Genomic DNA, 72,089 nt, shown 5'->3' on the forward strand with positions numbered 1-72,089 from the left:
ATATTAAAACATGCAAAATGGTGGGGAATGGTGGGGGGGCTTGCCATTAGGAAGTACTTTTGTTGCACACCCGGATATGGTGCTGCCTGCGTTGACCCCGATACGAAGTGCCCCACCAACGCCGAGGTCAACATCCAAGCTGTCGCTGCCCGCCCGAAGATGCAAGGAGAGGGGAATTAAGTCACCCCCGAAAAGACGGCCTAGCCATTTTTTCGGGGCTCAAAAAAAAATAAGACCCAGCCTTATTATATGAGAAACACGGTAATATCTGTCTAATGGGAGATTTTAATGCAATTATAAATGACAAATTGGACTATAAAACACAAAAAAAACCAGCAAAGAAAGCTAGAAAGGCATTGCCAAAATCCTTCTTTCGAATGGTAGATGAGATAAACTTAAAAGATGCATGGAGAGAAAGAAATGCGGAAAATAAACAATATACTTTTTATTCAAATAGACATGCATCATGGTCTAGAATAGATATGATATGGATGTCAACAGAATTGCTTTCTAACATACAAGACATTGAAATAGAAGCAAGTACCTGGGCAGATCACAATCCAGTAACACTTATATGGAAAGGACAAAAAAGGAGATCTAGATGGACTTTAAACAATATGATATTAAAGGAAAAAGACTTTAAACAGAAACTTGAGAGAGAATTGACTTTTTTCCTTAAAGAAAACACAAAAGAGGATACATCATTACAGAACCTCTGGGACACAATGAAGGCTTATACAGGAGGCTTGATAATGGACTATACAAGGAAAAGAAATATAAAACAAAAAATCCTTTAAAATATTGGAAGATGACTACAAGAAGTTGGACAAAGAACTACAGAAATTTCCACAAAAAAGGACATTAAAATTAAAATGGACATAACTAAACATAAAATGGGGCTAATGGAAAAAGAAGAAATAGCACAAAAAATTAAAAATGCTAAGCAGAACTATTTTGAAGATGCAAACAAACCAGGCAGATGGCTAGCATATAAATTGAGAAAGGAAAGAGACTCAAGAAGAATAAATCAACTGATAAATGAACAAGGACATGTATGCTACGGAAATGCGGAGAAGAAAAGAATTATTCAAGATTACTATGGAAAACTGTACCATCAAGAGAATGTTCAGGAAGAAAGAATTCAACAATACTTACAGGAAGCAAATTTGCCTCAGATACCCAAAGATATTGAAATAATGTTAGAAAGTAACATAACAATGATGAAATTAACAGAAGCTTTAAAAAAGCAAAACATTGGGAAAGCACCAGGTCTGGACGGTTTGCCAGTGGAATTTTATAAGACATTCCAGAAAACATTGAATCTTCACTTATTAGAAATTATGAATGAAGTTATGACAAAGAAGAGAATACCCAAAACATGGTTAGAAGCATATATCACACTTGTACCAAAGGAGGACACAGACCCACAGCAAGTTAAAAACTACAGACCTATATCACTATTAAATTCAGATTATAAAATTTTTGCTTCAATTCTGGCAGAAAGACTGAAAAGATGCTTAAACAATTTTATTCATCCTGATCAAAATTGTTTCTGCCGAAGAGACAGATTAAAGATAATATGAGAATAATTTTAGATACACTGAAATACTAAGGCACATCCTGAAAAACAAATGGCTCTGATGTTTTTAGATGCACAAAAAGCCTTTGATAATGTGAATTGGCGTTTTATGCTGTTACAATTGGACCAAATGGGCTTTGGTAAAAAATTTACTCAAACCATAGAAACAATATATCATAAACAAACTGCAAAGGTTATGATAAATGAATAGTTAACAGACTTTATAGATATAAGAAAAGGGACTAGACAAGGCTGTCCACTGTCACCTCTATTGTTGTGTTAACACTGGAAGTGCTGAATAGGAACATCAGAGAAGAAAAAGAAATAAAAGGAATGAAAATTAAAAAAGAAGAGTATAAATTACAAGCTTTTGCAGATGACCTGGTATTTATATTAGAGGGTCCATTGGAGTCAGCACCTAAACTGGTAGAAAAGATAGAAGAGTATGGGAAAGTAGCAGTTTTGAAAATAAATAAAGATAAAACAAAGATTTGTTAAAACAAAGAACATGTTAGTAAGATGAAAGAAAGAATTGGAGGAAGTTTTGGGGATCCAGGTCACAAACAAGGTTAAGTATTTAGGGATACATATAACACAAAGATGTAGCACGCTTAAGGAGGACAATTATCTCAAACTTAAACAACAGATTGCGACAGACTTGATAAAATGGGAAAATTTACAATTATCACTGATTGGGAGAATATCTATAATTAAGATGAATGTATTGCCTAGAATCTTATACTTATTCCAGACAATTCCAATCAGATTAGGGAAAGAATTTTTTGAAGATTTAAACAAAATAGTGCTAAAATACATTTGGCAGGGGAAGAAAGCGAGAATAAAACTTAAATTGCTATAAGGAGTTCCGGTTTGCAGGGCTTCGGCGACAGGCAGGAATCCGCAATCGTGCGCGGTTTCTGCCTGGGCTTGCCGCTGGAGCGCCCCGAGCCAGCTGGCTTTGGGGCTAAGCCACCCTGTAGAGGTGGTGAAGATGGGGGAGTGCCAGCAGGGTCGAGGGGAGCCGCACCTCTCCTCCTCAGCTGGCCAAATTCTCTTTCCCAAAGGCGGGAAGAGCGGCGATCAGAAATGGCCACCTCAAAGAAGCACTCAGCCGGAAAAGAAAGTGCAGGAGGAAGTTAAGAAGTGAAAGTTTTGGTTGACCGGGACAAGAAGCAACAACTAAGGTACCCTGGAATTTAAATTTTACAAAAGATACATCGCTCCCAAAGAAGACTCGGAAGCAGCGAATGAAAGTGAAAAGGGAAAGGTTTTTTTTTCACTCTCCCTTCTTATGTTGACAGCGAAGAGAGCTGAATGAGAAATCGGGAAAACCTGCTTTGGCACCAACAGGTAATTAAACTGGAAATATAATTAAATGCCAAGGGGACAATAAAGATTTCTGAACACTAAAAAAACTTTTTTTTTTTTTTTTTGCTATAAGTGGGAAGGGAGAGAAAAACAATAAGGGCAGGATTTGGAAGGAGGAGTCTGCCTGGAATTTAAAAGAATCTAAAGCTAAATCTTAATAAGACTTCTAAAAGATACATTTTAACTGGAACTTTGCAACTAAATAGTAACCCCAGGAAGAGAAAGTGAAAAAAAGAAGAAAGTGTTAAAAGAAACAGCTTGTGTGTATTTGGATTGTTTGGTGACTTTGGGACTTCTGGAAATTATATTTGAATGACTAAAAACAATTGGATGGTTGTTTAAAAAAATCTACAATGGCGTCACTTGTGGATGAACTGAAAATGGAATTTAAAAAATATAAAGAAGAGGCACAAGAAGGGAAGGGCTCTCTTGGCTCCGTTTTTCAATTTTTAGAAATGGCAATCTGTACCTACGAGAAACTACAAGAAAAGACTGCGCAACAAGAAGATTGGGACAAAGAAGAAGCCATATTTAATGAACAAGTAACTTTATCTGGGGAAGAAAGGGGAAAGGGGGGAAAGAGAATGGAGAATTCAAGACCTAAAAAAACAGCCAAAAAAGGGAAAAATAATGTGAAAAGTGGATATAATGTTGGAAAGCAACAGAAAAGGGGAATACAGAAGAGGGAAATGGAGGTGGAGAGACAAGGGGGTAAAAAGGGGAGAGAGAGAAAAAGGGAAGAAGGAAGGGAAGAGAAGTTACAAAGGTTTGGAGCAAGATGTAAAGAAACAGGACTTATTCAGAGATAATGGGTGAAAATTTAACTGAAAAGGGGATTCTGTAATGGTACATAAGATTGTATTGTTATATTTGTATTAGAAATAAAGTTAGAAAATTGGAAACAACATATGATTAAAAAGTGGGATAAAATAGTCAGTGTAATTCAGTGAAACTTTTGTGAACAAAATAAATGAAATGAAATAAATGAGAGAATTGAATTAGGAAGGAATGGGAACATTATTACTCAATGTTTTATAAAATATAAGTGAAGTGGGGGGGAAGTAATTATGGAAAGTTGATAAGTGTTCCCATAGAAGTATGATATTTATTTGAAAAGTAATGTGTAAAATGTTTAGGATTTAAATGAATATTAATATTAATGATAGAATTGAATTGGTATGGATTGTTGTTTTAATTATATTATATATTCATAATTTTTTCTTTTTTTAAAATGCAGTGTGTAGTTTTAGAATGTACCAAGCAGAATCCGAATGGAAGTTATTTATTATATTAAGTGTTATAATTTTAGGGGAAAGATATAAAGGCGTCATACTCCAATCAGTGTACAGGAGAAATTTTGTTTAATGAGAAAAGATAATAGATAGCTGAAACAGGACAGACAAAGAATATAGGTATAATGATCTGAATTGAGATGAAATAAATAAAATAAAATTAAGAAAGTTAAAAGAGGAGAAACTATATAGAGAATGTAGAATGGTAGTAAGATATGGAATGGTATATAAAAATTAGCATGAATTTGAATTTGTGTCTGTACGAAGAGATGTAACCCAGCTGCTTTCAAAGCTGCTTTCAAAAAAGATGTTTTATGTTTTGTTTGTTTATGTTTGTCTTTAAAAATCAATCAAATTTTCAAAAAAAAAAAACTTAAATTGCTATAAGATGCAAGAATAAGAGGAGGATTTGCTTTGCCCAATTGGGAACAAGCGACGAGTCTGATGTGGGTAAAGGAGTGGATAACACTAAGGAATACTAGACTTTTGAATTTAGGACATGATTTGTTGTTAGGGTGGCATGCCTTCCTCTGGTATAAGAGAACTAAAACGCAGGGGTATTTTAGAAGATATTATATCCGAGAAACATTGTTTCTAAACTGGAAGAAGATAAAAAAAACAATATTATTTAAAAATTCCACTATAGCTATCTACTATTGAAGCTTTTTCCTATCCAATAATATATAAAAAGTAACAAACAGATATGGTGAGATATTGAATGAAAAGAGTGAACTTAAATCTATGCAAGCGTTGGAAGAACAAGGTGTAAAAATGAATTGGTTTTCATATTTGCAAATACAATCTAGATTTGATAAAGATGTTAAAACAGAAGGTATCTATGATAAGTTGACTGATTTAGGTAAAATGAAAAAGTAACCAAAAAACTTTATGGACATTTGCTAGAGTTTAAATTAGAGGAAGAACAAGTAAAAGAAACAATGATTGCGTGGGGGAAAAATTTCGGATATGGGATTGACTTAGATAAATGGCAAAAATTGTGGTCTCAAAATTATAAAATGACAATGTCCACTGCTTATAAAGAAAATTTGTATAAGATGTTTTACAGGTGGCACTTACCCCTGACGAGAATTGCGAGGATGTTCAAGAATAAATCGGATAAATGTTGGAAATGTCATCAGATACCTGGTTCATATTACCACATGTGGTGGACATGCTCTGATCCAAAAAGATATTGGACTATAATCCACACATGGTTAGAAAAAATGACAAAACAATACATAGACTTTAAACCTGAGATATTTTTATTGGGAATTATACCAAAAAATATATTGTAAACAATTGAAATATTTGATTGTAAAACTTTTAACAGTGGCTAGAATTGTATTTGCTAAGAATTGGAAAACTGTAAAAATACCTATGCAGGAGGAAATTATTAAGAAAATCATGAACTGTGCCGAAATGAGTAAATTGACATTTGAAATTAGAGAACAAGAGGATAAACAATTTTATATGATATGGGATTTATTTTATCAATGGTTAGATAAAAAGACATGGTAAAGAAATAGATTAGTAAGCCTTACAATAAAAGTTAATAGATTGATATAGAATACAATATAAAATACATAACCATTGGATGAATGTATAAGATTAAATCATAATGAAAATTAGAATATCTTGTATAAAATGATGGAAAAATAGTCAAATGAATGTTTAATAATTGATATTATATAAGCACAAGCTAGATCGATAAGGTGAGAATTTATATAACTTGTGAGTAATGGTAAAAAAAGGATAGCACAAAAGATTGTAACCAACTGACACACTGTATAAAAGAATAAAAAATAATCCTTCCACCTCCCTGGTGACAACACATGGGCCCATTGGCAGAACCAAGTATTCAGGGTCTTACAAAAGAATATCAAAGGGGGGGGAGGGGCAATCTAATTTCTGCTGGGATGATATTCCAAAGAGAGAGAGAGAGAGCCACCATGGAGAAGGTCCTTCTGGGTCTAGCCAGATGGGACCTGCAACATTCCTTCCCTCTCTGCTGTAGTGGATTGGGTGGATGTAATTGGGAAGAGACAGTCCTCAGATAACCCAGTCCCAAACCATGAAGGCAAGGGTGGGATTCTACCAGTTCGCACCTATTTTCTAGAACCAGTTGTTAACATTCTAAGCAGTTCGGAGAACCGGTTGTTAGAAGAAATTACTGGCCTAATCCTGTAAGGAAGGCAGGAAGGAAACATTCTGGTGTTGCTTACAGAAACTGCCTCTCTGTTAACTGTTATTACATTCTTGGCAGGACTAGTTTTCCTGTCTCAGCAACTTCTCTAGAGTTTTTTCCCCCTCCTTTGCTGGTACTTTGCTTGTGTAGAGTGACCATTCAAAGTTACAATGGCACTGAAAAAAGTGACTTATGACCATTTTTCACACTTAAGACTGTTGCAGCATCCCTACAGTCTTGAGCAGCCAGGAGAGGAGATGCGTGCCTCGATGTGAGTGATATTGAGTTGGCCACATCCAGCCAATAACATGACCACCAAGCCACATTCATCACCTAAGCCATTGCCACAGAACCAGTTGTTAAAAACTTTGAATCCCACCCCTGCATGAAGGGCTTTAATGCTGACAACCAGCACCTCGAATTGCACCTGGAAGCAAATCAGCAGCCAATGCAGCTCCCACAGCAGATGTGACATGTGTACACCTGGGTCTGCACAAAACTATCAGGGCCACAGCATTTTGAACCAATTGTAGCTTCCAGATGCTTCTCAAGGGCAGCTCCATGTACAACACTTTGAAATAGTCAAGACGAGGTTGTGAATGACTGTGAACAGGGATTGGTGTCCAGGAAAGGATGCAACTGGCACACAACCCACAGTTGCACAAGGATCTTCTGCCCACAACTGCCACCTGCTCCTCAAGATGCACTGGGTCTGTTTGGATCTTTTGCCCCATTAGCAGACTCATCTCCAATATTTACATTATAGCCCAAACTGCATAATCTATGCAAAGCTAAATATTGGTTGCCTAAAAAGACAGAGATGCCCTTAAATGTGTAGAGCGCTCAAAATTTCAGTCTGCTTTTCAGGGGCAAGAATTTCCAAATAGTTTTATATAATTCCTCTCATTTTAAAAATCTGAAATCAGTTGTTGTATTGAAAGGTTTCATGTTTTTTTTTTTTTTAAATGAACAGTCTCCTGTTAAGTCTCCTGTTCATACCCCTAGAGGGTGCTAAAGTAATGTTTATAACTTAGCAGTACAGTAAGATTCATACCCCTAGAGGGTGCTAGAGTAATATTTGTAACTTAGCAGTACCTGTAGTTGTGTGTGCTTGGGGTGAGGCTTGTATGTTTGTTTTTTGCTTTGGGTTTTCTTTTTCTTTTTTTAATACATATTCCTGAGAGGTTATTCAATAATGTGCCACATGTTTTGGTATGATTGCTCAATTCCTGATCTATTTCTTATTTCCATGACTATAAAATATGGACAAAAAACCCTAATTCATACAAAATATTATTTCATGCCTATTAGACCTTCAAATAGTGTTTAAGAAGATGTATACTTCTGGCCTTCCGGTTGCATGGCTTCGGTGGCAGCAGGGATTCGCGACAGCTCGCGATTCCTGCTGCGCTTGCTGCCAAGGTGCCCCGATCCAAATGGGTCTGGGGGATATGGCTGCCCTGTAGAGGCAGCCGAAGAGAGAGGATCCGGACAGGGGTTTGGGGTGTCGCAGACCCCTCCCCAGCCGGAAAAACCCCTTTTCCCAAGGTGGTGGAGCGGCGGTCAGTGATGGCCGTCACAAAGAAGCCTGCAGCCGGGTAAGATTTGTGCTGGAGGAAGCTGGAGAAATGAAAAGGCTGGCTGAGCCGAGACAATTAACAACTCTTAAATATCCTGTAAACTGAATTGCCTGAGGATATATTGTTTCCCAAAGAAGTTTGGAAAGCTGCGGTGAAAGCTGGAGGGGAAGCTTTTATTTATTCTCCCTCCCCATAGAAACAACAGACGGAGATCTGGAAAATCTACTTGGGCACCGAAGGTAATTTACTTTGAAACTTAAAGCCAAGGGATAAAGGATTATTAAAAGACTAAGACTTCTAGAAGATCATCTTGGAAGTGTGTATTTGAATTTTACCCTGAAGGAGGTGAAAAGGTACAAAGAAGAAAGTGCTAAATGAAACTGTTTGCTCTGATTTGGTTTGCTTTGTGACTTTGAGATTCCTGTGAAAGCTTGTTTAAAAAAGGGGGATTAAAGACATTAGGGTTGCGTTAAAAAGAAAGAAAGAAAAAATGGCATCATCTTTTGAAGGATTATAAATGGAATTTCAAAGACTGAAAAAAGAAGATAAGGGCTCTTCTGGACCTATCTTTCATTTTTGGAAATGGCGATTTCTACCCACAACGATGAAGGAGAAGAAGCCATCTTTAATGGACATACGCACTTAGTGGAGGAAGAAAAGCGGAAGGGGGCAAGGAAAAGATAAACTTAGAACTTAAAAAAGCAACCAAGAAAAAGAAAAATGAGATGAAAAAGCGATATGATGTCAGAAAGCAACAGAAAGAGAAATACAACAGAGAGGAAGTAAGAGAGTGAAATTGGAGAGATGGGGGGGACAAAAAGTTAGAATGGAGAAGAAAGAAAGGGAAAAGGAAAGAGAAGTCATAAAGGCTTTTAATAAGATGCTAAAAAATGAATTTTCTTTTAGAGATAAGGGGTGAGAATTTTTTTTTAAAAAAAATGATTCTGCAAAAGTACATAAGAATGCATTGTAGATATTAGTATTTGAAGCTGAGTTAGAAAATTAGAATATTATATGATTTAAAAATGTATTAAAGGGAAGCCATGATTTAATTATAGAGTTTAATTTCTTATGAAATATTAATTAATAATAGAATTTAATTTCCTATGAAACATTGTTTTTATTATATTATAAATTTAATATTTCTTTTCTTACTTGTTTTTAGTTTTATTATTACTTATCAAACTCAATATTATTTGTTTGTTTTATTATTTTGAAATGTAATACTTTGAATGTACGGAGCAGAATCAGCACGGAAAATATGTTTTATTTCAAGTGTTATTTAGGAGGAAGATAAAAAGTTGTCATACTTCAATTTGGGTTTACAGGAGAAATATTGTATTAGATAGAAAGGAAAGTAGGTGATTGAAAGAATGGACCAAAGATGCAGAATAAATAAAACAGAATTAAAAGAATGAGTAGGAGAGAGAAAATATATGGAAAATTAGAGAATGCTAAATAAGATATGAGATAGAATATAAAGTGAGTATAAATTTTGATTGATGTCTGTATAAAAAGAGTTAACTCGGGGTAAGCCACCTTTCAAAAAGAAGCTTTGTGTATTTATGTTTTGTGTAATGTTTGTTTAAGTCTGATAGGATGTGGAAGAATACTAATGAAAATATATTCAATGAGTATATATTTTTAAGGCAGAAGAAATATGATTAAATAGAAGGAAAGGGAGTAATAAAGAAAAGTTTTGAAAAGATATGACGTTGATTACAAGATAAATATATATATAGAAGTGTTTTAATTTGGAATTATCTTCTTTTCAAATAAGATGGTTTATTTGTTTCTTCTAGAAAAGATATTTTATGTCACTGCATCCTATGTTTTGTTTGTGTGTGTTAAAAAAATTAATAAAGTTTGTTTAAAAAAAAAAAAAAAGAAGATGTATACTTCTGGTTTTTTAATTTGGTTTAAGATATTTGAGAGTTTTTTTTAACTCATAAGATTTAATCTTGTCCATTATTAGCTTTGTTTTGGTTTCAAACGTAGCATCTATTAATAACAATTTTGAAAAGACATATAGTTAAATATTATAAATTTGCTACTAAATTATGTTCACAAAATATGAAAATTTTTATTATATTTACAGCTTTAGTTCTGTTGAACGTGGGACTTAGCCAAGGTGATAATGTAACAATAAACTGAAAAAATTATATTGCTAAAATTAAGGGGCTAACTGAGGATATGACCAGATTATGTAATCAAAAGTATATAATTTAAAACATTATTTATGAAGCTGATACCACCTGTCAGTGAATGGTCTAGATGTAATAATAAGCTTAACAACTGCATTAATCCTATATTAATACTAAATGGATATCATATACATCTTTTATCTTTTAAATTATTTTTATTTAATATTTTCATTCCATTTCTTTCATTTTGGCTTTGATTATTTTAATTACCACCATAAATGTATGCTCCTTTCTCACTATATTATGATTATCATGTGTATATGTGTGTGTGTGTGTGTGTGTGTGTGTATCTGCTAGTGTTGTCATTATTTCTATTTCACTATAGTAACTTCATACAACAGTGAATAATAACTTTAACATTAGGTGTGAATAATAACTTTAACATTAGGTGTGAATAATAACTTTAACATTAGGTGTATATGCTGTCAGCCACAAGAGAAGATGCAATTAAACTTCTCTATGGTTTAACTATATTTCTAAAAAAAAAAGTAGTCAGAAAAAAACGGATGGAGCATACCGAAGCAAAACCACAAGAAGTATAGGTTTTAATCTTCTATGGAGCAATAAGTAGCATTGGATAAAACAGGAACTCATGCACCTTAGCAAAAACAGAAGAGGTTAAGCTAAGCTCCAGAACCAAGTAGAAAGTAAGGTCTCTGAGCTGCATCAGAATGACCAGGAATAAGTCACCTGGAGATGAATATACAGCATATTATTTCATAAGGGGAAGGTAAAGGAAAGGCATATACTCATTTTTATTAGAAAGTGGATTACAACTTAGATTTTTAAGGTTAAGAGTTTCCTCAATGGAACATTAAAAAAAGCAATAGCAGAAATCTGACAGTGAATCTTTTAAAATGGTTCTAAACATCAATAAGACTAATAATAGTCAGGAATTCAATGGATGTAAATAACACAAATTCAAAATCATTAGGAAAAAAAACACAATTTGCTTGTGTCCCCTAAACGGCTACTAGAATTGTACGTGTAGAAATTAACAAATCAATCAGGAATATATTGTCATGAAAGTTTTTTCATATCAGGTAAAAGCCCTGGATAGTCCAGCATTCTCTGTCACATCTTCATGGATGATCAGATGCATGCACAAATCACAAGTTCATAGTTCTTCTACTGGTGCTATTTAGCAACTGGTACTTAAAAAATGCTACCTCCAATTCAGAATAAATAAACATCAGAGTTAGTAATCACTGACAATCTTGCTGTCCATAATTCTAAATCAGTAGCCAATGTCAGCATTACACCAGAAAGCACCTCAGCCCTACCTCATATTCTGAATAACATTTCCCTTTTTTTCTTAGTTCACATTTTTCTTCAACAGATGTCTCTAATTTTAACAATAAAGAAAACAATAAACTTCTCTGTCTTCATTTTTTCCAGGTCACCAACAGTTAAATACATTCTAGCTATACATCTATTATTGTAGGCTTTGTTGTAGAATTTTCTGGAAGGACTTTAACTTTTTTATTTCCCTTTTCAGTTTTATCCATCTATAGCAGGGGTGTCAAATCACAGCTCGCGTGCTGGATGTATCATATACTGACCCTGGCTTCGGGCGAACTGGATGTTAAATTTACATCTGGTTCACCGAACTGGAGTTGAACTGTCTGGTTGGCCCATCCCACCTCGCCCCTCCCCTCCCAGGAGACTCCACACAGCCTGTTTGGATGCAGGTAAGTGCAGGGTCCATGCAGAGAGTCTGGGAGGGCAAATAACAGCCCTTCCGGAAGTCTGGAAACGGGCCTGTTTCTAGCTTCCAGAGGGCCTCTGAAGCCTGGGGGAGACCATTTTTGCTCTCCCAGAGGCACAAGGGAAGTATAGAGGACCTGGGGAAGGTGAAAAATAGCCCTTCCGGAAGTGTCGGAAGTCCAGAAACAGACCTGTTTCCTGCTTCCGGAGGGCCTCTGAAGCCTGGGGGAGGCTGTTTTTGCTCTCCCAGAGTCCCAAGGGAAGCCTCTGGACCCTGGGGAAGGCAAAAAATGGCCCTCCCGAAAGTTCTACCATGTCCAGGCCCACCCAGCAACTGGGCAGTGAACCGGTTGCTGGGATTTTTGGATTCCACCCCTGCCCCTAATCTATAGCATTGTCAGCACCTTAGCTAAAGGCATCTGTTCATTCCAATCTCTTCCCCTAACCCTCATTTTCATTTTCAAAGGTCTGGCCATAAAATGGTCTGGCAAGTTCAGTTTAAAAACCTCTACAAATACTTATTTTTGTACTTTGATACATCTTTCTTTTGATGAAATTCAGTATCAGGGTTCATTTACAAGCTGTGTTCCCAAGTTATTTAAATGATTTCCTCTCCTAGCTAGAATATTTGTAACACTGTGGACTTATGCAGGTCAAGCAAGCCTTTTTTTGGGTTGTGGGGGTTGATCATTGCCGTTTAATACATTGTTTTCATGAATCCATCTAATTCAAAGCACATTGTGCATGTTAATCACAGAGTTGTTGGGCTGAAAAGAGTAGCATAATAGTTCCCAGGGTTAAACAGCCCATTTGATGCCATTCAGTTTTGTTTTGATATGTTTTTTTGGACCAATATGCATGACTAGTAACTAGAAGCAATTCAGAGAGACAGGAAATTACTACAGAGAGAGGTAAGGGAGAATGTTGCATTCTACATTTGCTTGTTAAACTAACACAAAAGCAGCATTCAGTTCCCAGAAAGTCATAATATGACTGTCCATTGTTGCAATTTCAGCTCCACTGATTACCACTGTATGCCCTATAGTACATAGAAAAGAGTGATTATTTTCCTCAATCTCATATGTATTCACCATGCAGAATATAAATGTCATCTCTCTCTTCCACTCTCCCTCCCTCTCCCTCTCTTTCTCTGTGTATGTGTGTATACATACATACATGCATGCAAAGGACCCCCTTATGCTATTCTATACTTTGATGTTACTGTTCTTTCAGCAAGAGTCCAAAAGCTTATCAAATAAGAGGTCAGTTGAGAAATGTATACAGCCATAAAAGTTAATTGAATCCACAGCCTATTTGTGGAACATGGACTCTAATGAGATAATAGATACTACAGCGCAGGTTCTCCACTCCTCTGTTAAGACTCCTTGCCTGACTAAAGGACTCTGCATGGAACAGTAGTTTTGATTCTGTGTAAGTGGAGAAGTACAATGGAATAGCCTATGTTATATAAAATTGTTCTAGAATCCTGACTAAGTCAAGATTAAAACTGGTGATGTCTTGTTCATACTTGTAATTTTCCTGGACTTATTGATCATAAGAAATAAAATGTTTCTCCCATCTGAGATCTGCGGTGAGGCTGGTGAAGATTTTCATTATTAATTTGAAATTGAGATGAAGTGTAATAGCTTTCTCATCCTGAAAAGTACAGGTGGTCCTCATTTAACAATCATTTCTTCAGTACTATTCAAACCTATTATGAGTGGTTAATGAGTGATCCTTAGAAGCATCCCCATAATAATCTGCTTGCAATTTGCAACTTCTTCGGTTGGATTCTGACAAGCAAAGTAATTAGGAAGCAGGAGGTATGGTGGCTCAGTGGCTTAATGATACTGGGGATGGTCTTTGCTCAAGCGATTTGAGTCCTAGCAGAGTGTAGCAAGGTGAGTTCCTGTCACTTACCTCAACTTCTGCCCACCTAGCAGTTCAAAAGTGTGTTATGTGTAGATAAACAAAGTCAATAGGGAAGCCTGATTCACTTAACAATCATGTCCTTAGGGCAGTTCCGGTTTGTCAGGCTTCGAAGGCGGCAGGAATTCGCGTTTGTGCGCGATCTCTGCCGCGCTCGCTGCCGGAGTGCCTCCGATCCAGCTGGATTTGGAGGCTATTAGTTATCCTGTAGGGATAACTGAAGAGAGGGGAGATCCGGGCAAGGGTCTGGGGGCATCACAACCCCCTTCCCCAGCCGGCTTAACTCCCTTTTCTAAAGGCGGTGGAGCGGCGGTCAGCAATGGCCGCCACAAAGAACGTCTCAGCCGGACAAGTTTTGTGCAGGAGGAAGTTGAGAAAGTGAAAGTTTTTGGCTGAACCGGGACGACAAGCAACATTTGAATACCCTGGAACTTTGGCTCTTTAAGTGATACATTGTTTCCCAGAAGATCGTAAAGCTGCGGTTGAAAGTGAAAATGAAAGCTTTTTTTTTCTCCTCACTTTCCTTCCCTACAGAGATAGCAGATGGAAATCAGAAATACCTGTGTTGGCAGCAGAAGGTAGCTTTGAAAATTAAAGCCAAGGGGACATTAGATTTCTAAACACTGACATTTAAAAATTAAAATCTTTTTGCTATAAGTGGGAAGGAAGAGAGGTAAATGATTTATACCAAGACTTGTTTAAGGAGACTGCTTGGAGCTGATAAGATCAGAGATTAAATTGCAATAAAACTTCAAAAAATTACCTTGGAATTGTGTAATTGAATTCTACCCCAGGAAGAGAAAGTATTAAAAGAAGAAAGTGCTAAATGAAACAGTTTGTGCTGATTTTGATTGCTTGATGACTTTGGGACTTTTGTAAACTATCTTTTGAAAGACTAAAAAAACATTTGGATTGTTTAAAAAAATTTTTTCACAATGGTATCTGTTGAAGAATTGAAAATGGAATTTGAAAAGTTAAAAGAAGAGGAACAAGAAGGCAAGGGCTCTTTTGGATCTATTCTTCGCTTCTTAGAAATGGCGATTTTTACTTATCAGGAAATGCAACAACAAGAAGGTTGTGATGAAGAAGAAGCCATCTTTAATGGACATATAATTTTAATTGAGGAAGAAAAGGGAAAAAAGGAAAAGAAAATGGAGAATTTAAGTTCTAAAAAAACAACCAAGAAAGGGGAAAATAAGGTGAAAAATCGATATAATGTCAGAAAGCAACAGAAAAGAGGAATACAACAGAGAGGGGAGACTAGGAGGGTGGAGATTGAGAGATGGGGGGGTAAAAAGGCTAGATTCGACAAAGAAGGAAGGGAAAAAGTGAAGAGAAGTTATAAAGGCTTAAAACAAGACGTTAAAAAACAGGTTTCAGAGACAAAGGGTAAAACACAATTTAAAAAGAGATTCTGCAAAAGTACATAAGAATGTATTGTAGTATTTGTATTTGAAATAGAGTTAGAAAATTGGAACAACATATGTGTCATAGAACATTGTAGGGAATGTGTAAAATGTCTAAGATTTAACTAATAGAGTTTAATTAATTAATTTGTTATGGAACATACTATAAGCTTATTATGTTTTTTATTTTAAAATGTTATGTAGAATGTACTAAGCAGAATCAGAATGGAAATTATGTATTATTTTAAGTGTTAAATTTGGGGGAAAGATAGAAAGGTGTCATACTTCAACCAGTGATTACAGAAAAAAGTTTGTATTAAAGAGAAAAGATAAATAGATAATTGAAAAAGAACGGACAAAAGATACAAGTATAATGATTTAAATTGAGATTAAATAAATAAAATAGAATTAAGAGAGTGAAAAGAGGGGAGAAGACATACAGAAAATATAGAATGTTAAATAAGATATGAAATAGTATATAAGGTGAGCATGAATTTGATTTATGTCTGTACAAAAAGTTGTAACCCGGGGTTAAGCCGCGTTTTGTTTGTTTATGTTTGTTTATTGAGAATTAATAATGTTGGATAAGAACATATGAAACAGTAACAATATGAAATATAGTAATATGAAATAGACGAAAATATAAGTTTAATGAATAAAATTGAACAGAAGTAAAGGAAGAAACAGTGAGAAGTTGGAAAAAGAGTAATAAGATATGAAGTTGAATATATAAGATGCATATTAAATTGTGTTTGTATGGAAATGTGATAATTTGGAATTATGTTGTACTTAAATAAGATGTTTTATTTGTTTTGTTAAGCAGTTCTTAGAAAAGATGTTCTATGTTCTTACGTTTTATGTTTTGTTTGTCTGTGTATTGTCTTTGAAAATTAATAAAGTTTGTTTAAAAAACAACAATCATGTCCTTAACAACTGCAGTGATTCTCTTAACTGTGGCAAGAAAGATCATAAAATGAGGCAAAATTCACATAACAAATGTCTCTCTTAGCAACAGAAATTTTGGGCTCAATCATGGTCATAAGTCAAGGACTACCTTTATGCAGCTAACCAGCCCTATGTGATATAGAATTCCTTTGTCTTTATCCAATAGTTCTTTCCCTATATTCTTAAATAATCTTATATAACATCTACTCTGACTCCCTGCAGATTTTCAGGATTTAAACGAAACTTCTTTCCCAACGCTTAATTCTTTAAAGATAGAGCTCTCTGGAATTGATCTACAGAACTTCATGTAAGGAAAATATGTTATCAACAATTAGCTATGACCCTCCCATTGTTTCCATGTAAGATTATGGGGCTATCTATTATATAATTATGTAAGATAATTATAATCTCACCAGACTTGAGATTCTAGGCTTTAGACAACCTTGAACTACGCTGGCTAAGATTGGACTTAAGCATAGTACATAAAATCATATGTGACAACATCTTACCAGTTAATGAATATTTCAGTTTTAACCACAACAACACAAGAGCACGCAACAGATATAAATTTAATGTAAACCACTCCAAACTTGATTACAGGAAGTACGATTTCAGCAACAGAGTGGTCAATGTCTGGAACTCACTACCTGATTCTGTTGTCACCTGCTCAAACCCCCACTCCTTTTCCCTCAAACTAACCTCTATTGACCTCACCCCATCCCTAAGAGTTCTGTAAGGGGCGTGCATAAGTGCACAATCGTGCCTACCCTCCCTGTCCTATTGTTCCCAATTATTAGTTCCTATTTCTTATATTTAAACTTATGTTTATTCTTATTTCTATTGTATTGTAAGCTTTTGACAAAATAAATAAATAAAATAAAATAAAATATTTATTTTGACATTCATTAGCAGCTAGATGGATTTAGCACCAGAAGTTTAGACCTGGAGCATAACTGTGCCAGGTAAGGATACCTAATTCTTCAAAGAAAAAAAAATAAGCAAGATGTCCAATTGTGCTCATTACTCAGTGCTCCCATTTTATAGAACTATTTCTGGGTAATCACAGGGCTTTTGAATTACCAGTTGATGCATTGACTGTTTTCTATAATGTCATGAAGTGAATATACATGATTTCCACTTACTTGAAATAAACATTGGATTTTTTTTGATAATTGCAAATTAATTGCTTTGTATTGTATTATTGGAAAAATATGAGCATTTCTCTCCATGTTATTCTTTTCATGAAGAAGAAAAAGAACAATGTGGGCTTTGTGTTGTACCATCATTATCATAACTGTGAAGGAAAGGCAGACCATCTCTTCCATGGGTCAAGGAAAACTAAGATTTGAATAAGGATTGAAGTTATCCAGAAAGAACTAAGAAGCATTAAGAAAATATTACGATAAATGAAAGCACAAACATATTTGATAGCTTCTATTCTGAAAGCCTATTTTTCTGTGAAGTTTTAGTGTTTAGTTTTCATATCACATATTTCAGCAATTATAATACAGCACTGAGTGGAAGAAGAAAAAATTCTTCAAATTACTAGCAGTCTTCAATTTACAACAGTCCATTCTAAGTTACAATGGCACTGAAACAAGTGACTTATGATTGATTTTGACACTGAGATCCATTGCAGCATCCCCACAGTCACATGGTGCTTCAGGTGCTTAGCAACTGGCTCATATTTATGACAGTTGCAGTGTCCCAAGGTCAAGTGATCACCTTTTCCAGTCTTCTGATGAGCAAAATAAATGGAGGAGCCAGATTCACTTAATAACCGTGTTACTAATTAACAAGTGCAGTGATTCACTTAACAACTGTGACAAGAAAGGTTGTAAAATGAAGCCAAACTCACTTAACAAATGTCTCACTTTGCAACATATATTTTGGGTTCAATTCTGGTCATAAGTCAAGGACTACCTATCCTGAGAATACAAAAATCCGGAGACTATTGTGGAAGGTCAGATTCAACAACATTGCCTTTTTAATAAACCACTGTTGTATTGGTCTGCAAGTTGTTATCTGTGTCCTCTTAAGTATTTATGAGAAACTTTTCACAGGTTTCTCCACTGTGAAACTTGGAAACCACAAAAAAGAAGTGGTAGTTTCCACATCACTATTAGGCAAAGCTCATTGCCAGATCTCAGCAATTAAAGGTACATATGTTTCTTGTAGAAGAAGGAAGACTGACCTTGGTATTAATGGGGCCTCTTCTGTATTTGTCAGCTGTGCTCCTGTTGCTGTTTGGTGAGTTTCATGTAGGTGGTTTCTTTTTATAGAAGTCTAAGTTCAAGTTTGCTATTTCTTGCCAATGTAAATATTTTCCAGTATTAGCCAACTGGATATCTTTGGGTATTCATCTATAAGCTACCAAACCTCCACTGTTTGATATTCAGGGAATATCACATCTGTCTACAAAAGTTCCATTTAATGATCCTAAGAATTGATAATGTTCTTAACTTACAGAGGTCTTTCTACATTTAGGACCAGTTGGATAGCATTTAGAAAGATGTTTTTAATTATTTCACAATTTTAGGAAACTTGCAGGCACCACTATTCCTTATCACTATATTTTGTCCATAGTAGCTTATATGTGTATGCTATCAGGATGAGTCCATGCTGTAAAGATTTAATGAATCCTGTTCTTTTCTGATTATTGCTTTTGTGTCTTCTTTTCTTAAATTAATACTAACCAAAAGAGGTTTTTGGAGATGCTGATCCTCATGAGAGGATAAGGGAAGTACATGAAGGTGGGATCAAAGTGCTTTTTTTTCTTTTTTATTAACGATAGGAGGGGTGTTATTTTACTTTAGGATTTATACTACAGTTTATCATGTTTTCCATATCAATATAACCAGAAAACACAATGTATACTTAGTGGCAAGATCAGAATGAATTCTTGAAACACAACAAACTGGTTCAGGACCTATAGCTGTTTATATCATTTATAATCTTTTATAGAAGATGTGTGTTTTTCTAGTACTTAAATTAAATTATATTAAATTGCAATTAAAAAGGTGGGATAAATCAAAGATATATAATGTGAGAATAGCTTCCAGGAACTTATACAAGTTGTTTGGATGGTTTAATAATGTTTAATAAAATAACAAAACAAACATAACAATCCTAAATATAAAATCAAAAGTATTAAATGATATGAGAGAAGGTAAGTCAAAAGAAATAATATACATTTTAAAAAGCTTTACTTAAAAGAAACATTGATTATAAAAAAACCAGTCAGTCCTAAACCTAGATCTAAGAATAAATCCTACCCAGCAAACTAAAAGAAAGTGGCTTCAGCTGTGTTTAGTTACTATAAGCCTTATTATATGCCACCACACTAATTGGGTATTGTTATCAAATGACAGGAACTGTGCTTATTATTGGGTGGCAAGTCCTGTAATATTATTCAAAAGCAGAGTAGCTAGGGCTCTTTTGAGTTTCAAAAGATCATAGAAGGGGACTAAGTAAAGAGTTGTCCTGTACATACTATGGTATCTTCTTGTATCTACATACCTTCTAGCTGCCAAAGGAATCACTTTCCATAGGTTAAAACAACTAATCTTTTAAGTCAGGATATCTGACTACACAAGACGTGCAGCTGGTTCCATAACATATCTCAAAATGCCAATTGTGATAGCTAAGATTTAATATTAAACAAATCAAGTGTTTATATTGAACTCATCTGTGTTATAGGAGTGAAGCACTTTATCGTGAAACAGTCTCTTTTTTTAATAAAGTTTCATTTGGGTTTTCACACACACAAAATACAAGTAAAACATCTTTTTTGAAAATAGCATGGTCCCGGTTGAACTTCTTTATACAGACACAAACTCAATTTCATGCTCATTTTGTGTTCTATTCCATATCTTATACTATTCTACATTTTCTATATAGTTTTTCCCCTCTTTTAATTTTCTCAACTTTATTTTGATTATCTCATCTCAATTCAAATCATTATATTTATACTTTTGTCTGTTCTGTTTCAATTTCATATTATCTTTGCTCATTAAACAAATTTTCTCCTGTAGTTACTAATTGGAGTATGACATCTATATATCTGTTGATTATATCCATTCAACTCTTATTTAAACTTCAATATATACCTTAAGGTTATGACCTTCAATATAATACATAATACATAACTTCCAATCGAATTCTGCTTGGTACATTCTTATAATACACACTATATTCTTTTTTTAAAAAAGGATTATAAATATATGTAATTATAAACCCTCATTCCATTCCGATTCAGTTCTATCATTAATAATCATTAAAGTCTTAACATCTTTAACATTTCTTTTCAATTAAATATCATACTTCCTTAAAGTCACATATAATCTCCATAATTAATTTTTCCCTTATTTCTCTTCACATATGTTTTGTAAATCATTAAATATTCATTTTGTTACATTTATTTATTTATTTATTTTAAACAAATTTTATTAATTTTCAAAGACAATACACAAACAAAACATAAAACGTAAGAACATAGAACCTCTTTTAAGAAAGCAAATAAAACATCTTATTTAAGTACAACATAGTTCCAAATTATCACATTTCCATACAAACACAATTTAATATGCATCTTATGTATTCAGCTTCATATCTTATTACTCTTTTTCCAACTTCTCATTATTTTTCCCTTTACTTCTATTCAATTTTATTCATTAAACTTATACCTTCATCTGTCTTATTTACGATTTCATATGTTCTCATCCAACAATCTTAATTCTCAATAAACAAATATAAACAAACAAAACACGTCACATGAAAACATAAAACTTCTTTTTAGAAAGCGGCTTAATCCCGGGTTACAACTTTTTGTACAGACATAAATAAAATTCATGCTCACCTTATATACTATTTCAATCTTATTTAACATTCTATATTTTCTATGTCTTCTCCCCTCTTTTCACTCTCTTAATTCTATTTTATTTACTTCATCTCAATTTAAATCATTATACTTGTATCTTTTGTCCATTCTTTTTCAATTGTCTATTTATCTTTTCTCTTTAATACAAAATTTTTCCTGTAATCAGTGGTTGAAGTATGACGCCTTTCTATCTTTCCCCCAATTTTAACACTTAAAATAATACATAATTTCCATTCTGATTCTGCTTAGTACATTCTAAATAACATTTTAAAATAAAAAAACATAATAAGCTTATAATATAGTAAAAACAATGTTCCATAACAAATTAATTAATTAAACTCTATTATCAAATCTAGATATTTTATACATAGATATTAGATATTATTAAATCTCAGATATTTTACACATTCCCTACAATATTCTATTAACACATATAATATTCCAGTTTTCTAACTCTATTTCAAATACGAATACTACGATACAATCTTGTGTACTTTTGCAGAATCTCTTTTTAAATTGTATTTTACCCTTTGTCTCTAAAAAAACCTGTTTTTTAACATCTTCTTTTAAGCCTTTATAACTTCTCTTTCCTTTTTCCCTTCCTTTCTTGTCGAATCTAGCCTTTTTACCCACCCATCTCTCAATCTCCACCCTTTTAGTCTCCCCTCTCTGTTGTATTCCTCTTTTCTGTTGCTTTCTGACATTATATCGATTTTTCACCTTATTTTTCCCTTTCTTGGTTGTTTTTTTAGACCTCGAATTCTCCATTTTCTTTCCCCCTTTTCCCTTTTCTTCATCAACTAAAATAGTTTGTCCATTAAAGATGGCTTTTTCTTCTTCTTCATCCCAGCTTTCTGATTGCTGTATTTCCTGATAGGTAGAAATCGCCATTTCTAAGAAGTGAAAAATAGATCCAGAAGATCTATTTCTTGTTCCTCTTCTTCTAGCTTTTTAAATTCCATTTTCAATTCTTCCACAGATAATGCCATTGTAAGATATATATTTTTATTTTTATTTATTTTTTTAAACAATCCAAGTGTTTTTAGACTTTCAAAAAATAGTTTGCAAAAGTCCCAAAGTCATCAAGCAATCCAAATCAACAGAAACTGTTTCATTTAGCACTTTCTTCTTTTAATACTTTCTCTTCCTGGGGTAGAGTTCAATTACACAGTTCCAAAATGATTTTTTAGAAGTCTTATTGCAATTTAATCTCTGATCTTATAAACTCCAAGCAGTCTCCTCCAGCAGAATTTTAATGTAAATCATTTACCTCTCCCTTCCCACTTATAGCAAAAAAAAAATGATTTTTAAATATCAATGTTCAGAAATCTTTAATGTCCCCTTGGCTTTAATTTTCAAAATTAGTTACCTTCTGTTGCCAAAGCGGGTGTTTCCAATTTCCATTGCTATCTCTGTAGGGAAGGAGAGAGAAGAAGAAAAAACTTTCCCTTTTCACTTTCATCCGCAGCTTTTTACGATCTTCTTGGGAAACAATGTATCCTTTAGAGAGCTAGATTTCCAGGGTGTTCAGATGTTACTTATTGTCCCGGTTCAGCCAAAGACTTTCACTTTCTCCACTTCCTCCTGCACAAAACTTGTCCGGCTGAGAGGTTCTTTGTGGCGGCCATTGCTGACCGCCGCTCCACCGCCTTTGGAAAAGGGAGTTTAGCCGGTTGAGGAAGGGGGTTGTGATGCCCCCAGGCCCCTGTCCGGATCTCCCCTGTGTTCAGTTATCCCTACAGGATAACTATAGCCTCCAAATCCAGCTGGATCAGAGGCACTCCAGCAGCGAGCGTGGCAGGGATCGCGCACAAATGCAAATTCCTGCCGCCTCCGAAGCCTGACAAACCGGAACTCAATTTTGTTACATTTATTTATTGACAAGCATTCCACTGTTATAACTATTTTATCAAACATTTTAATCATACATTGTTTCATATTTTCTGAAATTATTTCTATTTCTAATATAACAATACTATCTTATGTACCTTTGCAGAATCCCTTTTTCCATTAGATTTTCACCCATTATCTCTAAATAGGCCCTGTTTCTCTATATTTTGTTTCTGTCCTTTATAACTTCTTTTCCTTTCTTTCTTCCCTCTCTTCTTCTCCCTCCCCTTTTTACCCCCTTGTCTCCCTACTTCTAATTCTCTCTTCTGCATTTCCCTCTTCTGTTGCTTTCTGATTTTATACTTATTTTTCACTCTATTCTTTTTTGGGGTTGTTTTTCCCAATCTTAACCTTTCCATTCTCTTTCCCCCCTTTCCTCCCCCCCCACCTAAGATTACTTGTTCATTAAAGATGGCTTCTTCTTTGTCCCAATCTTCCTGTTCTGCAGGCATTTCTTATTGTTTCTCATAGTTCCAAATCTCCATTTCTAAGAACTGAAATACCAGAGAAGCCAAAAGAACTTCTCCCTTCTTGTGCATCTTCTTTGTACTTTTTAAGTTCCATTTTCAGTTCTTCTAAAAGTGGAGCCATTTTAAACAGTTTTAAACAACCACTTAATTGATTTTAGTCATTCAAATGCAATAACCAAGAATCCAGAGATCAACAAGTAATCCAAATAGTCCCAAGCTGTTTCTTCTTATTTCTTTTTTCACTTTCTCTTCCTGGGGTTTTACTATTTTGTTGCGATGTTTCAGTTAAGATGTATCTTTTGGAAGTCTTGTTGAGATTTTTCTGTAAGTTCTTTTTAATTCCAGGCAGTCTCCTCCCTTCCAGAACCTGTCCTTTTATTCTTTTTCTCTCCTTTCCTGTTTTCAAAAGATTTTAATTATCCAGAAATCTTTATTATCCCTTTGACTTTTTATTTTCAGCATTAAATGCCTATTAATGTCAAAGTGGATTTTTTTCCAATTTCTTGCTTAAGTCGCTTAGCTGTCAGCATAGGAAGAGGAGAAAAAAAAACAAGTCTTTTCCCTTTTCTCTCTCCTTCGCAGCTAGAAATCTTCTTAGGGAACAATGTTATTTTTTTTAAATAGTTTCAATTCCAGGGTACCTTATTTGTTGCTTTTGCTGTTTGACCCAGTCAACCAAAACTTTCGCATCTTATCTTCCTCCTGCACATTCTTTTCCAGTCGAGTTCTTCTTTGTGGTGGCCATTTCTGACCACCACTACAACCGCCTTCGGGAAAGGGAGTAATGGCCAGCTGGGGAGGAGAGATGCGGCTCTCCTCAACCCTGCAGGCAGTTTCCCCCTTCTTCACCACCTCTACAGGGTGGCGTAGCCCCAAAACCAGCCGGCTCGGGGCGCTCCAGTGGCGAGCACGGATCGAAACCACACAGAGACGTGGTTTTGGTCTGTCGCCAAAGAAGCTCAAACCGGAGTCCATTTATCGTGAAACAGTTTTGAGCTCTGATTTAAACAATATAACAGGATAAAGAATTCCATCTTTTCATCCTATTAAAGGCCAGAAATAACTAAGATATTTTTATTTTCTTGGAAATAAAACCACTCTTGATCAATATTAATGGGAATGTCACATTTCTTATTCAGCATTATATATAAGTCTCCTAAATGGTATACAGTACTTCGTTTTAATTCACTTTCTTTTTTTCTGAATTAAAATTAATTTTTTACAAAATTAGTTAAAGCAGAGAAGTACTTGGCTGGATTATAGAAAGATGACTATGCATTGTCTTTTGTAATAATTAAAAGTTTCTAGAACATTAGCTTTTATTAAATTATTATAAATTTTTAAATCATTTCAGTATATCTTACTACTGATTAGAAATATGATAACATCATATTTCAAAAGCTAAAATGTTGCCTGACTATGCATAGGAAGAAACAGACTGAATATATGGAACAAAGTTAAAACTCAATATAAGTATATCAAAATAATAGGAATTATTTAATAAAACTAAAGCATAATTCATAGTGTTTGTGAATTCTAATGCAAGTTTTTTGAATGTCACACAAATGTTCTAATTTGCATTACATTACCACCATCTAATGATAGTTGTTGGTACATTTAAACTGCCGTGCTCTCATCTACCACTTCATGGTTCTGGACAGTGTCTTTTTTGAATATTTTAATGTAATAAATTGGACTAATTCTACTATCTTTTAATAATTTGTTCATAGACCCATGTGTGGGAGTCCGAATGGTGTCTATTCAAAAAGGACCTCTTTATCGAGTAAGAGGGACACACATCACTATTAGGTGTAATGTCAGTGGCTACCAAAAATCGGAGAAGCTGAATTTTGAGTGGTCCACTTATCAGCTATCAGCTCCACAGAGAGAGATGAAGATCATCAGCACTGGAGACAGCAGATTCTCTTATAAAGTCTACTCCAAGCGTGTTGAAAGTGGGGAAATCTACATTGAAAAGCTCAAGGAAGATTCTGTTCTCCTGCACATCATGGACCTCGAGGATAGTGATGCAGGTGTATATGAATGTCACATACCCAACACAGAAGATGTTTATCTTGGGACTTACAGTGCTAAAACAAATGTCTCAGGTATGATAAAGTATGGGGTGCCTATTCACTTATAACCCTATATAAATTTTCATGTCAGATGTTTGATTTACTCTACTAGATTTTTTTCTATTCTGCATGGAGAGTGAAATGTACAAAACTACTTGTGAGACACTATACATGCTTATCTAGGTTCAGCTTAGTGATCGTAAGTTGTTCTACTACATAACAATACATAATTGTAAATTTTCAGAACAAATTAGATAATTGATTCCACTTTGATGTTAACGTTATACTTGTGGCACTATTAATTAATTCTATATCCATTATAATACTATTTGTGGAATCCTTTAGCTACCTGGCTAGATTAAATCTTCTTAGTGATGAACATTCAGTCAGCTTTTAATTGGATCCTGTAACTTTCAGACAAAACTAAAGAATTAATTTTGTTTTAACTTTACTTAGAAACAGAAAGAATGTGTGGGTACCTTGGTCATAGATTTGGAATGATTGATTGTGCTTCATTGAAATTGATCAAGGACTTCAATCTTAGCCTTTTCCCAAGAAGCCATGGTCACACATATGGTGGAAGCATTAGCCCAAAATCTCCTCCACAATTATTCAGAACTTACATTGGAATTTGGATGTGACTGAATTTGGATGTGGCTTTTTTTGTACAGGCCTAATATCTTTGCCAGAGATAGTCTGTTTGGTAAGAGGTTAAGGCATCAAGATAGAAACCAGGAAACTGTGAGTTCCAGGGCTGCCTTGGACACAAAGTCAACTGAGCTAATCACCTTTTTGTCTCAGCCCTAAAAAAAAAGGCAGTGGAAAACCCCTTTTGAAAATTCTTCCTAAGAAAACTGCAAGGACTTACGCAGATAGTCTCCAAGAATCAAATTCAATTGAATGGGAAAAAAAGAAAAAAAACACATTGCAACTGCACAATACCTGAAGAGCTCAGTTATTTCATGAAAACAGCTTCTCAAAATAGCATTTGAAAATTACAGCATACATAAGCAATGTATTGTACTATATACTTCAGTGATTGTACATGTAGTCCTTACTGAATGACTATTTGTCCAGTGACCATTCCAAGTTCCAGCAGCGCTGACAAATGGTTCTTACATTCCGTACCTGAAATCATGGCCTTTGCAATATTCCTGTGGTCAAATGATCAGAAAGAGTCAGTTTGGTCTAAATGATCAGGCAACAGACTAGAAAGCAGGAGACTATGAGTCCAAGTCCTCCCTTAGTTATGAAATCCAGCTGAGTGACTTTGGGCCAGCCAAAGGATTCACAGGATTGTTGTTGTAAGGAAAATGGGAAAAGGTATCTTGGAGATGTTCGCTGCCTTGAGTTATTTGTAGAAATAATAAAAGTGGGATACAAATAACATAAATAATTCAGACTTGGCATCCTGTTTAATTTATGACTGCAGGGGCTCTTCAACTCTGCCACCTGCCTATGTGACTCCATTTCAGAGGTGGTATTCAGCATATTCTGATCAGTTCTGGAGAACCGGTAGCGGAAATTTTGAATAGTTCAGAGAACCGGCAAATACCATCTCTGACTGGAGATTTTACAGTATCCTTCCCCTGCCATGCCAACCAAGCCACACCCACAGAACCAGTAGTAAAAAAAAATTGAATCCCACCACTGCTCCATTTGTATCCTTTTGGCCACCTGCACAGTGGAACCCTTGGCAGTAATGGCACTGGTGACACTGGAGTTAAAGTAAAGAATTGGGTCCTTCAGCCATGTCAGCTAGCTGTACCATTCCCAGCCCCTATTTCAGCCCCAGTACCACAGTTGAAGAGCGGGGTTTGAGGTGGCACTCCTCAGTAGTGGTGGCAGAGTCTGGGGACCTTGGCAGCCAGCTAAAACTGCTGAAGGCCCTGGGCCTCTACTTCAGCCTCCAGTGCCAATGCTCCTGAAAAGTGCTACTGTGCAGGGAGTCAAAAGTACAGAAATGGGAGTGATATAGCAGGATGAGGATAATTCAAGAGAAGGCAATCCCTTACTTTAATGAGACTCAGGCCTGGGAGTGACCAAGCAGGGAATGTCTTGGATAGGGATGGGTCCTTGCCTAATGATCAGTGGAATTTAGTTAACAATGGCAATGAGGATTTCTGGGATTTCTGTTGCTAAGTGATGTTGTCACATGAGTTTATGTTTAGAGATGAAAATTATTGGAAGTCTGAAAGAAAAATATAGAGATATGTTTTACCTTTAGTGCTCTTGAGTTAGAATTAGTGAGGGAAATGTAAGAGAGTTGAAAGGGATTTGAAAATTTTTAAACAGAACAGAGACTAAGGAAACTGCAAAAAGAGAAGAAGTAAAAAATATAATTTAGAGAAAGCTTCCAAAGGAAAAGCAGCCACCATTTTTTGAGCTCGAAAAGCATCATTTAATCAATGCTGGCAAATGGCAGGATTTGAAATGTAAATTTATATCCTACAATTGGGCAATGAGAAGTTGGATGGAATGGTCACTTGGGTTTTGGTCTCCATTCTCTCTTGTTTTACTACTTAGAAACAAACTTACAATCATATATCTTGTAAAGTTCATTTTGCTTCTTCCTCCTTTTCTCATTAAACAAAGTATACCCTTAACTGTTGGTTGTTTCCTATGCATCCTTTCAGAAAACACGAGGGCCAGAAGTACCATGTATTAGCATGCTAGTATTTTACTGTCCTTCATCCTAGTCTTGTTTGAATCCAAGTTCGCAACCCCTTCAAGATTAATATATTGTTATCATAGTCTTTGACTAGTACACCACAATCCCCTCTACAAAAAGGGATTTCTGTCTGAAGAATTTAAAATTGCAATTGGTCTTTTCTTTCTGTTTAGTAATTCCAGACACACTCTCTGTCACCATGAAGTCACAGGTTTTCATGCAAAATGAAGGCGATTCTTTGGATCTTATTTGTCAAGTATTGGTGGCAACAGCACAACATACCCACATTTCTGTGGCTTGGTATGTAATACCAGAAGGAAAGGACAGAAATGCCCAGAAGATTCTTTCCCTGTCCAAAGATAATGTTCTGCTTCCAGGCCCTTCCTACACTGAGCGGTTCAACGCAGGAAATATCAGGCTAGTGAAAATTGGGGATACGGAATATAAATTTTCCATCATCAAACTTCAACATTCAGATCAAGGGAAACTGTTTTGGGAAGCAGTGGAGTGGATTCAAGACCCTGATGGAACTTGGAAAGATATTGTCCAGAAACAGACAAATACAGTATCACTGACGGTTAAACGCCTTGGTAAGCTTTTCTTAAACTCATGTTTTTGGCATTTTATAAAAACAATGTACAGTAGCAGCTAGTAAATAATCTGTGGGAGAATTTTTTATGTCTCCTGCAAACATTGTAAGTTTATTTTATGGTTCTGAGTTTTCCAAAACCAGATTTTAAAAAACTTTAGGTAATAAATGAACATGCAATTCATCAGACCTCTCTACCTGATCAGCTACTCAGTGGGACTTGGTTTGATTTATCTTAAAAAATGATGGCAGAGAAAAGTAAACCTTACATACAAGTTCATTGTTTTGCTCAGATACAGATATTAAAGAAATCAGTTTAGGAAGGACAGTGGAATGGTCTCTGGGTATTTCTGAAGCACATTCATATAACTCAAGCAAGTGACTGAAATAGTGGAGAATGAATGTGTGGTGTTATCTTCTATTTCATTGTTCAATTTGCTAGAGCTGAGATATTCCATGCCCTGTTCACATGTTCCTTAGTCAGTTTTGCTGTGACACTAAGTAAAGGAAAATGATATCAAATTTCAGCCCATGATGGTTATGAAACCATAACACACAATGGCTTCTACATCTTTGCATCAAATTTGATGACTTCTATATCAAATTTTACACCCAGGTAAAAGGGAGACCTAGCCAAAACAATTGCTTTTTTTTTACAATTTAATACTGTAGTACTGAAATATGAGTTCTCCTGAATGACTTCTGCCATAAAATTATGACATCCATGTAGCACAATATCAATTTTGTGCATTTAGTGTATTTTAAAATTTTCTGGATAAGAGTTATTAGATTTCTAAATATTTCTATTCCGTTTCCTTTTTCAGTCACACTCAGTTTATGCAATTATGGACTTTGAACTTTGTTATAAAGACTGCAACTGAAAATAAAGAGAGTTACAACTTACATTAGATTCAGGGTCAATTGAAGCCTGAAACATTTGTGAATTGAAACAGCACAGTTTAAAGTTCCACTTTACCCAGGAGTGGGATTCTACCAGTTTGGACCAGTTCTAAAGAACTGGTTGTGGACTTCCTGTTTTGAGATTTCCCAAAGACAGACCGCTGATCGCGATCGTGCGTGGCTTTGGTTCGTGCTTTGGTGTCGGAGAGCCCCAATCCTTTGGATTCAGGGCAGAAGCTACCTCATGGGGTGGCGGAGGAAGGGGAGACCATCAGCTGGGTAGAGGGGAGTCACAAATCCCCTCCCCGGCTTGGCAATTGCTCCCTCTCGAAGACACCTGAAGTGGTAGTCTAAAATGGCCACCCTGAAGGGGAAGATTAGACTGGAATAAGATTGTGCAGGAGAGAGAGAAAGAAGTGAATAGCAGGAGGAACGGGATGATATAATCAAATGGAAGATACCCTCAGGATTAACATTTCAAAGAATCTTTAAGAAAGATTCTAGGCATTGAAGAGAAAGGGAAACAAAGGTGTGAATTGCTTTTGATAGTGTCAGGGCTTCAAAACCACAAAAGGTAGAAGCTGGAGAAGGAACTATATAATCAACTTGGATAAGTATACTTTGATTTTATATTGGCACTAATAAAGCTGAACTATAGACTGTTAAAGAGGAAATTTAATATCAACAGGATTTGATCTTTTTCTTGTTGGAAAATTGTGGTTTAAAAAGCTCTGAATAATAGAGAAGAAAAAAGAAAAGAGTGGGTGAAGACTTAGCATAATAAAGAGTGCCATCTCAGTTAAACTCAACTTGTTTTTCTTTTAAAAAAACTCTTGTTTCTTGAAATTGCATGGAAATTGATACAATAAAGCAAGAACTTTGAAAAATTGAAACATTGTAACAAAGAAAGAATTAGGAAGATTCTGCCTTTGGATTAGTTGCTGATTCTGACATGAATTTGGTACTGGATTAGCAGAGACTTAAAAACTTGAGAGGAAGAAAAGTTGACTGTTAGAAATAAACTTTAAATTGGATTAAATTAAAATGGATTAAATTGCAAATCAGAAAGTTGTAAAATGGCAATTTCTCTTCTGGCATTAAAAATGGAACTCAGAAAAATGAAAGAAACACTACAAGAACGAGGTGAATTGCTGGGCTTTGCTTTAAAATTTATTGAAAATGCAACGGCAGAAGAGGAGGTGGGGCAAATCATAGAAGAGACCATCTTTAGTGATCATCGAGAACCAAGAACTCTTGAAAAAAAGAAGAAAAGAGTTGGAAATAAATACAGGAGATTTAAGAAATTAAATAAAAAGGGGAATATCCAAAAAATTAAAAAAGGGAAAAAGAGTCAGCAGAAATTCAAAGGGCGAAAGGAAGCTATAAATAGAGAGAGGGATAAAAACTGGAGTGAAAGAACAAAGGAGAAAAGACAGGGGGAAAGAAGGGACAAGAAACAGGATTTGGAAACAAAGAAATATGGGGATTATAAAAAAATGGGGAAATCCTTAATTGGACAAAGAGATAATGGGTGATTATTACATAGAAAGGGGATTCTGCAAGGTATTGAGGGGTAATATAAATAAATTTATAGTTACAAAATAGGGACATATAGACTGACAAGATGGAAAAACAGAATTGTTATTTTTTGGATAATGAAATCTAATGCTCTTCCTCTTTATGTAGAGAGATAATTGTAACAAATAATGGAATAAGTATATTAGATATATTGAAATATTTTTAAGTTTGGAATGTTGGCTTTTTTTGGTTTAAATATGAATGGAATAATTAATGGAATATGTGTATTAAATATATGGAAATAAATGAAATGATATAGGAGGAGAGCTGAAATGGAATTAACTTTAGGGCTTAGGATTGTTTTACTGTTTGAATGAGTAGATTAATATGTCCTTTTTGGGGGAGGGGAATTTAATGAAATTTAAAAGGAGAAAAATCATGCAGAATCTGATTTATATATGCTATGTAGTTTTAAAGGGATTATTAAGTTTAATATTTTAGGTAATAATGTTAAATGTTTTAACAAGATTTAAAAGGGATGAAAATAAATGAATTTATAATTTAGAGGTGGCGCACTTATATTGAGATTTCAGGGGGGAAACCAATTTATAGAAGAAGTGTCTTTTTTAAAAATTAGAATTTAAGATGAAATATACAAATGTGACAGTTAAAAGTACTAAAGTATAATGATTATGAAGTTATTATAAGTGAATTAAATAATGAGATAAATATAATACAATAAAATAGAAAATGTATAAAAGCACTGTTAAGATAAGGAATTGGATATAAAAATTGAATATGTAACCATGGTCATATTTGTATGTATATGTGAAACCTGTAATCATGCTGTTCACTAAAAAGAGACGTTAAAATATGGAAAACTGAATAAAACTTGTTTAAAAAATATATATAGAGAGAACTGGTTGTTACGATTCTGTGCAGTTCAGAGAACCGGCAAATCACGCCACTGGTTGGCCTCTCCCCTCCCCTCCTGTCAGATTTCTTGCTTTCTAGCTAATCTAAATGGTTGTTGTACTGCTTTGCCTTCACCCAGGAGGCTTCCCTGAGGCCCAGTCAGGGGTGGTATTCAGGGGGTTGGGGGCTGGAGGCTGGGGGAGAAGTGGCCTGAGAGTAGAGCTGCACCTTCCTTAGGACTGAAGCTTCTATTTTTCAGTGCAGATTCAGGCAGCAGATTGCAGAAAGGTAGATCTATGAGTGAATCTGTGATTTTGCAAGCTACTCATCCGCTTTGCCTGATTTTGGGTAAAAGTTATTCTTTTTTTAAATAAAAAATTCAATATTTACATAAATATTTATAATATTTAAATACAAGCCATGCCCAGCCAGTCATGTGACCACCAAGCCACTCCCTTAGTTAGCAAGCCACACCCACCCAGTCACATGACCACCAAGCCAAACCCACAAATTAGGCCATGCCCACAGAACCGGTTGTCAAGGAATTTGAATCCCACCCCTGACTTTACCTATAAAAAGATTAACAAGTACAGTATTTCTCAATGAAAAACATTTTAGCACGAGTTCTGTTCTGCATTATTCAATATGTTGATAATTTGGGGAAGGTAAACAATTAGTTCAAAGCAGCAATTAGCTGTAGCACTTAGAATTATAGATGCCTTTCCTCCGAATACACTGGAGAGTTGATGGGAGAATGCATTTGGAAATATACCTTTGATGGGAATATATTCTTCTTTTTACTTGATACTTTTACTGTGTGAAAACAAAGCAACTATTTTATACCAATGCATTTCTATTTGTTCCATAAATTAAACACACACACACACACACCTCTTGCATTATTTTTATAAATAACACAAGATGGCGAAAATATCCAATATACCTCCCCCCCCATTTAACTCACAACAACACCACTATGAGCTGAAACAGTCACTGGCCAGAGTGACTGGCCCAAAGTCACCCAGTTAACTTCATGGCCAAGGTGAAACTTAAACTCATGATCTCCTTTTTTCTAATCTGGTACCTTCACCACTAAACCAAACTGGTTCTATATATACACAACTTCACCAGCTCCCCAAAGTTGCTTGAATTCATTCCTACGAGTCTTGGCAGGCATGTTCAATGGTGAAGGATTTGAGAGCTACAATCCCACCATTCCTGAGGATCCCAAGTTCCTTACCTTTGGATTAGACTAGAATAATTATTTTAATGGAGTTTTTTTGGGATGGGGAGAAGAATAGGATGGAAAGTGAATCATGTCTGTAGTGATAGTGAGCAAATCCTAATCTTGAGACAAAGTAGAATACAGTTATTCCTCAAGATATAAACCATGCTTCATGGTACTTAAAATCACCTATCTTGGCATACCACATTGTAGAAAACCAACATATACTTCTCTCCTTACCTACCAGAGAGAGAGACAAAATAATAATAGAATAAAAACAAAACCAGTTAGGTCCAATTTAATAACACTCCAGCATGCTGCAGAATTGCCCGTGATCTGAGGCAACTTCTTCATTCAGCTTCATGGTTCAGTCACTTGATCTTGTATATTCACTGTATGTATTTTTATTTCTACAGATAAAAAACCAGATATGAATAACCCTACTGTCAAAAATTCCACTCTGAATGGAAAAGAAAATCCCCTCATCTGCTCAGTGGAAACCCAGAATATCCATGGTTCTGTATGGCTTGTCTCCATCATAATGGGGTGGTGGTTAGTACAGATCATTACTGGGCCTCGTCTGTCCGAATGACAGTGAAGCAAGTCCTAGTGTGAAAAATCTTCTGGTGCAAAGCAAAGCAGTGACAAGCATATCCTTATGATAAGTCAGGTGGAACTGATAGACAAAGATAGATAGAGCTGTAAGATTTCTGAAATAGAAAACATATTCTAGGTTCATTTGTCATTATGCAAGAACAATCCATTTGGCATCAGTACAAATATAAAGTCTCAAGGTCAATCGGGCTAGATTCTTTTTTCTATACGTAAATCAGAGTTGTGCTGACTGATAAAATTCTGTTTTTGCTCAGAACTAATAGAATGTAGCTTTTCTGTTATATAAAGATGAATGTATTTGTTCAGAATTTTCCAGATGTACTCACATTCTGTAAGTAAAGTATCCTTGGAATTTTGGGGCATTTGGGAATTGTGAGATTTGTTTGGCATATAAATATATAAAATAAATAAATGAATGAATGAAAATACCTGAGGAAATTTGTTTTAAAATAGCAGGGAAAAATAAAGCAGATGACATAAAACAAAAGAACAGCAGGTGTCTCAAGATAAGGGAATGGATTTTGGGAAAAACCGGACTTCTGAATATCGCAATTTAAACCAGGGGTTTCAAATTTGATTTCATTGAGGGCTGCATCAAGATTATGGTTGACATCAAGGTTGTGATTGACTTAGGTGGCCGTGGATGGGGTGGGTGTGGCCAGTTTGACATCACTCAGTGGAACCATGGCAGTGGAAGACAAGTGCCCAGCCAGCCCAGCCTTCTCCAAGGGGTTGCCCAGCACTTACCTCCTCCTAGAGGTTGCTGGTTGCTATGCTTGGTCAGGTTGGTGTGTGCGGGAGGACAAAGTGTGTGGGTCAGAGGAGACCCATTCTTTCTCCATACAAGGAGACCAGCTTTGTAACCAAAGCATCCTCAGAGATAGGATGAGAGAATACCAGGAGAAGTCAGGAGGAGGCGACAAGGAGATGGTGAAAGGACAGCAGGGCTGCTGGTAGCCAAGTGCTAAGGCGGGACTTTCCTCAGACTCTTCCTCCCTCTCTCTCATTATAATCTCCTTCCTTCCTTTTCTTCTTTTTCCTTTCTTCTTCATTCTTCTTTCCTGTCCCTTCTTGAATGCTCAAATGCAAAAGGTGGAACGTTTCTTGATGCTTCCTTGCTTTGTGATCAAATGCCACTTTTGTCCCAATTTAGTAGTTTGTGGCCACTTAAAAGACTGAGAACAAACCAGGCTCATTTTATCCCATGTTTGCATTTAGTGGGGATGTCCACAGACAACAGTACAGCAAAACTGTCAAAATCTTCACTGTTTGATTGTTTGTCTGAGATGGTAGTTCCTTGATTGGAATATTGTTACTGCTTGATTGTTGATCTGGTATTAAACCTGACATTAATCCCTGCTTATTTGAGTATTGATTGCTGGTGAGGATGTGTTTTGGTCTTTTTCTTTTCTTTTTTCTTTTTTTATTGTCTTTTTCAAATGATATGTAGATGTTGTTTATCTGTATCTACCTGATGATAACTGTTTGTCTGAATGCCACATAAACTTCGGCTCAAGTACATTGCATAGTCTTCACTTATAAGTTGACTTCTGGGCAATTTTTTCTCTTTCAATTACCTGTATAAAATATACAACAATACATTCTCAGTCTGCAGGATTTGAAGACATTATGGCTGAAATCAAAATAGGACACCACTGGGGTTTCCGGTTTGTCGGCTTCGCGAGCGGCAGGGATTTGCGAAGCTGCGCGATCCCTGCCGCGCTAGCCGCTTTTGGGGCTCCGACCCAGACGGGTACGGAGCTAGGCTGCCCTGCAGGGCAGCTGAAGGTAGGGGATCCGGAGAAGGGTTTGGGGGTGTTGCAGACCCTCCCCGGCCGGCAGAACCCCCTTTTCCCAGGGACGGTGCAGCGGCGGAACCGTAATGGCCGCCACAAAGAAGCTGGCAGCCGGGTAAGAATGCGCAGGAGGAAGTGGAGAAAGTGCTTGAGAGGAGAAAGTCTTTCTTGGTTCCTAGGACTCTAAGACATATTTAACAAAATTCCTGAAAAGTATGACTTTCTGAATGATACCTTCGAAGAGGAAAAAAGCGGCAGTTTAATGGTGCTGAAAGGATAGCTTACCCTCTTTTTTTACGGAATAAAAGTGAACATTAAGAAACCTATTTTTTTTAGGTGAAAACTGGCTCTAAGCGGTGAGTGGGAAAAGAGAGGACTAAAAAAAAAAAATATTTGTATGCTAAGACCTTGTTGGAGGAGATGCCTTAAGGATTGAAAGACTAAAATATATTGTAATAAGATTTTAAGAAACAGATTTGGACTTTCTTTTTCTTTAATTGATACTACCCCAGGAGGAGAGGAGTGGGAACTCTGTCTTGGTTTGGACTGACTGAGAACTTTGGGATTGTCTTATTTTTTCCTTTGGAATATTCTGGCTGTTGTAAGAGAAAAGAAAAGAAAAGATTTATAATGGCTTCTTCTATCGAGGAACTGAGAAAAGATTATGAGCAAGCAAAACAAAATGGTAAAGCTGGTTTGAAAGAAGCCTTCCTTTTTTTAGAAATGAGCTTATTAATTATCAACAAACATTGCAACAGATGAAGACAGCAGAAGAAGAACAAAGAGAGGAAGCCATCTTTAATAAATCTCAGAACTCGACCAAGAGGGAAGGAAGAGGAAAAAAGAAGAGAAATAAAGGACTTAAGATTTAAAAAAACATTTAAGAAAGGGAAAAACAAGGTGCAAAAATCAATATAAGGATGGTAAACAAAAGGGAAGAGAATGCGACAGAGAAGGAAGCCAGTAAGGCAGAGGCTAGAAGAAGGGGGCTAGAAAGGTTTGTTGGGGAAGAAAGAAAGGGAAAAGGTGGAGAAAAGCTACAAAGTTTTGAAATTAAATGAGAAAAAGAAATTTTTTTAGGGATAAAGGATAAGTATAATTTCTTCAAAGAGATTTTGCAAGGTACATAAGATGATATTGTAGTATTGTATCAGAAATAGAAAATTTAAATGGCTTGAGAGTTGATAAGAGATTAAAATGTTTAAACTTTAATTAAAGAGTTTATTAAGATTATGGTATTGATGTTATTATAAAACTTTCATTATAGTATTTTTGTTTTTAATATTTAAATCTATTGTTTAACTATGTATTTAATTGTTTTAGATGTATTATTCAGTTAGAATATACCAAGCAAAATCGGATTGGGTATTTTAAAGATTAATTTGATTAATTTAGTGGGGAGATAGAAAGGCATCATACTCTGATTAGTGATTTCAGGAGAAATTTCTTTCTTTTTAAAAGGAATGAGACAAAGGTATAATAGAGAATGGACAAAAAGATATAAATATAATGACTCAAATTAAGATGATTAATTAAGATAGAATCAAGAAGAGTGAAATATGTGGAGAAGTTAATATAGAAGACTTAGAATGGTAAATAAAATAAGTAATGATATGTAAGATGAGCCTGAATATAATTGAAGTCCATGAAAAGAGAGATACCTGGGTCCAAGTTACTTTCCAAAAAGATCTTTTTATATTTTGTGTGTTGTGTGATTATGTTGTTTTTGGGGGGAAAATTAATAAAACCTTGTAGAAATATAGAATGAGAATAATGGTAACTAAGTCAGAAAGAAGTAGATGAAATAATAATAATAAAATTGAATAAGAGTAAAGAGAAATAAAGGGAAATTGGATAAGAGGTTTTTGGTATGTTTATATGGAAATGGTTTAAAACAGAATTATAGTTTATCTGACTTGTTAAATTTATAATGGAAAAGGTTTAAACATGTAATGGATAATGATGACTTGTGTGTTTTGAAAATTAATAAAACTTGTTTAAAAAAAAAAAAAAAAGGACACCACTAACAATTTAAGACATATTGATAAAAACACTGTTGGCCACAATAAGGTTTCATTAGGAAAGTAAACATGAAAAATCCTGTTTAATGTTAAATATTAAGAAAATAAAGGTTAGTGAACTTAAGCATGCTAGTTAGCATTACTGCACAGGATACTAGATTAATTCTAGAAAGCAAGCTAGCTACAAATTTAGATAAGAACCTGAAGACTATGCATATTTTTAAAATGGCAGCTATCTGAATACTTAAAACATGCATGATTGTGAAAACAGGACATTGAGAAAGAACAATAGAAGGACACATCTTCAAACTATGGATGCACAGATTCTTGCTGAAAATAACAGCAAGACTATTGAACAAGAGAAAGAACCCATCCAGAACCAAATAACTTCCTTGAAGTGATAGTCAGCAAACAGAAGCCACATAGTTCGGATATATGATGCAAGTGGATGATATTATGTTAAAAAATCTTGATGAGGATAAGGTTAAGGGAGGTAAAAGATGATAATGGATAAAATAAATAAACAAGATCAAAGAATACAATAAACATGTAGATGGTAAACATTTGTAATATAATCTTCAAGGGAACAACCCTGATTTAATGAGATCCAATTAATTCACTCATTCATTCATCAGAAACAAATGACCTTCTTCCACAAATATTTTACCAAAGACTATGCTAAAAAGCTTAGGTCTATACTCAGGGATGGGATTCTACCAGTTCGCACTTATTCACTAGAACCAGTTGTTAACATTCTAAGCAATTCAGAGAACCGGTTGTTAGAAGAAATTACTGGCCTAATCCTGTAAGGAAGGCAGGAAGGAAACAGTCTGATGTTGCTTACAGAAACTGCCTCTCCGTTAACCCTTATTATATTCTTGGCAGGACTAGACTTCCTGTCTCAGGAACTTCTCTGGAGTTTTTTCCCCCTCCTTTGCTGGTACTTTGCTTATGTGGAGTGATCATTCAAAGTTACAATGGCACTGAAAAAAGTGACTTTTTTCACATTTACGACTGTTGCAGCATCTCCACAGTCATGAGAGGCCAGGCGAGGAGATGCGTGCCTTGATGTGAGTGATATTGAGTTGGCCACACATAGCCAATAACATGACCACCAAACCACGCCCACCAACTAAGCCCTGCCCACAGAACCGGTTGTTAAAAGTATTGAATCCCACCCCTGTCTATACTGCCATTCATGTTCTGGTACATCCATTTTGGCAGATCTCTGACAGAAATGCTTGGCAACTTATATATTTTAATCACTTGTTCATTTATTCAAAATCACTTGAAGATACTCATCTTTGGCCCAATTATGCCCTTAATGGAAAAAAGTAATCTATGTATCACAAATGAGACACAAAGCTAACTTCTGGTAGTTATATTCCAGATATATCGTAAAAGATTTTAGATGACTTTATGAGAGACCTCAGCAGCTATGGCACAAGTATTGCTTGACTTCCTTTGAGCCTTATCTGTTTAATGAGTAAAAAGTATAATGGTCAACAGTGTTAATATTTATGTTCAATGTATGTGAAATTGAAACCCATAAAATATTCTCACAATATGAGCACGGTGTAGCATAGTGTAGCACTGATACCTTTTTATGATAGATAGTTGTATACCTGAGATATTGTGTTCAATGCACTTATTCTTGTAAACTAAAACTTTGTGAAAATAATAAAAAAATCTAGAAATTTCATATTTATGCAACCTTATAACTTTAAATACCATAAGGCAGCGTGACAATGACCTAAGTTTACACACACAAAAATCAGGACATGAATTCTACTACACAATACTGAATAATACAATCATATCTTCTTCAGAATATTAAGATTAGAAATGATCATGGGAGATATTACCTTGTATCAATTGCATTTTGAGATTGCATAGAAATTTTATCCCCTCCCTCTCCCACTGGTAAATATACCTCTTTATATTCCACTTTGAAAACTGACTTTGTGGGTACAGAAACAAAGAACTGCCTGCAATAAACAAAACTATTGCTGTGCTCTAGTATTGAAGTGACTCATCCCATGACTTTGGCTTTACTGAGGATAGGTATTGGGTTTTGCAGAGCTGTACATTGGTAGACTGTGCATGCAATATGAAACAGCTGCACAGTTCTTTGGATAATTTTCAGTTTCCGAGGCAGCAGGCCTGTACAAAACAAAGGGGAAATTTGGCAACTGTATGCAGTTAATTAACTTGTGGTTTTTCATTTTTCTAGTTTTGTCATTTATTTACATCAGATGACTAAAAAACCCAGAAGAGGCTATTGCAGTGGAGGTGATGGGGGAGGGCTTCTAAGCAAGTAAAGGTTTATTTGAGTAATGTTATTCGAGGCTCGGTGAATTAAATCAGGAATCACCTCCAGTGAAATTAGAGCCAGGATCTATTTATTTATTTATTTATTTATTTGATTTGCCAATTGTTTACAAGATAATAAGTATAAATGTATACATAGTTGTGAATACATGAAATGGTTACATATAAGAAAAATAAAAGAATAAGAGAAACAATAGGACAGGGACGGTAGGCACGTTGGTGCGCTTATGCACGCCCCCTACAGACCTCTTAGGAAAGGGGTGAGGTCAATAGTAGACAGTCTAAGGTTAAAGTTTTTGGGGTTTGGGGAAGAAACTACAGAGTCTAGGATCTCTGCTTCAAGAAGTAAGTCATAGTTTAGTTTAATCATAGTCTGGTCACACAGTTTACAATCAAAAATCAGACTAACTCAACATACTAGCCTGTTATTTCTTTGTATAATGTGTGAATCTGGATGAGTCTTCAGTAGAGTCTGGCTTCCTTTAACTATAGCTTAGGTTCCACATAGAATATTAAACCTCCCTTAAAATGACCTTGCCTTCTGATAGTCATCTAGCTTCAAAAGATAGTTGCCTATCTCCTCCAGATTGCTTCTATGAGTTCTAATACATGATACAGTCCAATAAGTACCTGGGACCAACTGATCAAATAGATCCCATCTGGGAGGCATTTACATTAGATCATACTCAGAAACCAAGGCCATACATTGTAGGTCATGACTGTTTATGTTGTAACAGCTAACATAACAGAATTTTGCAAGTCTGAATGTGGTTCTACCTTCCCTCATATTATAGGATGTATGCCCTCTCCACTGTTTCCCTGTTGTGAGTTATACTGGTAGCATCAGGAAATTTCAAAACCATGTTCAAAGCTACAATACAGGACTGGTAGTATACATAATTCCAGATCAACTTGCCAATGCCATAAGATTAAAAATATAAGACACCTCCCACTGTGAATTGGGCCAAAGATAACTTTGGCAAAGCCTTGCCCAAAGCCAGAAGATTCAAGTCCCGCTAGAGAATTCTACTGCCAGCCTATCTATAGTCTCAAGCAGCTCTGGTATGAAGATTGCTCTAGAGCAAAGTAGGGTACAAGACCTTATCTCATCCATACAGCCCCAATTCAGGAAATGTGATGCACAATAGACTACCTTGAAAGGGTTTCTCAGTTAATAATTGCCACACATCCACACTGACTCTAGATTAGTAGCTGATACCACGCGTGAATGAAACTTAGTTGGGCTCATTTCTGAGAAGGTAATGTAAACAGTCTGTTCCTTCATTCACAATTAAGTCCTGGGTATTGTAAGCTTTATTACAGAGAAATTAAATAACAGCAGCCAGAAATAAGGAGCATTAGTTATTAGGTTTTGAAGCAAAGTTCTGGGAGCTGGAAGGCAGCATTGGCACTAAGCGTCCCAAGAAGCTGAAGAAGCTTCTTGAATGAGAAACAAAATGTCTTCAAAAAAAAAAACAGAAAGCCCAGTTGCGTCTTGAAAAAAGCACCTTTGGGACATGAAATAAATATTTAGTGCCAATGTATATGGAGATTCTCAAAAGCCACCTATCCATCCATCCATCCCGGTCTATCACATTTCCTTCTACTCATCACTGTCACAATGGTCTTGTCTGTCTTCCTTCCCAGTTTCCCCCAACCCTATCGGCTCATCACCTAAAGTAAATGCCCCAACAAATTACCTTGATTTTCAGCCTACCATCATGGGGTTAGCACTGGCCTTAAGTGCTTCTGACTGGTACTCAACATGGCTTAGGTATGAATAATATGTATAATATGGCTCCCTATTATTCCAATAACATATAAATCAGCCTAATCCACTTTACCACCCCATCTCACTCCTACTGTTCCTTGAGATGATGTCAGAAACCATGTCAACCTACATGGCAGATATAACCTATTTCACATTCCTGCAACCTCTGTCTCTCAAGGAAAAACAGTGGCAATTCCCACAACTAGCTACCAATAACTGTCACCACAAACCCTTCAGCCCAAGAATTGGATTGAGCCCAACACCCCATAATTGCTAGTTTTGTAGTTGATAAGGAAGCAAAAGCGTGTTTTGTTGTTACAAGAGTCTGATAAGCTAGTCACAGTTACTATATCAGTCAAACAAAATGGATGAAACTGGCAGATTAGATGAAATTGACAAAATAATCCCTGCTTCAGATGGTAAATCTAAAAACCACCACTCCCACTGCCATCTCATGCTAAATCTCAGATATCAAAGGCCACCAGAAAACCAGGTCAATCCTCATCCACCAAACTGTTAATTCTCTGCTGCTATCTGGGGAAGAAGCACCAAATCCACTGTTACTGCTGCCTTCTAGCAAAACAAACTCCAAGAGCTGAGCAATGAAGCCTAGATACTGCTAAACAGGTAAGCACTGTATTGGCATCTTCCCCAATTATTCGTGTATCATTCCTGCCTCCATCAGCTTTCAAATCCCAGACCTGACCAATTCCTGACCTTCTTCAAGCCACCTGATAGTTATCTTCCAGATCTGAGAGGTGCCACCAGCCACCACCACTCCCAGCTCCCAAAACACCTGACCGATTTCCAATCAAATATCCAACCAACCATCTATGACATACTAAATCTGCCAGCTTCAGCACCATTTTTTTAAAAAGAGTCTAGTTAATCCACAAGAATCAATGCATTTTAGATTATTAAATTCAAAAGATAAGATGGTTAGCAAAAAAGAAATGTCCTACAACATAAATTTTCATCTAAGTTTATACACGTGCCTAAAGTTAGATGAAATTTATTCCTGTTGCTTAAGTTATTTTAGTTCTACTCACTGCTTAGAAAGCTAGTTTGAGATTGTTATTTTTTTTGAGAAAGCTATTCTGCAAAGGCCTCCTTTGTAATCACTCCCAGCTTGAGATTTTTAAGAGTGAGTGGAAGAAAAATATGAATGTTTTTCTATGAAGTTTTCCATAAAGCATATTACATTATTTATTTTTCTTTTACTTCCCTCTCTCCTGTCAAGATTCAATTATGCACTAATTGTCAGGTAGACCTCAAAATAAATCATTTTACAAATGATTCACACACAATTTAATATAAGCAAGAGCTGTAAACATTCTTAAGATTACAATGTCTCATCCAAATATCATAACCAGCAAAACAAAAAGCAGTGGTATTTGTAAAACATCCAAACATTAGTGAAAACACTCTTTATATTAATATAGAGTACATAAGATACTTTGCCACTTGGAATGGGACAACTCACTGCCACCAGCTCACCACAGGATAACTCCACTTGAGCAACTCATCACATGGACAACTCACTATGGATGACCAGAAGAGAGCCAGGTGGTAAGCAAGTGGGTGGGCAGAGTGCAGAGCACATCAGGATGGGTGGCAGGGAGGCGGTGACAAACCATTTTCACTGCCCCTGCTGCTACTACTGCTGGCTCCCAGGCAGAGGGTGCAGGTTCTGACCAGTTCTGGAGAACCGGTAGCGTAACATTTTGAGTAATTCGGAGAACTGGCAAATACCACTTCTGACTGGAGATTTTACAGTATCCTTCTCCTGCCATGCCCACCAAGCCATGCCCACAGAACCGATAGTAAATTTTTTTGAATCCCACCACTGCTCCCAGGCCTTTTCTACTCAGAGCCTGCCCATGTGGCTTTCCCTCCAGTCACCCACAGTGAGTTGTCCCTGGGGCAAGTTGGCCATATGCAGTTGTACTGAGGTGAGTTGGCAACAGTGAGTTGGCAGTAGCGAGCCAGTGATGGCTGGTTGGCCATGGCAAGTTAGTTATGGTGAGTTGTCATAGACCCTTTGCTACTAGAAGCAAGATTGATAACTCTTTGTAAGGCCAATATAGACTGTAAAACTCTCCTATCTCGTTCTCATTGTAGGGTGCTAAAGTTCATCACCTAGATAAGCCGGCAATGTTGAGCTTCAAGTTTAGTGACACATTTCAGGGGAGCAGATGGGCAGTGCTTTTCATTCCGCAGCAGAGATAGCTGAACAGATTTGAATCTTCAAGTAACAGGTATCTTGAAACTTTATTTATTTTTATTTACTTATTTGATTTGTCAATCGCTTACAAGATAATAGGTATAAGTATATACATAGTTATGAATACATGAAATAGGTACATATAAGAAAAATAAAAGAAACAATAGGACAGGGACAGTAGGCACGTTGGTGCGCTTATGCACGCCCCCTACAGACCTCATAGGAAAGGGATGAGGTCAACAGTAGACAGTCTAAGGTTAAAGTTTTTGGGGTTTGGGGAAGAAACCACAGAGTAAGGTAGAGTATTCCAGACATTGACCACTCTGTTGCTGAAGTCGTATTTCCTACAATCAAGTTTGGTGCGGTTAACCTTGAGTTTGTATCTTTTGTGTGCTCTTGTGTTGTTATGGTTGAAGCTGAAGTATTCATTGACAGGTAAGTCATTACAATGTATGATTTTATATACTATACTTAGATCAGACTGAAGACAGCATAATTCAAGGTTTTCTAGGTCTAGAATTTCAAGATAGATTTAATACAAAAAATGGCTTCTGCTTTGCTGAAACTATGCTCCTGTTACATTAGAAAATGTGAACAAAAAGCAGAACAAAAAAAGGAAACAAGGATTGCCAGAAATGATGATATATTACTTGATTGATTGATCACATCAAGGCTATAATTCTAATCATACACATCTACAAGCCCCCACTTGTGTATACAGGACATGTAATATATTTGAAGGAACTTTTATGCAGATGTTATGATACATTCACTTGAACACAACACTTTGGCCACATCTTCTTTCCAGTTTGGAACAAGCTATGCAACTGAATATCAACAGCATACTAACCCTTAATCAACAAATAACCTTTTCTAAGGGCTTCAGGTATATATTAAATATGAAAAGAAAGAGTCAACTATTGCAGAACTCTAAAAATCAAGGGCTTGTAGATTTAGAGGAAACTCTTCAATATGAAAGTTATCCAAATTTATGCTACAACCATCAATAAAGAAAAAATGAAGTTAACAAAATTTTAAGCTCAAAGTCAATCTGAAATTTATAGAACATTCAAGTAAGATATGGTGTATGTGATTGGAGACTAGAATGGCATCATTGGAAACAAGAAGGAAGAAATATAATTGGACTATGTGATATAGGAAAGCAAATTGAAACGGGAGAATAACTTACTAGTTTCTGTCAGCCCTCCCAGGTAAACCAGACAGGAAATATGACAAGGTGAACTAATACTACTTTCTTGTAAGGTTGCATTAACAGATTCTAGCAAGTTTGAAAGTACTGTATAAACTTTCTACCTGCCACTTTTAACTGCTTGATCTATTACAGTGGATCCTTCCTAATTTTCTTTCTCACACTTTTAAGCCACTGGGGGTTCCTGACTCTTTTGTCTGATTGTTTCCTAGGCAGCATCTCTTTTGTACTTCCCCAAGGTCATCCGCACATCCCATTATAGTTTCTGACAGGAAAGTGACAGGAATTATTGAAATATCTACAGTAATATAACAAGGAACAGAAGAAGAATTTGTAAAGGTTCTAACAAAACAACGCCAGCAAATTTGAACAATAGAATGGCTTATCAGAGTGGCTTAATAAATAGGTTATATTTATATCTCAAAATACATACTCTCACTCTCTTCCTGTCTACAGTATATACAGGTAGTCCTTGATTTATGACCACAACTGAGCCCAGAATTTATGTTGTAAATAAGAAATTAGTTAAGTGAGTTTTGTCCCATTTTACCACATTTGTTAAGTGAATCACTGCAGTTGTTAAATGGGTAAGATGTAAGTGAATCTGGATTCCCCATGGATTTTGCTGGTGAAAAGGCTGCAAAAAATGGTCAAATGACCTCTGGTCATTGCAACCAGCATAAATATGAATCAGTTATCAAGCATCCGAATGTAAATCATGTAACCATGGGGATGCTGCAATGGTCATAAATGTGGAAAATAGTCATAAGTCACTTTTTTCAGTGCCATTATAACTTAACTGAACTATTGTAAGTAGACGACTACCTGTATAGCATCCATCCATCTATCCTTCCATCCTTTCTTTGAGTCACTCTTCACTCTTGGACAATACACAGGAAAAGGTAGTTTATTCCCCTTTTGTCTTTTTCTTTGTTTTCTTGTTTTTGTTTTATTCTTGCATTTCAAGTCCATATTAAGTTACAAGTATTGTACATCAGGAAGACATGAGACTGTAGTAACTGAAAAAAATTGTCACTAGTTCTCTTTTGTACTTCCCCAAGGTCATCCGCACATTCCATTATAGTTTCTAGTTGAAATAGCAATGTACAGATGGAGAAACCAATGATCATAAGATTAAAGAAATGTACTGATGAATGAGGCTATTCAATGCTGTACATATTTCAAACTTTTTAAAAATTATTTTCTTCAGAAGAATACAGAATACCACTGACAGGCAATGAAAGTAACCCAAGTTATTGGTAGTTTTTATGCTGTATAACAAGTTCAATTTATTACTGAACTCTTGAATTCTGTATCATTTTAAAAGTAATTGCTTTTTTCTAACAAAGCAACCTTATGTATTAGAAGCCCCACTTAATGCAATGATATTTTAACCCTAAAATATACGTATCTTAAATTACAAGATTTGTTAATTTTTGTTTTGCCTTCTGGCTTATTAATAATTCTTTACTCATTCAGCAGTCAACTAGGTTAAATCAAAACAGCAGGGATCATTTTCAAGAAAAATTAGATCTATTCAGAAGTTTTTATATGTATGGTGATACTGAATTTATCAACTAACTGCTTTCTGATGGTTATATTTAGAATGTAACAGTCTGCAGGAATATTATAAGTGCCTCTGTCAATTTATATATATCTGCAACAGCTTTGATATAATCATTTCCATTCCTATTTGAGCTATTATCTCCTGAAAAATGTCATTGCTTATCAAGGGCATGTTGAAAAATAGAACAAAAATGTCCACTCATTCTGAATTGATTTTGATATCACTATGTAGGTAAACTTGATTGGCTTTGAAATGTCAGGAAGCCAGATCTGACTGGCTGCATCACAAGCTATCAAGAAGATTGCTAGAAGAGCCTTGAGCAAGAAGCCATTTTTTAAATGTTGTAAAGTTGAAAAGTTGTATGATTTTTGTTTCACTTTCTTGTACTTTTTTTTATTGCCTCTTAGGTGGAGTTTATGACATATCTCACATTTCTTTCTGCAATGTATACCCTGTGCAAAATAATTTTCTTTTCCCAATTTTGTATCTGATTTTCATCTAAAATGAGAATCCTTCAACTTTTATATTTTCTTTTATATCCTTTTAAAATTTCTCCTTGCTCAATAGTAGTTTTCTGTTCCTTGTTTCCAATTATTGTTATTAAATTAAAAAAGGAAAATATGTAAAATTATATAAAATAAACATTTCCATGAAAGGAAAACATAATTCATTTTAGTCATCCATAGCTAATCTGTGCTGATCAATTGTGTAGACCTCTGGATAGTTCAATCCATGTGTTTAAGCTTTAAATACTAAGCAACTAGTTTTTAGCTGTAAATAATGTACAATTTTTTTTCTTTGTCCAGCTGTCAACTACCATGTGATAGGAAAAAACTTCAAAAGAATATAGACGTCTGAAATATTGAATCTCAAAGTTGAGTTAATGCACGTAACAACTTATTTCTCAAATGGAACAATTGTTGGACATGGTAAAAACTTAAAGAAAGTATTAATCGCATTGCGTTTCGAACAACAGAGTCATTTATTCAGGCATTTTCTATATAAATGCAATAAAGTCACTTCTAAAATATTATTTGTTGAAAATCACAATCTAAAATATATTTGTTTTTTGTATTTTAAACATACTTTTACTAAGTAAAATATGCAAACCAAAAGCAGAACAGAGAAAGAAAAAAATAATACATACTGTATGTGTTATGATATGTACAGAATAACTCTTGAGTAACAAGGATATGCACATGGAAACGTTTATGACAATAGTTATGAATAATTAGTCAGCCACACACAGAAACACTAAATTGAGTTAAAGTTTACTTTAAGAAATAGAACAGTCCAATAAATGGTCCAGGTCATATACATTTAACAGTCCAAAGAATATCCAATTATAAAGTCTTCTTACCAGTTGCCTTTGTTATTTACAGTAAACAAAGATATGAACTTTAGATAGCAACAGAATGTCAGGGAGAGCCACGATCTCTAGCTCCCTCTTATGACAATTCACAATATAATCAACCAATCAGAACATAGTGCAAATCAATACAGTAACTTTGTCTTAAAGCTATAAACATACATTGTTGGTTTATATATTGGCAACCCAACTAATTCATGGACAAATTCCTAACAGTATGCATACATAAATGATAGTCACAATCTTTAAAAAAAAAAAAAGATAAAAGGGGGAAAGAAATAAAAAAAATTAAAAGATTTTTAAAAATTTAAGAGGACATTCAGATACCCTTCTCTCTTTTTTGCCTGCCTTCTTTTTTTATGTTAGACATTATTACTTGCTTCTGTGTGAATCATTTTGTTTGTTATAATTAAAAGGTTTTTCTTTTTCTTTAGAAATCATCTGTCTGAAGTGTCCTTGCGATGTGATATGTTGTATATCATTCCTGCTTAAAGTAGTTTTCAGAATTTTGCTAGTTGCTAGTTGCTTCTGACATGTCCTTATTTGTTCTACATCAATCACAGTTTGGATTACTATACTGGAATATTTTTCTTTTGCGTCCAAGTCCTTTGACACTTTCTAACTATTTGTGATAGCTTTTATAAGGACTAATATTCTTACTGCAAGTATTTCTTCTCAGATGCTCTTAAATTGTATCCTTTTCGTTTACTTAGCTTTTATTTGTCAAACTATACTCCAGGCGTCACTTTTTTTTAAACAGTTGTAAATTTCTTTCACTTTCCTGCAGACAGTTTTATATTAGAAGGCCAGATTTAATTTTGCTAATTTTAATATGGAATTTATTTATGTCATTTATCTGTTTCTTGGTTAGCACATATTAGCTTCATAAGCTGGCTTTGACTGAGCCTAATTTTGAGCAATTATCAAAATCCACGGGAGATTTTTGCTTAGTTTGGAAGTATCATTATTTTTCTGTGGGGCTTCAGCTTTTATTTCTTTTACCTCATTGCTGGATGCTAACGATGTTCTCAAACAGCCCTTCATGTCCTGCCTAACTTCATTTCTAACTGTAGCAGTATTCTACATTCCAGAACATACTTCTAATTAATGGATGAAATCTGGCACTTCTGCTGGTTGCTTAAGTCAGGGGTCCCCAACCACCGGTCCACAGACCGGTAACGGTCTGTGGAACAAGTCCTACCGGGCCGCTGGCTCGCTGGGCGCCGCCATCTTGTTTTGATGAAAAAGTGCTTCCGGTGAGCTTTTCCGGGTAGAAAGCTCACCGGAAGCGCTTTTCATCAAAACAAGATGGCGGCGCTCAGCTTCAGTGAGCTTTTCCAGGTAGAAAGCCATTTCTACCCGGAAAAGCTCACTGGGCGCAGGTGCCGCCATCTTGTTTTGATGAGAAAGTGCTTCGGTGAGCTCACCGGAAGCACTTTTCATCAAAACAAGATGGCGGCGCCCAGCTGATGTCGGTACCGGGCCGCGCCATAAAAAAGGTTGGGGATACCGGGCCGCAGCGTAAAAAAGGTTGGGGATCACTGGCTTAAGTAACTCTGGGGTTGTTCTATTACATATCTTCCTGAACTGGATCAATATTCTAACTATGGACCAGCTGATACAACAAGGGGAAAATGTTACTTTACTTTTCCTCCAGATGCATTACAGTAGATATGCAAGCCTAAAAATTTGTAGTTTGCAATTCACAGAATTCTCAGCTGTTGTTAATTTTTGGTCAGAATTTTGGAAATTACAGTCGCGAAATCTCTGATGGGATGATAAGGGTGTTTGACAGGGGTGGGTCAAACTCAAGGCCCATGGACTGCATCCATGATGTGGTCAGATCCGGCCCGCAAAGCTGTCCTGTCCCTAAAAAGATACTCCTTTGGTCTTTTTAGCTGCCAGAAAAAGGGAGTGAGGAAAAACGAGACATTCTTGAAATGCCTAGATATTAACTCAGCAGCCCAAAGTTGTCAGAGCATAAGAAGGTTACTGGAGAGCATGATGGATGACTCTTGGAGACTGATGTGTCATATTGGAGAAGTCACATCCAGGGGGTGGGGGAAAGACCAGGGTCAAGGGGGAAATGTATGATGTGATTTAGTACCGGCTGCACCCAGCAATGCACCAACATGGCAATTTCTAATAAACCAATGTACTTTTTCTGAGATGTGGCTAGAGACTTTTGCTTTGAATGAGGGGGATTTGTTGGAGCCCTGACATCCTGGTATACCCAGTGTGAAGAGAGATCAGGCCAACGTAGCTTCGGCCTGGTCTACCCAGTGCAAAGAGGAAAAATCAGGCCAGTGTGGCATTGACCCAGTCTACCCAATGAGAAGAAGAAACATGCCAGCAGTTGGGGAGTGGCATCAAGCTGGCCACACCCACCTCCCCCCCCCCGAGGTCACCCACAGCCCTTATGCGGTTCTGAATGAAATTGAATTTGACACCCCTGATATAAGAGATAAGGCTGCTGCAGATTGATGACTAACTAGTGATTTTCAGACAAATGCTCATTTACGTGTGTGCAAATTGAGGTTATCAACTTGACACCCTCAGATATTTGATCAGGCTGAACTTTTATGGAGCTCTCTGTCAGATTAAAAGTGCCTCTTTAAAAAGAAAAATAATCTGTGATAGTGGTCTTTCAATTTCAGTTTTGTCTCAGAAGATTATATAGTTGGAAAGAATATTCAAGCTTTTCTAGTTCCCCTGTTCATTGCACACTTCCCACACTGAGGAAAAATAGCAAAATTGTGCATAGTATCTAGCTGAGAAGAGATTGGGAGAACAAAAGCAGAAGAATATCTGAATCAGATTTGTAAGCATCTCGTATACATGCAAGAGTGGTTATATATGTGAGAAAGCATATGTTGAAAGCATGTGGGTAAATATATGACTGTGTGAGAAACAGAAAGTTTTTATGCATTTATTTAAGTGCAAATATAAATGTTTTCTAGATAGTTTACTACTAGTTTAAATTTAAGAGGCTCTGGCTTGTGTCTCTTTGGGTAGGTTATTGGGTGTGAGGAAATGTGAATGTGTATGAAAGAGAAAATAAAGTAAGAGACAGAAGGAAAGAGAGAAGAGCTGAGTCCACATAGCTGTTCATCCCTTGCCAGAGCTGGCAGGAACCCAATGTCTCCTAAATTTTGCTGATCCCACAGTATACATATGCCACACACTTGGAACAAGTGAGTTAATTTTGGCTGTCCTTACCACCATAGGGATCCAAGGATGTGACTGACACGTTTAAGTCCTGTATAGTGTCCACTGCCTTGCATAAGGTTATCATCAATTAGTATGTGGAACTTTTCAATTTTGAGGGGTGGGGATTATTTTCATTGGCACAGACCTTAAGGTTGATGGCAAGGTGTTCTTTCAGGTCAGCTAAGCATCAAGACCAAAATATTCTCTTGCTAAGCAAGAATTAAGGTACCTGGGGATATGCTGGTCTATGACAGAATAAAGATTTGATTTATAGTACATGGGAGAATGTATCACAAATAACTTCCTTGGTCTTCTGCAGTAATGATCATTTATCAAATAGCGATTTACTACCTCTTCATGTCATAAGTTTAAATTGTTGGAAGGTAATCGTCTTGCTCCCCCTAATGCCAGGGCTAGCACCATTAAATGAGGTCTCTTCTGTTGACAGCACTGAGTTAGATGGAAGACACAGGCTGCATATTGTGAGTGATTCAGTCTGCTTCTGTGCAAAAGGGATTCCTGCAGGTCAACAGCAAGACAGAGCAACAAAGTAAGCTGACAGATACACTGCTGTATTTATGCAGATAAAAAGAACAAAAGGAAGACAGCGAGAGCTAGGGTCTCTAAGGCTGACATTTGAGCATGAAAATTCAGTCAGAGAAAAGGGTTGTTATTTTGTTTAAAAGCACATGGGAATGAACTGGTAATAACACCCAGTCAAATGGAAAGACACTAAAGAGGTGCGGGGGGGGGGGACTGGGGGCTGCACTGTGTCCTTCTGATGGAGCTTTAATACTGGCATATGGAGTTTTGTCCAATTTAGAAGACAAGGGCCATGACCAATCTGTGTTAAATATGGCAAAAATGTGTCTTGCAGAAGCCACAGGATAAAAGGCAGAGAATGTCTGAAAGTGGGAGATTTCCTTCTCTTGCTAATAAATGAGACACACAGTGGCAATGAAATCAAATGGAAATGCCATGAAATTCTAATTTCTCCTCCCGCTGCTGCCGCCACTGCTTTGATCTAAGGCGAGTGCCTACTTTAAATTGCAAACAGATACAAGTAAGAAACCATCCAACCACTGGATTACAGGCTTAATGAAGTGGGGCATGCAATTGAGTTAGATAATGTTACCAGAGGCAGGAATTCAGAGAGAGGATTACCGAAGGGCTGAAGGAATAAGCAGCATAGCAGGAAGGTTGATGCAAGGGCAAAGATGGGAACAACGCTAGAGAGATTGCATCAGCCTCCATATTAGCTGAGAAAGCAGATGTTCCACACTGATAAGAAGGTTTATTTATCTAGATAGAGCATCAGTTAAAATCTCAATAAAATGAAGAGCGATGAAAGATCTGTCCCCAGTTAGTCTTCAGGCTGCTGCAAGAGGGAAATTTTCTAAGCATTAATGTTTTCCTTTAGAGTAAGGTTGTATAACATGCCTGCAGTATTCCACTATGTGTGTGCATTTATGTATGAATCTAGCAATACACAAACATATGTTTTGACATGTATTTGCTGAACTCTCTGACCGTCTGGCCTTTTAAAATATTTATTTCATATGCTTGCTAATCTTTATCAATCCCTGCCTTAAACACTAGGTAATATATCATAGAATCAGCTATTGGGGATTACAGAATCCTTTTCAGAGTATAAGATAAAAAAAATATGGCACTAGGAAATACCTTTAAAAAGAAAAGATTAGAGAGAAATTGTCAGTCCTGCCTCAGCTTGAGTGAGTAAGAATGCCATCGGGTTGAGAAAGGTATAGTTTACTAGAAGTCAAGTGAAATAAAGCCAGAACTGAAATTTGCATGCCAAAATCCCAAGTGTAACTTTTCCCACCTAAAGGTGCCTCCCATAGTTGGTCCCCTCATGTCCAATCAAATATAAGAGAGATGTTTTTAGAAGGGTGTCCTGAGGAGTGCAGCTGTGCTCCATTCCCAAGGAGCTGATCTTGAGATTGCGCTTGGATAGGAATGGTGGTTTTTTTTCATTCCCCTGAAAGCATAGTCCTCTCCCATATGACCTCAGAGTTCATGGCAGACCAGGTTGAAATGAGCTTTTGGGGAGTCAGCTGTAACTTCAAATAGTCACTTTGCAATTGGTTGCAAATTGAGGACTATCTGTAAAATATAAACACTTCTATCTCTTTCTTATCCACCAATTATTCTCTATAAATTCCTAAAATTATTCCCTTCTTATATTTGGGTTACAAAAAAAACCCCAGTCAGATGCATCAATAAATTATTTAGAGCAGTAGGTTGTACTCTGTAATTTTAGCTGAAGTTTACGATTAAGAATGAAAAAAGATGCGAAAAACCCACAATTTGATTCTCCTTTCAGCAAGTGTTCCATAACAATAAGAATAACTTTGTGTGGTAAGATTTGAATTTGAATATAACTTTTGTATTATGTTTTAAGTTGTACTGAACTAGAAAAAAAAGTAACTTTCATTTCCAGCCATGCAGTTTCAATGTTTCTAATCATGGACCTAATAATATTTGTACCTGAAGCATATTCTTTTAGTCATTGATTTTGGACAAGTGATATCAGCTGCATTTATATTAATCAGATGTAAGAATATACCTAAATATGTTAATATGTTTTGTTGGATAAAACAAAGTGGAGGACCTTTTTTGTATCACTGTTTTTTTTAATAGTACACTGTAAAAATAGAAGAGGATGTGGGAAAATACCCAAACAAAGCTGAATACCATACATATAAATACCCGCGAAAACTTAAGAAAACATATATATATACACATACACACACACACATATACACATATATGTGTGTATGTAAACAGTGTATTGTCTACTTTATACATAGTAATAGTAATAGTAAGATTATTTATACATATTAATAATTTTTCAACTTCTAACTTCTACCTCTGATATTTAATCATTGATAGAACAAATCCCATGTTAAAAATATTCTGCATCCTCTTTGTCTTTTACATTTTTAGTGTTAACCTATCCATTTCTGTACATTCTAATATTTTTTAAATTATATTTTCATCTGTAGAAATTTCCTCATTCTTTTCATGCTGTGCAAATGCAATTCTTGCTGCTGTCATAATCATGTATAGATCCCCCCGCACTTTTCATAGGGAATTCAGTCCATTTATATTAACTGAAAACATCTCAGTTTCCCTTTCCATCTCCTTTACTTATTGTATATAGGTCTTATTCTCTTAGTTCTGGTCTTTTGCTTTGTTCCTTCTCATTCTGTTCCTTCTTTTTTCTTGGCTTCACTTTCTTCTTCAGGAATACTTCTATCTTCTCTTATTGGGTTGTCTTGTTCCTTGTATTCCATTTCTCCCCTCATTTCTTGTCCCTCATTTGTGCTGAAAGAACTGTCATAAAATTCTATCACTTTATCAAACGAATCCAGTCTGTATCTTGTATCGTCCCAGTTAACTAGTATTCCCTCAGGTACCAGCCATCTGAAGTTTACATTTCTTTTAAACAGCTTCACAGTCAGAAATTGGTACTGTTTCTGTAGGTCTCTTACTCTTCTAGGAATCTGTTTCAGGATCACTGTTTCTTTCCCTCTGTGTTGCAATGGTTCATCTCTTGCCTTTCTAAGTATTTCATCTCTTACTAATTTTTTTGACAAATCTCACATGTACTGTTCTTGGAAGTTTGTGTCTTCTTGCATAGTTCGTATTTATTCTGAATATTTAATCTATCTCTGCATTCATTGCTTGCTTTCCTATCTTTAAAGCACCTGCCAGCAGCTTTATCATCTCTTCTCGAAGATCTTACCCTTTATCCTCTTCTATGTTCTGAAATCTTAAAAAGTGGGCTGCCTACTCCATTTCCAACATTATTACTATCTCTTCAAGATTTTTATTTGCTTGTGTTAATTTTTGATTTATTTCATAAACTTTTTTCTCAGTTTCTTCTGATTTCTCCTCTATTTTCTGAATCCTTTGTTCATTTTTGTTATCATTTGTTGAAACTTTTCTAGTTTTCTATCCATGTTATGAATCTGTTCCTTCATCTCATTATGGTTTTTTGTCATGACCTCTGGGATAGATTGTAACATCATTTGAATTTCTTTTTGGAATATATTCATTTTTCTTGCTGTAACATAACATCTATTGAGCTTTGATTTGATGGACTGGAAGCAGCTGATGTTGGTCTAGAACAGGGGTGGGCAAACTACGGCCCGCGGGCCACATACGGCCCGTTGGTCTGTCCAATGCGGCCCGCCCCTGAAAAAAAATAGCTGCCATTGGTCTGTCCAATCCGGCCCGCCCCTGAAAAAATATCGCTGGGCGTGGCGTATTGCCCTGTGCCACGTGGCCCCCAAAGCTGCAAAACAGTGCGGAGCGATCTAGGGGTAGGAAAGAAAAGAAATTTGCAAAGGCCTCGGCTGGGAGTTCGAAATCACCTTCGAGTGCGACCTCTCCGAAGGTGAGTCCCCGCCGATCCCCCTTTTTTTTCCGGGGCTTCCAGGCTTAAACTTTGCAAAGGCAAAGCTTGCAGGCTGGAGCGTCTTCCCGCCGAGGAGCGGGAAGGGTTCCAACCAGCGGGCAGGGCAGGGTGGAGACACCTAAAGCTAGGCCGCTGCTGGTGGAGCCTTGCCCTGCTTGGTGCCCCATTTCCCAGCTCGGCGGTCCTGCTCGGGCGGCACTTTAAAAGCCTGCTCCCAGCACCCGAGCAACTTCCCAGCAACTTTCCGCTTCGTTTTAACTCGCGGGCGCTCGCGCATGGCCCCGAGCTGCACGGCAGAGGGGAAGCCCGGCGGGCGGGTGGGTTGCTTGGAGGAGGCGACCCGGCGGTGCTCCAGCAGCAGCAACAGGCAGTTTCGCCCGGGCTCCGCTCAGGTGTCCAGCTGGGGCTGTCAGGAGTTGCTACCGCCGGCGCAGCTCCGCGCGGCTCCAGTCCCGCGTTGCCTTGGGAAGGGAAAGGCAAAACCAGGAGCCGCTGAGCCTGAGCCTCCGGTGCCGCTGCTCCCGTTGCAAAGCACTGCGCGGCTCTTCCTTTTTGCCTTTCCCTTCCCGAGGCAACGCAGGACTGGAGCCGCGCTGGCGGTAGCAACTCCTGATTCAGGGGGCCTCCGAGGGGAGGGGAAGGAGGAGAAGAGGGGGGGAAGGGTGGGGGGGCGATTCCCAAAAAATCTTGTGCTGACCCGGCCCGTCTGTCAAATTTTAAAAGTCAATGCGGCCCCCGAGCCAAAAAGTTTGCCCACCCCTGGTCTAGAAGATGCTTTCCCCCCAATTTTACTTAAGTTTGGAATTTTTTCCTTAATAGATTCAATATTAGATATTAAAAGGTCTTATTCTCCTAGTTCTGGTCTTTTGCTCTTGTTCCTTCTCATTCTGTTCATTCTTTTTAATATTGAATCTATTAAGGAAAAAAAAACAATAATCCATGCTAGCCCATCAAAACCATAATACCCCAAATAAGCAAAGAGCTGAGAGACCAACCCAAGAATCCAGTTCTCTCAGTCACACAGTCAGCAAACCAGCTCTATTTTTAATCCACAAAGTCAGTCTATTAAGGATGCTGAGAAAAGGCTTCTTAAGATCAATTGTGTCCTTGTCATCTGTCATTTAGTGTTTATAATCCAAATGGCCCACCAAGTTCCTCAATGTTCAATAATTCAAAATATCCAGCAAACCAAAAGGCCACTTCACTTAGTCTCTAAACAATTCCCAGCTATTTCACTGATTCACTCTGTCAAGAGTATTTATAATCCAAAAAGGAGAAAAAGTAAAAAAAGTAAAAAAAAAAAAAGTAAAAGAACATAAGACCAATTCTCTCAGTCTCCAAGTTGTTCCTCAAAGACAGCAGGTTCAGCAAGCTTCAAAAAAAAACAACCATTGCCTATTCCCAAACAGCAAGAAAACGGCCTTCCAAGGGTTGTTGATCTTTCTTTACTTTATTTTCCTTCTTCTCGTCAATCCTGGCTTCCTCTCAAGGTCTTTTCTATCTGTGTAGTGGTATAGTATAGTATAGTGTCTTTTTTCACCAGTAGGTGTTGCCTCTGCTCTAACTTCCAGCATTGAAGTGGAAGATGTAACAGCTGATTGTCAAATAATAAAAAATTCACTTTTCTTTGTAAACTTTCTTCCAGTATTTAAAAAGAAAAAAATTCTAACAATTTAAGTCATTGTTCACAGTACTATAAATTCCAGCCCGGTCTTTCTATATTTTAAAACTTAATAGTCTCTCATTAAAATTCCATTTCTCTTTTGGATCTGTAATCTATCTTTGCGTATTAACTCACCACTTTTTCTACACTTTGGAGAATCTTCAAAAAGAAAAAAAACTCTTTTATCTGAGGTTAAGTCTCTCATGTAGAAGTTGAAAATAGTCTCACCCAATCTAATAGTCTGTTCACTAAGTTCTAGTTAGTGCTTGTTCTTCGATTGCCCCAGCTTCAGCCCAACCATAATGGCTTTCTTTCCTCTTTGTTGGTTGGGAGGGTGCCTTGGGTCCAGCAGGAGAGCCACTGCTCTTCCACGATCAACAAGGGGTCCCTTCTTTCTTCGACACCCCTCTAGGGGCTTCCTATCAAAGAAGGTTTGGCCGGGATTTGTGGAGCTCCACTTTCCTTGACCATCCTGCTGCAATGACAAACTGGAAGTCCTCCAGGCAAGTATGTTTATTGAGGTATTCTCAGTCCATCTATGAAACACATTTTCTTTCAAAAGAATAAAAAAGGAAGTGTTTTGACATTTCCTGCACAAACCTGATGTTCAGAACTTAACAAAAGTTATGCCTTTCCTGAATGCAAGATGTCACATACAATCAAACAGTCTTCCATGTTGAGGTTTTATTAAGACCTTTTATAATTCAGTGAAGCTAAATTCTTAAGGCAAGTTTATTGGGAAAGGAAAAAATATTAGAAAAATAAAGAAGGCCAGCAATCACTTATACAGAAACCATAAATAGTATTACTAAAATTCTTGTTACAAGGCTGAATCTTGGTCTGTCATGGGGACCAGAAATGTAAGCTTTTGGACTCATGATGGAGCCCATCCTCAGGGAACTTCTCTCTACTGGAATATGTACTTTGGGCAAAATTCTTATGTATGCTTGATATTTTGTAATCTTCAATTGGGCAATATAGGACAACATTTATTCAACCAAAGTAATTCAAATGAGCTAATTTAAAGACCCAGGACCCAGAACTCCCATGGGAGTGAAATTTCAGAAGGTTGTTGCTGTTTCAGCACCATTGCACAGTTGATCAGCACTGCTCCTGCACTCCCATGGACAGCCACAGTCATGGAATCTTTATTTCCAACATTCCATGACAGATTCCCACCAGGCTAAAGGGAAGCTGCAGGGCCCTGAAAGTCACTAGTGATTGCCAACACTGCCTGATAGCCAGCAAAGCCTTTGCTTGTGGGAAACTGAAAGGCAATCAGCGATGGGGAAGCTGGTAGGGAAGATCACAAATTGTTCGCCTAAGTCTCTCCCTTCCATGCCACCTCCTGAACCTTTCTGCGCTTTCATCATGTCAGCCACTTGGGCACCCTCTTGCTTCCTCTTCCATCTGGCAGCAATTGCTTACTCGCCTCCTGAGAAGAGAAGGGAAGGGAGGAAGCAAGGAAGCAAAGAGGAGGGGAGAGAGAAGGAAGAAAGGAAAGATGCAAGTAAGGGGGGAAGGGGGAAGAAAGAAGGGAGAAAGGGAGGGAGGAGTCGAGGGAGGGAGGAAGGAAGGAAGGAAGGAAGGAAGGAAGGAAGGAAGGAAGGAAGGAAGGAAGGAAGGAAGGAAGGAAGGAAGGAAGGAAGGAAGGAAGGAAGGAAGGAAGGAAGAAAAGAAGATTTCCAATGCTCCCTTACCAGCTTTCCACGGAGAAACTCAATGGGAAAGCTGACAGGAAATTGGAAGCTGTCCTGCTCTCACTTATTTTCCACTTGCCTGAGATCATTTTGTTTTTCTGATCAGGGAAGGAAATTGAAACGATGATGGGTTGTCTAGTTCCAACTAAAATCAATATAGGTTAGTTAAGCTGAATAAGTTATTTCTTATCTGGCTGAATAAAAACTTGGGTTTCATTTCACATTCCAAATCCATTGCAGAAAAATTAATGTGGCAGAAAGATCATATAGTCTTCTGAAGTTGTTTGGCAGGTCCTCCTTCCTGAGATTGTGTTTCTTTCCTTGAGCATTTCCCTTAGTTTTGTAGAAAAGAGGACAAGTGAAAGCTTTTCTGACTGTTGCTCTGCTCAATTAAGCAAAAATGTTTTATTTTTTTATGTCATGGATTTAGACAGCAAATCTGAAACTTGTCTTGCTGCCAGAATCTGATTCTAATGATTTCTGGGTGAAGAATACTAAAATAGTTTTTAACCAGTCATTTCTCAGTAGAAAAAACAACAACAATGTATAGGATGAGGTTTTGATGGAGGAAAGTTAAGAAGAATGTTGTCTAGGCCAGGGGTCCCCAACCACCGGTCCGCGGACCGATACCGTCCATGAACAACTCTTACCGGGCGCTGGTTGCTGCGCCGCCATCTTTTTGTAAAAAGTGCTTCGGTGAGCTTTTCCGGGTAAAGCTCACCGGAAGCACGTTTTCATCAAAAAGATGGCGGCGGCGCTCGTGAGCTTTTTCGGGTAGAAAGCCATTTCTACCCGAAAAAGCTCACCGGAGCGCTAAGCGCCGCTCATCTTTTTGACGAAAAGTGCTTCGGTGAGGTCACCGGAAGCACTTTTTCGTCAAAAAGATGGCGGCGCCAGTTGATGCCGCACCGGGCGCAGCGCCCAGCTGATGCCGGTACCGGGCCGCGGCGTCAAAAGGTTGGGGATCCCTGGTCTAGGCCACACAACTTGGGTAAATTTTAGGCAGAATGTTGGGCCTTATGAAACGTTACATTTAATAAAATATGATATCTAAAGGTACATTTTTTACTGATTGATTCCCTTGCCTCTAAGATAACTTTCATCTTTGGGATGGCAAATAGAAGCCAGTTAATGTTCTTTAGGGAAAACCTAACTTTAGTCATGAAGCCTTCAGCTGCTATTTCTTAGTTAAGAACTTCCAATTCTATAGAGACTTGCATAAGAAAACCAGGGCAAGGAGAAACTTTTATTGCCTTAGCAAAGGGCATTATTTGTGAAACATTTAAGAATATCCTTAAATCTGACTGAGGTAACTGCAGTTATTTTAAAATTAAGTGTTTAAATGCTTGGATAAGAGTATACACACGTTTCATTAATGTAAGACCTACATTTTTGCCTGAGTTACTTGATAATTGACCCACTTACTTCTTGGCTCATGATGGTGATAATTTCCATTTGCTACAAATGCATTAGACTAGGATATTTCAATCAGAGAGTACTGAATACTAATAGAATCTTCTTGTTAATGGTTAGTATAGTCTCTGGAATACTCAGATGGCTGAGTGGTTTACTGTTATGTTAATTAACTCTGACTCTATTTACATGCAGATTTAAATTTGCATGGGGTATTCATTTTGCAGATGAACATAGCTGATGATTACTAGATAATTAACCAGAGAATTGATAGCATAAGAGGATAGAAGGTCAGTTCTTAAGGGTTTCCTCCTGTGTCCATCTTTTTATGGCTCACCAACAGTTTAAAGATTGTCTCAGTTCATAATATTGTGTCTCTAAATTGCTTTTAATCTATCATTCTTCTAGCAAATAATTGCTTTTGTTAGACCTGTTATGTCTTGTTTTAAGTTGGACTACTCTTGTATTGTTTTTATTCAGTGGACAATATTTAGACAAGTTTTTTAGGTCTCAGGTAGAGAATTGTTTTTACTTGCTTTAGCTACAGGGTTGTATCAGGACTAAGGTAAATATTTTTTCTACTTTTAGTTTGTAGTTTAAGTACATTACAAAAGCAGAATAAACTGTCATCTATTCTCAGTGTAATGTAGCCAAAAGTGACATCAGCAAGGAATATGGTTGCCTATTTGTTCGTCTAGTAAAGGTTCCACTAATTTTTCTGTTTGCCAAAAAGAGACTTATGGGCTGAGTTTAGAATGTTGTAGAATTTGTGAGGGTATTACAGGAATACAGCAATTGACAAACATTCCAATTAGAAATGTGAATAGATATGTATGATGTACTGAGCTTGAAAGCTAATTTTGCAAGTGGTTGTGCCTAAGGTAAGTCCTTTGTTCATTAAAAAAAAAACCCATCATCTTAGTAAAATGAGGCTCCAATTTGCCTTTCTAATGGCCTAATTAGTAAATTGAGAATATTCATGTTTTGACATCTCCCCACAGCATGTTCATATCACTTCAGTCTAAAACGACACTACTTAGGAAGAGTTTATCATCTCATCTTGCTGTTAGTACGAATTACATCTTAGATAGCCATATTTTAGTTTCATATGATAAAAGTCTAACATTCTCATAAGCCAAAACAAGATGTTTTTTTTATCTATCTGACTTGGAAAATTATTGCATGATCATACTCCCCAATGTTCGATTGTAAGAAATCTATGGAATCTTTGATGCTTTGTGAGTGGGTTGTTTGCAGATGTTTCATTACTCAAGTAGGTGTGAATGATATACAGTAGCTTATACTGGCAGTTTTACTGTGGATGTGGTTTTCTCTTTTGTAATTCTTTGGTTAGCATATTGTTTTCTGTCTGGTGTTAATCCCTGTTTATCTGGGGGTTGGCTACTGGAGAGGATGCATTTTGGTCTTGTTTCCTTCTTAATTCTTTTATTGTCTCTTTTGACTGGAGTAAATGATGTAAATATGGCTTATTTTTATATGTCTGATTTGTCTAAATGCCAAACTTCCAGAAATTTCTTATGTTTTGGGATTTGGCTTGGTCTATGTTGTGTGGAAAGGGAACTTCATGAGGACAGTGGTGACACCCAAGCAGGAAAAGCCCAAAGGGAACATCAGGCCAGCCATAAAACAAACTTGCATAGGAAAAGAGATTTAATAAAAGGTATTGAAAGAAGCCCCTAGACAAAAGCCAAGTAATTAAGAAAGCTAGGGAAACAAGAAAAAGAAATCCCTTACAAACAACAGGTCATGCCAAATGAGCAAAACAAATAGACAAAAGACACGAAATAAATTCCATAGCAGACAGGAGATTGCCACAAAACAAATATAAGAAAACATTAGGAAACTGATAATCCAATCAAACTACCCTGCAAAGTTTGCCTTCTGCACCGCACGGAGTTTACCCTCCGGCGGAAATGAAGACAACCCCTGACAGGATTTAAAACATTAAGAAATACAAACACAAGCACTCACACACAAAAGGAGAAAAAGTATAAAAATCAGGGGTTTATTATACAAAGAGAGCTAGCCCTAGGAACGCAGACTTCTTTGCTATCTCTCGCCTTCCTGAAAAATAAAAAGAACCAGCTTCCAAGCAGTTGTCTGAATCCTTGCACTGGAGTTCTCCCAGCAGGAAAACCGAACCCTCAGAAGAAAGGCATTTTCCAGCCTTTCAACAGTTGCTTACTGTTTCCCAGTTGAACTTGTACATGAGTCTGTCCATGTATTGTGAGATTAAGGAAATTTCTTTATGTCTTCTGAGGTGGTAGTTTGTATTCATGGATGTGCTCACTAGTCTTCTGCTTGTCTGTTCTACATACTGGTGGTTACAGTTCTTATACTATATTGTAGATGACTCCCATTTCTTCTTGGACTTGAATCTACTTTGGTGAGCAGGACAAGTTCTGATGAACATTGGCAGAAAGACAGCAATGACAGCCTTGATGATACAGAAAAAATATCCAAATGTAATTTGTATTTCAAGAAATTATATGTAAAGCAATCTTTAATTTATTATTTTCTCTATTCCTGTATTTCTGTATTTTATTCATTATTTACTCTATGCCTGTATTTCTTATAGTTGCTCTATTTCCTGTATCATGTTGATATATTCTCATTGTGTTCTTTTTCATTGCTGATTTTATTGTTCTATTATTTTACTTCAGAGAACAGTTTACATTCTTAATTTCTTTCGTTTTATTGTTGTAAGCCGCCTAGAGTAGTCCCACAGTGAGACTGGCAGCAAATAAATTTAATAATAATAATATTCATCTCTGTTGTTGTAGAATACCAATGCTTATAGAAATGTATATAATTAGTAATTTATACAGCAGACAAACAACTGAAAAGATGCACCATTTTTTGTTTATGTACCATAGTCCAAATTCTTATAATATCTAGCTTAGGAAATTCCTGCTCAATTGAAATGACAATATGACTGCTTGGAACCTTACAACTGAAGCAGAGGTATCTTCTCTCTAAATCCCAGAGCAGGCATCTGTTCTGTAGCGTCTAAATGCTAAAAGATAGTCTGTGCATTCGAGGAAGTGGCATGCTTTAAAATTAACATTTTGAGCCATGCTGTTAGACTACTCCCAAAGAGCATATTTACTCACTGCTGCACTAAAATCATTGGGCTGGTATAACATGCATATTTTACTACTTCTTCCTGTCAGATATTGGAGGCTTTGTTATTAGATATTTTCCAAGACACTGATATAAATAAGATTACATTTTTCATCTTCCTTAGTAAAGCCATTATCTATTTTTTTCTATTCTGACTGATCGGATTTCAAGCAATGTTTGTCTAATAGCTTTCTGTATAGTGGGAAGAAAGGGCTATCTTTTTCCATACTTAGCATTTATTTGGCTGAGTTTATGATATGCCAAAATGTAATTTTATTTTTAGCCTAGCCTCTTACATGAAGCCAGCCATGTTAGTTTGTCACCCATGCTTTATGGCTTAATATGTTGTGCAAACACCGCCAATGGCGATTTATTCACCACACTGTGGTTAAAGAAAGTCTAACTTAGTGCAGTGTGACTTTGTCTGATTTATAGACTTCAGCTAATCTATCCAGTCTGCTGGTTTAAAGCATATTTATTTAAACCATGTTGTAAAAACTGAAGCATTATGTCTTCCAGGTTTTCTTAACCCAAAGAGAAGGGATCTCAAACTAAATGATTTTTGAAGATATCTTGGAGTTAGATAATTATTCTTTAAGTTAGTATGCATTCTTGTTGGACGGCTGGCTAAAAGACCATAGACCTTGAAATGCAGATATCTTAGCATACACATTAGCCAATCTGCTTAGTAATTCAGTTAGACGATGCTGAGGGAATTAGGCAAAACAAACAAAATCTTTTGATCTCTAATTTCTATTGTTGTTGTTTTGCCCAAATATGGAAAACTGTTGATAAAAGCAGTGGACAAACCTTGTCTGACTTCCCCACACATTTTCCTTTAAACCAACAACAGACTTATTCAGATAATAGGAGAAGTGATGGTTCAGCAGTTAAGGACACCGAGTTTATCTCCTGGAGAGCTGACAGCCCTGGTTTGGGACCTGTTCCACACAACAGGGAGAGCTCCCATTACTTGCCCCAGATCCTGCCTACCCAGTAGTTTGAAAGCATGCAAATGTAAGTAGTTTAATAGGTACAACTTCAGTGGGAAGGTAACAAGAGGTGCACCTTTGGCATATAGTCATGCTAGCTACATGACCACAGAAATTGTCTTCGTACAATGTTGGCTCCCTCAGCCAAGAAACAGCGATGAGCGCTCTGCCCTAGAATCGGACATAACTGACAGGGAAATCTTTAGCTTTATTGGTAAAAGTAAATTCTCCAATAAGATGTAAGTCAAGAATTACATCTTTTCTCTTTCATTTTTGAATCTCCAAGCAGGATGAAGCCTTGCAGAGGTTTTCTAGCTTAAAATTTTTTTGATGGGGGTCTCAAAGGTGCTTTTTCAAAAGGCAACAGGACTTTCTTTGTTTTCCTTGAAGACATTTTGCTTCTCATCCAGGAAGCTTCTTCAGTCAGAACTGAACTGAAAAAGCTTCTTGGATGAGAAGCGAAATGGCTTCAAGGAAAACAAAGCCCAGTTGCCTTTTGGAAGCATCTTTAGAACAACCCCAACCTGGATCACTGACACTCCCCATAGACATTCCTGATGGAGGAAAATAGATTTGCATGATTTCTTTTGTATCCATTTTGTCCTTTGTATCTGATCTCAGAAATTACCGGTATATTCCATTTTTAAATCACACTAGGGGACACATAGGAAATGCTTGGCTAGGCAACTGTAAGGGTTAAACTTGATAGTCCTCCAAATATACATACTGTACATATTTAAATTAAAAAGCTGTCTCTGGATGACCAAGAACATACTCTTCTAACATCTCTGCCTCCAGTATGTGGTGCAAAACTCACTAAACAAAGCTAACAATTGTAGAGGATTCAAATGATCATTTATTCAAAATCTAGTGAATTACAATAAGTCACCAATCTCCAGAACACCTGAGCGCAAAGGCTACAGTGTTATGTCAATCCTATTCAGAATGTTAATTTAAAGACAACTTCAGCATTAATAAAAGATCTGTTCTGCAGCTAATAAGCATACAAAGCAATGAAAGTAGAGACCCAATTATGCTGTGTGATGTGAGAACTTTACAGACAAGTTTCTTAAAAAGCTATATTGTAGTTCTGATGTACCGGGCTCTAATTGTATTCTAACAAGCTGTATATACTCAATGGCAGAAACAGATGAATAAACAAAATGCATAGGAAAATCCCATTGGGATGCAAATGCATCTACAGTTAGAGTTAGATTCCCTCATATAATCAATGAAAAATCAACTAGACAGAAATGTTTGGATAGGCTACTAATGTTAATGGGACATATACATATATCTCTTGTGCTATATATTAGTCATTAGCCAAAATGCATCGGGAAATCCCATTAAAATGCAAATCCAGCTATAGTTTTTAGAATTAGTCCCTCATGAAATCAGTGACAAAAATTAATGTGGCAGAAAGGTTAGGCTAAGCTATTTTCAATTAGTGGGATTCATATATTTCTGACTGGCTACATATTTGTTGTTAGGCTAAACCAATAAACAGCCAAATGGAAATGTTTTAGTTCCATGAAAGATAAATGGCCTCCCTAAAAATTTCTACCACATTGATTTTTGTCACCAATTTTATGGGGACCTAACCATAACCCTCAGGGATATTGAACTGGATTTCTTTGAGGACTGGATCAGCATTGTAGTACTCCTCCATGGGCCAGCAGCGGGGCAGGGAGTGGGGATGTGTGGAGATGGGACATATGCCTCCTGTAGCACCTTGCTGGCCAAAATGGGGCACATGGGGGCCTCTACACAGCCCGTTTTGACCGACAGAGGCACCACTTGGCTGATGCTTTGATATTTGCAGGCCAGCCCCGTGGGCCACATTTGAGCACCCTACGGGCCTGCGGGTCTTGAGTTTGACACTCCTGCCTTAGACGGATTTGCATTCCAATGGAATTTCCCCATGCACTTTTCCTAATAATTAGTAAATAACCAATCAGAAATCTTTGCATCCTGTTAAACATAAATAGCTTCTCCAAACATTTCTGCCATACTGATCTTTGTCACTGATTTCATGACTGATTTCACCAATTTCCTAGGTGGAATTGCATCCCAGTGGGATTTTCTCATTCGTTTTCTCTATGTGGATTTGCTTGTCAATGGGATTTTACCATGACGTTTTCCCAAGAATAATGAGTATCAGAACAGAAATGTAAAAGTTCCTTCTGACCATTATGGTCACATTGATTTTTGTCATTGGTTTTCTAGGGAATGAACTGTATTAGGGAATTTGGGTTTGCATCTCAATTTCATTTTCCCATGCATTTTTTTAGTTGGATGTGTTTACTTACAGAATTTCCCTATCCATTTTTCTTAATGACTAATAAACAGCTGTAACTAATGAGTAATAAACGTGCCGAACCAAAGAGAAATGATCTTTCAAAATACTTCTGTCATGTTGGTTTTTGTCACTGATTTCATAGGGAAAAATCACCCTGGCTGAATTTGCATTCCAATGGCATTTCCTTTGCATCTTGTCTAGGTGGACTTGGTTGCCAATGCGATCTTCCCATTGTATTTGTGTCCTGTTCTACATGGGACCTTAGGAAAAATGCATGGGAAAATTCCATTGGATGCAAATCTATCCATGGTTTGGCCCTCATTAAATGAGTGAGAAAAATCAATATAACATTTTTTTTTGATCGGCTGTTTACATTTAGTGGCACAGGGTGTTTTCTATTTGGATATACAGTATGTTAGTCATAAAGGAAAATGGATTAGGGTTACCTTACTAATTTTAAGTTGAAAAGAGGCTTTCCTCAGTTAAAGAACTGTATGTCTCTTTCAACATTTCAGAGCTATTTTGGATTAAGAAAATTTGATTAGGGACTTGGACTTCGCCTATAAAACAAGAAGATGAAGATTTGGATATTTACATTTGAAAGGGAGGAACTAAGCTTTTTTTAATTAAAGGATTAAAACTTACTTTTTGAAGAATCTGCAACTGTGATACTCGTGATGGTTCTCCCCCCCCCATCCTAGCTCTTGTCCTTTGTGAGAACTTGCTAGCTTAGTGTTGATTGGTTTGCAACTAATAAATAATGTAATTGGAGAAGCTTTCTATTTGTTTTTCCTAGTGTATATTGTATTTCTTTTTGAGTAGGTAAACTGTAATTATTTTCGTTGACCACTAGAGTGTGCTATTTAATAATGGTGAAATACCCTATATTTGTAGAGGTGGCATTCTTATTAAAAGATCTTCTACAAGCCTTGGAAATTATTTTTCAGCATTAGCATTAGATCCTCCTACACAATGTAGCATACCAGGCACTATATTTGGAAAAAAAAGTTTTGCAACTTTTCCAGCCTGGTAAGCATCAATTGTTTTTTGAGGATCCACAGAAATCTTTTTTATTTAACAATGACAAACTTCAACATACCTATATTGTGAAAATCAGGCTTTGATCATATCCATAATTATTTTCTTTAAACATGGCAGGATCTAACACATTGCACACCTGGTTATCTTTGTATTGATTGAAGCACCTGGATCTAATTTTTTTCTTAAAATAAACTGATTATCCTAAAGATTCACATCATTTTGCCAAACACAAATATGTAACTTTGGATAATTTTCCTCATATAAACAAAAATTATACTTGCTCCTATAAATGAGCAAGTATAATTTTTATTTAACTGAGTTATCTATATTGAGTTTTAGAACTTTTGTGGAAAACAGATCAGGTTTTAGATCACATTTATGCATCAGTATTGAAAATTTAAAAAGGTTCACAAATGCTTGAGCATCATTCCACAGCAAATCATAAAGCTGTTGCTACCCACTTTTTTGCACTCTAAGAATGCATATAAAACCATAATGGAGCATTTGGGCACCATGTTGGAGACTTCAAATTTAAGGATTTTTTTTTTAACTATATAAAAGTTATTCTTAAAGTATACTTACAATCCACCGGATTACAAGGGAATTAATTTTCACTTAATGAAGTCTAGAGTTTAATTTAGATAGTAACTTTGGTAGGACTATTTTTTGTAAAGATGCCCAAAGTCTGTAATGAACCAGATTTTAATGTTCCTTCAGTTGTGCAGTTCTACTTCACAATCCATCCTACGGACTATAATTTTTTAAACATTCTCTCTGTAAGGATCTGCCTCTCCTCCTAACTCAAGAAAGTGAGGTATTTTAAAAGGAACCTTTTATTGATTAGAAGTGAAAGCAGGACAATCAAAGCAGAGTCTGAATTCCCTCAGGCAATACAGTTAAACTTAAGGCAGTAGAATTCTCTCCCTCCAGTCAGATGTGGATTCAGTTAATCCACAGGTGTGAAGATGTTATTGTAATGGCAGTTCTGAGAACCAGATAAGCAAGCATTCTCATGACCATCTTCCTCTGACTTTCAGAGTGAAGCAATACACATGGCCCTTCCCCTAATGCATTTCCCAAAAGGTAAGAAAATCTTAGGGCACTCCAGCATTGTATTATAAAGCATTATAAAGTATTTTATAATACAAATTATAAAATAGTTGTTCAAAGGCAGTAGGAATGAGTCACATTCAACCCCCCCCCCACCTTTCTCCCAATTAAATGGCAGTATCAATTTAGGGATCTGACCCTCTTAGCAATTAAGCCTTCATTATTGGCATAGGACATTTACAACTTCTGAAGAAAGTAGACTTTAGTAAAGAGTTTTATATAGTTTCTTATTAATTAGTTCTCCTTCCTTACTCTGAAATGTGACATTTTTGGCCAAATGTATTGCTGAAAAATAAGCACTACAAGAATAAGGCTGAAATATATTATCAAATGTTCAAAGCTGGAAGATCTACATGGGGAATATATACTGGCTAGTTTTGGAAGGAAGTAGTACAAATTATCTAAGAATCATATATTAAATAGAACGAAATGCTGTAAGGTAGGGGTTTTTTTGTTTTTGTTTTATTACAAGGGAGCATCATACTATTCCTGACTGATTATTTATATGATATGCTTGGTCTGACTTATATAGAGACAAATATTTTATTGCTTCTTATGAAAGTGAGTTCATGCCGTTTCAGATAGAACACTGTGAGGATGATATTTGGAGACTGGAGGAATTGCTGTCACCTAGACCAGCAGCCTCCAACCTTTTGGGCATCAGGGACTGGTTCTGTGGACAGAGATTTTTCCACGGACTGGACAGGTCTGGCATGGTTTCATGTACTGCCTGCATCCTGTGGGTGAGATTTCACTTGTCTGCCTGATCCAGTTTCTGGCATGCTGCGGAACAGTGGCAGTCTGCAGACTGGGGGTTGGGGATCCCTGACCTAGGCATGCAAAAAATATCTCAACCGACAGAATAAAGAGGATAAGGGAAGCATCACAGAATGGATCCTTCTTTATTTTCTGGATAGTAAAAGTAAGGGAAGAGATAAATGCTTTCAGACTTTCAAGACTGATGTCAACCCTTTGAAGTAGCCCAGATAAGAAGAACAAATCACAAGTACTAACACCATCTTTACTATTATTTGTTTATTTATTAAAACAATTTATATAGTCACCCTACACATATGTAAGTATTCCAGATGGCTTACGATTTTTTTTAAAAAAATCCACATATAATAAAAGCCTATTACAAAAACCACTACACACACACACACACACACACACACACACACAAACACTAGCAACGCTATCAAATAAGCTGCTCTCCATTCCTGGTCACTAGGCCTGCTGACAAAACCACATTCTTAGTGCCTTTATTGTAAGGTAACAGTAACAGGATCTTGCAAATGTTTTTCCACTTATTTTTTCTCACATTTATACAACCAGATAGTTTAATATGAAAGGATTTTAAAAGCATATTTAAGACAAAGAGCTGCTTTTGAATTTTTTTCAAGGTCTAGTTAATCCCAGCATAAAAGAATATACAAAAAGGTAGAACTTACAATCAAAACACTAGCTGCGAAAAGTCTGTTTTTGATCATTAATATGTTTATACATTTTGAAAGCAGACTGCAGAGGAATTTTGGGTTAATAGCCAGAGCTCACAAGATTAATAATCCATTGTCTAAACTCTTATAGTAACATATTCCATAACGTGTTTGCTTTCTATGCTTTCTATTGTTATTTCAGAAAGTAAACACTAGTATGCTAGAATACTGGGTTTAAACTTAGACTGTTGATTCATGTACTTCACTTTAACACATTTCATTACAAAGACCGTACTAAGACTTCTTCCTTTCTCACCAACTTTGTTTTGATCTACATCTGTTCCAACTTCTTTAATCTTATGTTATATTCTTCTATTATTCCTAGACCCTACAGTATATGAAACTATGCAACAACAAATAACATTTATTTAAGGATTTTGGTATTGCCTACTATTTCTAATAGAGAATTCCTCTTGAAGATGTCCACATGCGGTCACATTTTTTTCTGAAGCATATCCATTGTACATATTTTAGTTAACTTTAGTTAACCCTAACTTCATGGGATGACTTAGTGATTTAGTATTTGTTCTATTTTTTAATGTGCCTCCTTCTCAGTGCTTCCAAGAATTTGATTATTTTTAACGGAACTTCCTTCCAACCAAGCAGGAGAACTTAACTCCTTTTATAAAGTTGGGAAGTTGTGCAAAAGCCAAAAGTTGGCATTTGGAGTAATAACAACTGTAATATTATGACATTTTAATTTCTTAGTTGCAAAAAAGTTCCCAGAAAAGGGGGTGTAAATAACAGAGTTAATATGTTGACAATGGTAATTTTGAATAATAGTTTGAACAGCAGGTACATTAGAATTATACTTTTTTCCAAGTATCTTTATTTGAGCCAAAAAGTCAGGGAGAAAGAAAAATAAGATGTCTGGGAAAAGAAAAGTGAATGTATCACTTTTTAAAAGGTCTGCCTTTATTTCATATCCTGAACTGATTTCCAACGTTACTGGATTTCCAGGGAAAAAGCAAGTTAGTGTTCAGACAAAAAAAAAAGTGTTCTTTCCTCCTATCAAAAAGGGCTTTTGTTAAGATGAAGAGAGATAAAGCCTTTTTCTGAAGCTACCATTTGTGGATGACTTAGGGCAACATTCCTATGAATATAAATTTGCATTTACCTATATATTAAATTGTGTCTCCTATTTACAGTTGTAACTTGTCATGTATCTTAAAGCATGCGATATCATAAGAACTAGATCAAAAGACTATGTGTTGCATCAATTTGTTTTTTTAAGCTAAGTAATCTGAAACATGGTGGGAAACATTCCTTAAGAGCCTGCTGGTTGTTTGTGAGCCATTTTTCCAATTCATTGGAATCTGTTTTCTTTATGCTGGTTTCCTACTTGC

At 36.4% G+C, this 72,089-nt stretch overlaps 1 protein-coding gene and 1 long non-coding RNA gene across 2 annotated transcripts; both read left to right on the top strand.

The window, feature by feature from the left end:
• Positions 1 to 2,742: 2,742 nt before the first annotated feature.
• On the top strand, positions 2,743 to 3,957 carry LOC148130447 (uncharacterized). Its single transcript, XR_015749970.1, has 3 exons — positions 2,743 to 2,763; positions 2,881 to 2,929; positions 3,401 to 3,957. It is a non-coding gene; the product is annotated as an uncharacterized LOC148130447 (long non-coding RNA).
• Positions 3,958 to 18,332: 14,375 nt separating this feature from the next.
• On the top strand, positions 18,333 to 34,602 carry CD101 (CD101 molecule). The gene is made up of 4 exons (XM_026663896.2): positions 18,333 to 18,445; positions 25,165 to 25,542; positions 28,354 to 28,770; positions 33,744 to 34,602. Exons 1-4 carry the CDS (start codon positions 18,361 to 18,363, stop codon positions 33,917 to 33,919), a joined length of 1,056 nt encoding a protein of 351 aa, XP_026519681.2. The 5' UTR covers positions 18,333 to 18,360; the 3' UTR covers positions 33,920 to 34,602.
• The last annotated feature ends 37,487 nt before the right edge of the window (positions 34,603 to 72,089 follow it).

Source organism: Notechis scutatus, chromosome 5, assembly GCF_049901735.1.
Source record: "Notechis scutatus isolate UNSWTSFEM ecotype Mainland chromosome 5, rNotScu1.2, whole genome shotgun sequence".
NCBI lineage: Eukaryota > Metazoa > Chordata > Lepidosauria > Squamata > Elapidae > Notechis > Notechis scutatus.

Excerpts from the sequence above, each read along its gene's own strand:
- CD101 (XM_026663896.2), top strand. The coding sequence starts at position 18,361 with ATGTTTCTTGTAGAAGAAGGAAGACTGACCTTGGTATTAATGGGGCCT. Across the intron at positions 18,446-25,164 it reads TGTGCTCCTGTTGCTGTTTG|ACCCATGTGTGGGAGTCCGA; the intron begins GTGAGTTTCATG and ends ATTTGTTCATAG. Across the intron at positions 28,771-33,743 it reads ACTGACGGTTAAACGCCTTG|ATAAAAAACCAGATATGAAT; the intron begins GTAAGCTTTTCT and ends TTATTTCTACAG.